The sequence below is a fragment of the Lampris incognitus genome, chromosome 5 (genome assembly GCF_029633865.1).
Source record: "Lampris incognitus isolate fLamInc1 chromosome 5, fLamInc1.hap2, whole genome shotgun sequence".
Lineage (NCBI taxonomy): Eukaryota > Metazoa > Chordata > Actinopteri > Lampriformes > Lampridae > Lampris > Lampris incognitus.
Genome location: NC_079215.1, coordinates 19,289,247 through 19,361,335, shown reverse-complemented (window position 1 = coordinate 19,361,335; position 72,089 = coordinate 19,289,247). Strand labels below are relative to the sequence as shown.

The following is a 72,089-nucleotide window of genomic DNA, read 5'->3' as shown; positions in this document are numbered from 1 at the left end:
ATTCATCCCCAAGGGGAAATTGGGTTCTATTACAGACACTCATGCTCTAATAACTTAAAACTAACAAGATACAAGATAAGAAAATAGAAACAAATAGAAATAAAAGATAAAATAAGAAATAGAAATAAGAACAAAATATATCAACAAGCATGGTGCACATAACACCCTTATCTATACTGCACTACAGCAGCACACAACAAGCAGCATAAACAAAACCCGACAGGGCCAGTCCAATGAGCATTAACTCCGAGTGTCTGACAGTCTGAGTCTGAGTGAAGAGTTGTAAAGTTTGATGGCCACAGGCAGGAATGACCTCCTGTGGCACTCTGTGGTGCTGGGTTTTGACCTAGATTTGTTAAATAATTTACCAAATGCCTCTTGCATTGACGTCACGCAGATAGGGACCAACAACATATATTTTGTTTGCAGCCGGGGTGCTCAGAGCAGCAGGATATATGTAGTTAATGAGATATTTGAAACTTGTACAGATTTAGAAATATGTATATTTTGGTAACATTTCCGTGGATACCAGCTCACAGAGGGATAAAGGGTAATTAAATTGTGGATGCATTCGGAAAGCAGGCACTGAAACATAAGGAGATCATGGATATTTCACACAGTAAATCTGAAGCAAAAGTAATAATGAAAAGAAACATCATCAAAGAGCGGCAGCACAGTTGGGATACGGCGAACACAGGACACCTTAATGCAGTACAGCAAGAAGTGGGCACAGTGAGGTCAGCTAAAAGGAGCACCAAAGAGGCGAATATCTTAACAAGACTGAGGGCAGGACATACCAGACTTAATAAAACACTGCACTTAATAAACAAACATTCCTCAGGATTATGTGAGCGCTGTTAAATAGAGGAATCAGTGGAGGGTGTAATTTCAATGACAAAAAATACTCCCGAGAACCAAAAAAACAGTAAAGAGGGGAATCAGGAAGCTTGAGGTGGAAGAACTGAATCTTAAAAATGTATTTGCTGCCGGGTTAGAGTCTATTCCATCATTTGGAACCGGGCTGATTAAAAGAATTGAGTGTTCGGTGGAAAAAATCGATATGTGATTTTTTTTTTGTTTCCCCTGTGGGGCAGATAACTCAGATTCGCACTCCAACATAATAGGTGGCGGTAATGCACCCCCCCCCTTCCCAATTGTATCCGGCCAATTACCCCACTCTTCCGAGCCATCCCGGTCGCTGCTCCACCGCCTCTGCCGATCCGGGGAGGGCCGCAGACTACCACATGCCTCGTTCGACTTGACTTGACATGACATGTGGAGTCTCCAGCCACTTCTTCTCACCTGACAGTGAGGAGTTTTGCCAGGGGGACGTGGCGCGTGGGAGGATCGTGCTATTCCCAATTCCCCCTCCCTCCCGAACAGGCGCTCAGACCGACCAGAGGAGGCGCTAGTGCAGCAACCAGGACACATACCCACATCCGGCTTCCCGCGCCTTACCAAGCCGGAGGCAACACGGGGATTCGCATCAGGATCCTGGTGTTGGTCGGCAGCGGAATAGGCGGCAATGCACCTTAACGCTGGTTGCAACCCACCATAAAACGGAGAAGACGACGAAGAAGAAGAAGCGGCGGCAGCAATAGAAGAAGCCGAAGGAAAAGCAGCAGCAGAAGCTCAGAGCATCGGATCCACCTTCGCTAGTGAATTCAATACAAATTGGCTATTCAACCAAACATTCGCGGCATGGCTGAAACAGGTACCAGACAATATATACGAGGCATGGTGTAGTTTGTGCAAGAAGCGTTTCAAACTCGGCATGATGGGAATCAAGTAGTGGAAACCCACATGCAGAGTGAGAAAGACTAAACGGTCAGCTCCCGCCGACAAACGCCAGATATTTCCCAGCCGTGCTCTACCTCCGTCTCCACCACGCATCACCCCCATCTCCGATAATATCACCAGGGACAACAGCATCAGCAGATTGCCGGACAACGTTCGGATGTATGCCTACACTGAATATAATAATAATAATAATAAATTAAACTTATATAGCGCTTTTCTAATACTCAAAGTCGCTGAAAACAATGGTAATGTGTCTTAAGAAAGATTAAGGATTTATCAAGAACTGATCCATTCAGGGCCTCCAGGATTTCGCAATCGCAACAATTAACGCAAATTCAGCCAATCCCCGTGAATTCTGCGCGACCTTGCAAATTTGTCCAATCACCGCAACTTTCCCCCAATTTGACCAATCCCGCGAGTTTCACCAATCAGCAATCCCCCGCGCAAACAATTGAGCCATACGTCACCAAACTCACCTCCTTGTTTCTGGCTGTGAAGATGCAGACATGCGCGACACCAACGTCTCACATTTACCAACTAAAATTACTGTCAAGGATCGTGTAAAGCAATTCCCTGGTGTCCTGCACGAAAGCGGGGGTAAACTGTTTTGCACCGCGTGCAACATTGTGGTGGAACACAAACGAAAATCATCGATTGAAAAGCACTTTTCCACCGCGAAACACAGCCGGGGAATGGCTGAAATGCGTGAACAGCAGACAAGACAGATCACCATGACAGAGGCTCTCGCATCCAGATCTATTGCAAGCGTGGAAAGAATCGAGGTGAGTCAGATTCAACATGCATGGTTAGTGGTGAGGTTCTGTGCACTATGTAACTTTTAAGCCTGCAAAAAAAAACCCGCTAAAGACATCGCAACATGCATTGCAATTTTTTAGGATGCTGCCGCGAGTCGGATATTTCAGGCTGCAGCACCCCCCCCCAAAACAAAAAACAAAAACCCGCGAAATCCTGGACGGGACACGTCTTATTGCTCTTTTGGTTCAGCTGATGGCCACATCTAATACCGTCTTAAGACAAAGGAAAATAATGGTGACACACTCATTCTTGTACTTATATCATTGTGAGGTCTCCTCATTGACTACATTATCCCTTGAGCTTAACCTTAACCATTAGAACTGCATGTCTAACTTTAGCCCTAACCCTAGAAAGTTGAATCAGTTTATCTGGACACAACGTTTAGTGGTAGAAACGTTTCATCACTCATTAAGTGACCTCTTCAGTCTCAGCTGCAAGTATCCCCACCCTTATAAAAAAAAATTATACAGTGGTAGTGAGTGGATCAGTTTCATATGCAAATTTGCTGTGACCATCAACTAGAGTTTCAATGGCCATGTGTACTATTCACAGAGGATTTGGGAATGGTTGCAATCACAGCACTGCATAAGCCAGGGATGGTCGTTCCCTATTCAGATGGATGGCCTCTTTGTCTCCCTGTTGAAACCAGCGTTCCTCCCTATCAAGAATGCGCAAATCCTCATCCTTGAAAGACTGGCCACTGGCCTGTAGATGGGTGTGTAGACTGTGGAATCCTGGCCTGACGTGTTAGCTCTTCTGTGTTGTGCCATCCTCTTGGCCAGCGTTGGAAACATGAAGCATTTCTCTCAATAAACATTGTGTCCAGATGAACTGATTCAACTTTCTGTGATTTCCTTACCTGGATTATTGAGCATGCATAAAGACACCTTACCCTGACCTTATCCTAATTCTAACCTTAACCCTAGACCCAAGTCCTAACCATAAAATAGACCCTTAAGGAAGTTAGGACCGACCAAAATGTCCTCACTCCAATGGTTAAAAACACTAATTGGTCCTCACAAATATAGATTTACAATAACACACACACACACACACACACACAAAATGACTTTATGCATGCTCAATAATCCACATAAGAAAGTTAAAGAAAGTTGTATCAGTTCATCTGGACACGTTTATTGACAAACGTTTCTTAATGGTCGAAACTTAGATGAGCGAAGAAACGTTTCTGTCAATAAACGTTGTGTCCCACATGAACTGATTCAACTTTCCTTTACATACAAAATTAGCTTTTAACATGAACTCAGGATTAAGAAGCAGCGGATCATGTGATTAAATTCTATTCCCATTTCAATTTTCATTGGCAAACACATTTCCGTTGCAATTTGTTCCATTGCTCTTTCTTTTTATTGGATAAGTTATTGTTGAATAAGTTTACTTAAGTGAGTGTAAAAACTTTTGATATGAATTTTGATATGAGTTTTATTTGATACTTGCTGTTTCTGTCAAATTTCTTATTTGTAACGACAAAAATTGCATAACCATAGTGTTAGAAGTGATAGGGGTTATATTTGCCTTTTCCTTCTTCCTTTTCTTACTTACTTGGACTGGTTTTCATTGTGAAATGATTGGAGGCGTGATTAAGCAGTGTTTATAAGAGGACGTCACTGAAGTGCCGGTGCATCCCCTGGAGTTAGTTAATGGTGGCAGTTTGCATAAATGCCTCAGGATATGCCACTTTGAAAACACAGTTCAGGACAGTACAGGTTCACACCATTCTAGCTCAAGGACTTTGAAGAAAACCAACTTTCTTTTATTTTTGGGGATCCATCCATCATCAACCTAAACTGAACTAAAATACCAAGACAGAGTCCACCGCTTATGGGAGCTGAGACCCACACGGCCGAGGCCTTGTCGGAGGGGTCTGCTAGCCTGCTACCTCGGAAAGCGAGCCCACCTCCGCTATTTCTCTCGTCTTGGAAATCAGCCCTTCTTCTTGTTTCTTCCCTCGTTTCCATCTTTTCTACACACTCCAGGTTAGGACTAGTACTGTGTGTTTAACCCCTAGACCCGGCTAGTCTGTAACATAATTTGGGGGCTCGTCCGGGATTTATTTGAAGACGACTGCATATTTTCGATAAAACTGGTTAGAGATTAGACGTCAGTTAGCGAGTTACATCTAAGCATTCTGTTTGTGAGAAGAGGCACAATTGAGTTGGATTCAGCTTGGGAAAATGCCGTGTGTTGCTAGGTTTAGAAGAAGGCCATGGACATACAGCCTCGTGCAGAACAGCTGCACGGTGCGAACTTCTCACTTAAAACAGATGGTGCGTATGTGTGTAAAACTAAGCTAGCTAGAATGGAAGTTAGTGAATGCATTTATCATGTGTGTTGAGGTTAAAAACGGGGATGTAGGTCTACAGGCTGATTACAGTTTGGTTTGGCTTGTTAACTGATAGCTACTTGGCTAATGGTGGCAGGTGTTTTGCTGATGCGTACTGCAGTGTATCGGTTTGTGGTCTGCAAGTAACGTCGTGAGTGCTCTGTGTGCAGTCTGTTCATATCAGTTTCTGGGAATATATCGATTTATGAGCTACCTCTTGTTGCAGGTTATATGTTTTGTCAATAAGGTTATTTGGTAATAGTTACCTTAGAGGTAATTTTGTGAGAGTCTTGTCTCTTTTGGTTGGCCTGTTTTTTTGAGAGAATTTGATAACAATAACCATTGCAACGTTCAACGTAGAGGAGTTTTGTGGGAGTAATTTTGGGCACAAGGAGTTGCGTAAGCTTAAAAAGGATTGCTTGCAGTAGGTCAATATTGTGAGGTAGACGTCACTCCAGAGACTAAAATGCCAGAGATTGTGGAGACCCTGGTTTCAGTGTTACACATGAAAGAACAGAGCAGGGGGGGGGCTGTTTCAGCTTGAGTTAGCAAAGCTGACATTAGAGCAAGAGAACCTTAAAGTGAACAACATTGACTTACAACTTAAGCATGAAGCTCTTTTTGATGTTTCCAGCTGTTTGAGACTCAGGCCAAAATTTAATCTGAGATGATGTGGGCTCTTTCTTTGACGCTTTTGAAAAAATTGCCAAAGACCTAGAATGGCCTGAGAATAGGTGGACATTGCTTATCCAGAGTGTCCTTGAGAGCAGAGCCCATGAAGCTTATGCTGCGTTAGATGCTTCTGACAGCAGAGACTACGATACTGTGAGGAAGGTGGTTCTGACAGCCTATGTGGTGGTGCCAGAATCCTACCCTCAGAAGTTCAAGTCTGCAGCGAAAATCAAGTGAAACTTTCCTTGATTTGGCTAGGCAACAGGAGGTTGTGTTTGACAGGTGGTTAGCAAGCACTAACACTCACACCTTTCAAGAGTTGCAGCAACTTATGCTGGTGGAGCAGTTCAAAACCAGTTTACCCTGGCATATGGAGATACATCTAAATGAGATGGGCATTACTGAGTTAAAAAAATAGCTGCTATGGCAGCAGATTCTTATGCGTTAACTCACAGAGAAGTGCCATGGAAAGGAAAGTTTGGCTGACACGATAGGAGGCAGGCTGCAACTGACAGGCCTGGTGAGGCTGTCATGACAGAATCTACTCCCACCTCTGTTCAGTCTCCAGGGCCAGGGAAAAGATATGGGAAGCCTTATTTTTTCCACAAAGTTGTCATCTGCCATTATTGCAGAAAACCTGGCGATATAAAGTCCAGTTGTCCCGGTCTCAAGAGGAAAAAATGAGATGGAAAAATTGTGGGATTGATTAGAGCCCAGACTCAGATCAGTTCCTGTGAAGTGGACAGTTTGAACCCGCCTTCCTGCTCAATAGTGAAGGGGTTTGAAGGTTTTGTGTCAAAAAGAGCAGTTTCTGGTGCACCTGATGGCAAAATGGTCCCTATATCAATTTTGAGGGACACAAGTGCCACACAGTCCTTAATGGTTCAGGGTGTCATAGACCTACCGCCGCCACCTATTTAAAAGCTTCTATCCCAGTGAAGGGGGTAGGAGGTGGTTTTGTTAGTGCCCCTCTGCACAAAGTATTTCTGGCATCTAACATTGTAAATGGACTGGTAGCGGTGGGTATTTTTCCTTCTTTGCCGATTGAAGGAGTTGCCTTTGTGTTGGGCAATGATTTGGCTGGTACTCAGGTTTGTGTGACACCTGTTGTGAGTGAGACACCTTGTGAGGTCCCTGAGACCATGGCTTTGGAGAGAGAACATCCGGAGATGTTTACGGCATGTGTGGTGACACGTGCTCAGGCTCTGGCTGCTGAAAAGGGAAATTTCAGTGAGCAGGATGAACTGTCTGGTGGTTTGGCTGATACTGAAGGCTGTGGCTGAAGGTTTCTTTCTCCAAGATGGGGTCTTGTTGAGGAAATGCCAGCCTTGTGATCGTTGTGCGGATGATCCGTGGACCGTTATGACTCAAATTGTGTTGCCTGAGAGTTTCAGGAAGGAAGTCCTGAACAGTTCATTTAGGCATCCGTAAAACTCAAGAGAAATTCAGTAGACATTTCTATTGGCCCAAAATGCAGAAAGACAGGGTTTCGTACTGTCTTAGCTGTTGTGCTTGTCAGGTTGTGGGCAAGATTGGAAAGGGGCAAGTTACATATTTGGGGCACCAGGTGGGTCAAGGTTCAGTGAGACCAAGGACTGCCAAGGTGCAAGCCATTTTAGACCTGCCTGTTCTGAAAACAAAACACCAGCTTTTGGGCATGTGTGGCTTTTATAGGTGGTTTGTTCCCAACTTCGTAGCTGTGACAACACCACTCACAGACCTGTTGAAGAGGGGAGTTAAGTTTAGCTGGTCAGTGGTTTGTCAGATAGTGCTGGAAATGGTTAAAGCTATTCTAGCTAGTGAACCAGTGCTGGTTGCTCCAGACTTCTCTGTCCCATTCAAGCTTGCAGTGAATGCTGCTTGTGATGTCGGAGTGAGGGCGGTGCTGCTACAGACTGATGGGTCAGGAATAGACAGGCCTGTTGCATGTTTCTCTAAGAAACTGAATCGCCATCAGAGGTGATATTCCACCATTGAGAAGGAGGCCCTGGCTCTTCTCCTAGCAGTCCAACACTTGGAGGTGTATGTCTCTAGTGCTGGAGCTGATCTGGTAGTCCTCACTGATCACAACCCACTTACGTTCCTGTCAAAGTTCAAAACATCCAGTCAGAGAGTGTTCTGTTGGAGTTTAATTTTACAAACATATAACCTGACGGTAGTACTTTTGCCAGGCAGAGAATATGTTATTGCGGACACCCTGTCAAGGGAATGAGTATATGGTTTGGGTATTTTGAAAAGTTTGGGAGTGCATTGTTGATAGTAATGCTTGTGAATCAATGGAGTAAAAAAAAACGGAATAGATTATAATTGCACAGTCTTGTTGTTGTTATTGTTTTAAGAAAATGACTAATATAAAAAAGATAAAACAAAAAGAAAAACAAATGGGTTGAAACCAGATGTTTTTGTAAGGGGGGAGGAATGTTAGAAGTGATAGGGGTTATAGTTGCCTTTTTCCCTCTTCCTTTTCTTACTTACTTGGACTGGTTTTCATTGAGAAATGATTGGAGGCGTGGTTAAGCAGCATTATAAGAGGACGTCACTGTGAAGTGCCGGTGCATCCCCTGGAGTTAGTTAATGGTGGCAGTTTGCATAAACGCCTCAGGATACGCCACTTTGAAAACGCGGTTCAGGACACTACAGGTTCACACCATTCTAGCTCAAGGACTTTGAAGCAAACCAACTTTCTTTTATTTTTGAGGATCCATCCACCATCAACCTAAACTGAACTAAAATACCGCTTACATGAGCTGAGACCCGCGCGGCCAAGGCCTTGTCAGAGGAGCCTGCTAACTGCTAGCCTGCTACCTCGGTAAGCGAGCCCACCTCCGCTATTTCTCTTGTCTTGGAAATCAGTCCTTCTTCTTGTTTCTTCCCTCGTTTCCATCTTTTCTACACACTCCAGGTTAGGAGTAATATTGTGTGTTTAACCCTTAACCCCTAGACCCGACTAGTCCGTAACACGTAGTTTGGATAGAAACTTTCTTTTTTCAGTTGCAGTTGACGACAGTCTTAAAAGTTCTAACTTGCGGGGACTTAAAACGCTTTCTTCACTTTCAGCATCAGCGCACACACACACACACACACACACACACACACACAGTGTATTTCATTAGTCATATAGGTGTGTCTCTCATATCAATGCCCAAACCATGCCCTGCCTGTGGGCATCTCCTATTTGAAAGAGGTGTGTTCCAAAACGGTGTGAATGTGAAAACCCATAGCTTTCCAACTGTTAACTTATTGGCAGTGATTTGCAAGAGACCAATAACTTATGTGGTGGCCAACAACTTCTCATCATCATTACTGGTTATTTGTGTTATTCAATGTTTGATCTTTAAACTTAAATGGAGAAACATGCAGCAATGGGCCTTCTCTGGTTTAAATCTAGTTTTAATCACAACTCTTGTTATTATAATTCAGTTTTTGTAGTAGTAGTAACAGTAGTAGTGGCAGTCGTAGTACTAAAAACAGTGGTAGTACTGTTATAAGTAATTGTGATATTCTCATCCATATCATATGTAGGAGGACCAGAGGAAACAAAATGTTGAAGAGCTCATTCAGACTGAGCAGGAAAAACCCAACATATCCTTGATACACACAGGTATGACTACAAAAGCACTTTCAAAACTCATAACAAAATTCCACTTTCTTGTTTAAACTGTTATTTTTATCTTGGGGGTGTGGTTAATTCTGGTTTCGGTGTGGGAAGATGGCGGCGTGAATTCAGATTTGCAGTGGCCTCACCCAGTACCGTCCGTGCAGTGTCTTTGTCCACATCTGCGTCTAAGTTTCTGTCTTCGTTTGATGGCTGGGAGAGCTGGTCCTGGATCGGCTGGGAGAGCTTGGTCTGCTGCATCCTGTGGGCCCAGGGACCATGGCCCTGCCTGGAGCTGTGCCCGAAAAGGAAACACCGAGGGTGGTCTGACAGGACGCGGAAGCGGGGCAGGCTAAGCTAACTGCTAGCCCATGCAGACTGGCAGTTCCGATAACACCGAGGGCGGTCTGGCTGCAGCCTCGCCTAGCGTTGACTGTGTTTTTAGTGTTGAGGTGTGGAGTGCGGGGAGGTGTGTTGTTGGAGGTGTCTGGCTGGGAGAGCTGGCGTTGGGTCAGCTAGGGGAGCCTGGTCTGCTGCGTCTGGTGGGCCCAGGGACCACGGCCCTGCCCAGACAGAACGTGGAAGCAGGGCAGGCTAAGCTAAATACTAGCCCATGCAGACCAGTAGTTCTGACAGTCATCCTGGCTGACATTTGTACTCTTTGACTGTAATTTTTCTTGTAGTTTGATATATGTGTTCTTGTAATTTTTGGATATGTGTTTTTGTCTTTGTGTTGCATTGCTGTGAGCTGGGGTACAGGAAATGAAATGACAAAGTATTCCTGATTCCTGGTTGTGTTTTTCTATGTAAAGCCATTTTGGTTCTGGGGTTGAGATAGTGACAGCATATTATAAGGAATAGGGCTGAGAAATTGACCTCCATCCTTCTGAGTCCGTTTCAGTTTCATTTCTTTGCCGTTATTTCAGTCTGATTGGAGATGAGACCTGATCATGTGTGATTATCATTATTAAATGAAGCGCAGTAGTTGTTAATACAAGGCAATGACTCAGGGTCCCTTCACGACTCTGGAAAATATGCAGTTATTCTCTTAATTTCCAGGTCTGAAAAGGCATGGAAATTACCAGAAAAAGGTAATTAACTGTAGGGAAGGAAAATTTTTTGAATTAGTTGAATTAGTTTTTTTTTTTTAATCTGTATCAATATTTTCATAATAAATGTGATTATTGGTTAGTGTATATGGCCTTCCATTAACTTTACAAACATCCATGTTTGCTTTCTGGGAGTCAGTGGAGGTAGACTACAGCAGCTAACCTTGAATAATAAGTTGTTTCTTTGGACAATAAATTTCTATCAAAACTGAAACTGTTGGGGCATCCGGGTGGCGTGGCGGTCTCTTCCGTTGCCTACTAACACGGGGACCGGCGGTTCGAATCCCCGTGTTACCTCCGGCTTGGTTGGGCATCCCTACAGACACAATTGGCTGTGTCTGTGGGTGGGAAGCTGGATGTGGGTATGTGTCCTGGTCAGCACACTTGTGCCTCCTCTGGTCAGTCAGGGGCACCTGTTCAGCGGGGGGGATAGCATGATCCTCCCACGTGCTACGTCCCCCTGGCGAAACTCCTCACTGTCAGGTGAAAAGAAGCGGCTGGCGACTCCACATGTATCGGAGGAGGCATGTGGTCGTCTGCAGCCCTCCCCGGATCGGCAGAGGGGGTGGAGTAGCAACCGGGATGGCTTGGAAGAATGGGGTAATTAGCCGGATACAATTAGGGAGAAAAAGGGGTGAAAAAAACAAAAACCTTTAACTGATTTTTTTTTTAGTTTATTTGCTCATAAAACAGGTTAGCTGAAAAGGTTTCTTAATATTTGGTTAGAGAAAAATAGACATTATCCTTAAAGAATGTATTTATGCATGCCCAATAATCCAGGTAAGAAAATCACAGAAAGTTGAATCAGTTCATCGGGACACAACGTTTACTGACAGAAATGTTTTATCACTCATCTAAGTGACGTTTAAGCGTTTCTTAACATTTCTTTCAATAAACCCTCCGGCAGTGCTGTCTGCGGTCATTACTCCATTGTGGTACCTGTTTGTTGTATGTAATCTCTCAGCAAGTCACGTGGCTTCCAGCTATTGGGAACATCTAATCTTATGTTCAGTAAAGTCTGGCAATCATAGGTAATTTGCAAGATGTTTTTTTGGGCATCAAAAGCAATTTATAACACGAAAACAAACAACAAATAGTAGGGTGCCATCTTCAATCTCATCACATGATCCAATATCAATGAATATCAAAAACTCAAAAAGTTGTGATTTTGCAGTATATTGGTGTATATAAAGTTAATCAATTTACCGCAAAATTACCCTTATCTCCTCTCTTCATCTGTTGTCATAGCTGCTGCTCCTGCGGAGGTAGAGGAGGTGTCTGAGTTTTTTGCAGGGCCCAAAGCCAAGCAACCTTGCCAGTGCTGCTGCCAGACCTACTCCGAGATCCTCATCTTTCTAGAGAAACGCTCAGAGGCAGAGCAACGGCTCCGTGAGGAGGAGCTCGCTCTGAGGAAGGAGGAGCTGGAGATCCAGAGGAGTAAGTTTCACTTCAGAATACTTGCATTGGTCTGGTTCAGTGAAAGATATGTGGAGCAATTGCCCTACTTTATTTCACTGCTTTCTTGTACCTGTTTTACTAGCCAGTTTAACTGCCTGTTGTGATTTTCCAGGACACCCATTCTCTCCTTTCTTTTACCTGGCTTATTATCGCTGTTATTCTTATACTGTGCCCAATGTTACCTATACAGCTGTTGTGTATGTCTATCTTGTTATTTGTCATTATTCTCCCCCTGTTGCTCCAGGTAAGATTACCCTGGAGAGGGAGTGTCTGGAAGCTGAGAGGAAAGAGAAGGAGAGGAGGTTCGACTTGGAGAGCCAGGAGAGGCAGGTCATTCTGGACCTGCTCAAACAGAAGGTGCTGAAAGGATGAGACCATAACAGAGAGAGAGAGAGAGATGATATGAAATAATGAAAATAATGATGATGTGAAATAATTATATTCCAAAAAAGATCCAGATCTCAGGACGTTCTACCTAAATTCTCAATTGGTACAAAACATGTAGCGTACTGTACACGCTACACCTATCTAAGATTAAAACTAAGTTCAACTGGACATTTTAATGAAGCACTTCATGAGATGAGAGGGAAAGCACGCCTGGCTTTCTACGCCATAATATATATATATATATATATATATACACATAGAAATATCAGTTCAAGTTTGGTTAAAATGAATTGTGTTATTGAACCAATTTATGGCAGTGAGGTGTGGGGTCCACTTACAAAACAAGACTTTACTCAATGGGATAAACACCCCATTGAGACCTTGCATGCAGAGTTCTGTAAGATTCTGCTAAATGTCCAGAGGAAAGCTACAAACAATGCATGCGGGACAGAATTAGACCAATACCCACTAATACCAACATTTTTTTAAAAAGCAATTAACTTTTGGACACATTTAAAACTAAGTGACCCCCTCTCGTATCATCACCAAGCCCTGCAATGCCAAGAGCTGAATAAGTAATAGGAACCCCCTTACCCAACTGGTCCTGAGGCTGAGAGCACAAACCTGCTCTATTAACACACCTCAGGAACAGAACACATCACCAATCAGATTCAATCAAGTTACGAAACAGTTCAAACAAAACTACGTCACCCATTGGCAAACACAAACAAAAACACAGAGCAAAATGCAGTGCTGTCTGGCTCTAAACCGACAGTACACCATAGCAGATTATTTGAGCATGGTGACTGATCAACTAAAAAGAAACTTGACTGTGTACAGACCGAGTGAGCACAGCTTTGCTATTGAAAAGGGGAGAGACAGGAAAACCTGGCTCCCTACAGAGCAAAGGCTGTGCTGTCACTGAACCCTCAGTGAGCCTAAAACAGAGCTACACTTCCTCACCAAATGTGGAAAATATAAACATCTTAGAGATGTACATTTTATCAGATGAAGAAAAACTACCAGTCCTACTAGGGGAAGACTCAAAGAGCTGTAAGTTAGCAGCAGTCTGTGTTGCTGCCTGCCATAAAGTGAGGGACAGTCACCTGACACATTGTTGCTGCTGTATTCAATGACAGTATATTCTTTTGTTTTGTACTGTTTCTTTGCTGTAGTATGTTTTCAATCATGTTTTCCAATTAATGTTGAGCTTTTTTTTTCAGCATTTAAACGCTTGCTTTGGCAATATGTACATCGTTATGTCATGCCAATAAAGCCATTTGAAAATTTGAGAGAGAGAGAGAGAGAGAGAGCGAAATGAACAATTTGAATATGCTAAGTGATGGGCACAATTACTGGAGATTGATGAAAGTGAAGAAGGAGGATCTCAAAGATAAGGCCACAGTACCAGGATACAAACAGATGTATAGTAACCGGTCCAGTCATAAGTTACATTTCAATTGGGAATAATAATTGGGAAGCTCGGGTTACTCAAAAGAGCTAAGACACCGCCTATGGGTTTGTGAATTAATTGTGATGTAAGCTGCATTAAAGTGACTGGCAGAATATTTCCACTTTGTCCCCTGTGTCATCTGTTTTCTACATGTACAGTGGATATAAAAAGTACACACCCCTGTTAAAATGCAGGTTTTTGTGATGTAATAAAATGAATCCAAGATAAACCATGTTTGAACTTTTTTACTTTTTTTTTTAATTGCAAACCATAAGAATAAAGTGAAAAAAAATCAGAAACATTTCAGGGGGAAAAATACAGAATATGCACATCCTTTTATAATTGGGGATGTGGCTGTGTTCAGAATTAAAAAGGAAAATGCAAAAGCTATGGTCCATAAAGAGCTTACAAAGCATGAATGGGATCTCATTGGTGAATGGTATTGATCAGGAGAGGGGTAGAAAAGAATTTCCAAGGCATTAGATATACCATGGAACACAGTGAAGATGATCATCAAAAATTGGAGAAAATATGGCACGACAGTGGCATCCCCAAGAACAAGAGATTTCTTTACCTGCAATTGAGTGTATTAAATGTCTTGAAGAAGACAAATCCCCAGGTAATGATGTTCTGATGGAGGTTTCTTAAAAACTTTACTTCAAAACTTGCACCTTTCTTACTAGCCATGTTTAGAGAATCTGTTAAAAAGGGTGAGCTTCCTACTATATTAAAGCAGGGGGTAATTAAATTTAATTTCCAAACCAAACGAAGAGTACAAGTAGACCTATTAGTCTACTTAACTACTAGTACTACTTTTGGCTGCTCCCATTAGGGGTCGCCACAGCTTATCATCCGTGTCATCTCTTACCGTCCTCTGCATCTTCCTGTGTCACGCCAGCCACCTGCATGTCCTCCCTCACCACATTTATAAACCTCCTCTTTGGCCTTTCTCGTTTCCTCTACCCTGGCAGCTCCATATTCAGCATCCTTCTCCCAATATACCCAGCATCTCTGGGTATATATCAATCTTGCCTCTCTTGCTTTGTCTCCAAGCCGTCCTACCTGAGCTGTCCCTCTAATATAATCGTTCCTAATCCTGTCCTTCTTCGTCACTCCCAATGAAAATCTTAGCATTTTCAGCTCTGCCACCTCCAGCTCCGCCTCCTGTCTTTTCGTCAGTGCCACTGTCTCCAAGCCATATAACATAGCTGGTCTCAGTACCATCTTGTAAACCTTCCCTTTAACTTGCTGGTACCCTTCTGTCGCAAATCACTCCTGACACTCTTCTCCATCCACTCCACCCTGCCTGCACTCTCTTCTTCACCTCTCTCCTGCACTCCCCCGTTACTTTGAACAGTTGACCCCAAGTATTTAAACTCATATGCCGTCCTCACCTCTACTTGCGTCCTCACCATTCCACTGTCCTCCCTCTCATTCATGTATATGTATTCCATCTTGCTCCTACTGACTTTCATTCCTCTTCTCTCCAGTGCATACCTCCACCTTGCCAGGCCTCCTCAACCTGCTCCTACTCTCGCTACAGATCACAATGTCATCCGTGAACATCATCGTCCACGGAGACTCCTGCCTGATCTCGTCCGTCAAGCTGTCTTATCACCATTGCAAACAAAGGGCTCCTACCTCTATCTTGAACCCATCCATCATTCTTACCACACACCTCACCTCTGTCACACTGCCCTCATACATATCCTGCACCACTCCTACATACTTCTCTGCCACTCCAGACTAACTCATACAATAACACACCTCCTCTCTCGGCACCCTGTCATATGCTTTTTAAATCCACAAAGACACAATGTACCTCCTGGCCTTCTCTATACTTCTCCGTCAACATTCTCAAAGCAAACATCGCATCTGTAGTGCTCTTTCATGGCCTTCTCACTGCTCACTAATCATCACCTCTCCTCTTAACTTAGCTTCTATTACTCTTTCCCATATCTTTATGCTGTGGCTGATCAACTTTATACATCTGTAGTTGCTACAGTTCTGCACATCACCCTTATTCTTGAAAATCGTTACCAGTATGCTTCTCCACTCCTCAGGCGTCCTCTCACTTTCCAAGATTGTGTTAAACAATTAGTCAAAAACTCCACTGCCATGTCTCCTAAACACTTCCATGCATCCACAGGTATGTCATCTGGACCAACCGCTTTTCCACTCTTCATTTTCTTCATCTGCAGCTCAATGTGACTAAGGCAAAGGAGCAGGTTGTTGATTTTTAGGAGCGACATGACACCAGTGACCCCTGTCTCCATCCAGGGGGTCAGTGTGGATACTGGAATACTACAAGTACCTGGGGGTGTATATAGACAATAAACTGGACTGGACTAAGAACATGTGCCCTCTACAAGAAGGGACAGAGCTGTCTCTACTTTTTGAGGAGGCTGAGGTCCTTTAAAATCTGCCAGACAATGCTCAGGATGTGGTATGAGTCTGTGGTGGCCAGTGCTCTCATGTTTGCTGTTGTGTGTTGGGGCAGCAGGTTGAGGGTAGCGGATGCAAACAGGTTCAATAAACTGATCCGTTGTGGGGGTGGAACTGGATTCTCTGGCGGCGGTTTCTGAGAGGAGGATGCTGTTGAAATTATGTGCCATCATGGACAATGTCTCCCACCCACTCCATGATGTGCTGGTTGGGCACAGGAGTACTTTTAATAATAGACTCATTCTGCCGAAAAGCACCACAGAGCGCCACAGGAGGTCATTCCTGCCTGTGGCCATCAAACTTTACAACTCCTCCCTCAGAGTGTCAGACACATTGAGTTAATGGTCGTTGGACTGGCCCTTTGACTTGTTTTACCCTGTCGGGTTTTGTTTGTGCTGTTTGTTTTGTGCTGCAGTAGTGCAGTATAGATAGGGTGTTATGTGCACCATGCTTGTTGATATATTTTCTTATTTCTATATCTTATTTTATCTTTTATTTCTATTTGTCTCTGTTTTTCTTGTTTCTATTTTCTTATCTTGTCTCTTGTTAGTTTTTAGTTTTTTCTTACTAGAGCTTGAGTGTCTGTAACAGAACCCAATTTCCCCGTGGGGATGAATAAAGTATTCTGATTCTGATTCTGATTCATAGCTGCCCTCACTTCCTCCTTGCTAATCCACCACACTTCCTGATTCACTACCCCCACATCAACCAACCTTCTCTCTCTCTCTCTCTCTCTCTCTCTCTCTCTCTCTCTCTCTCTCTCTCTCTCTCTCTCTCTCTCTCTCTCTCTCTCTCTCATTTTCTTCATTCACCGCCCCTCAAAGTACTCCTTCCATCTTTTCAACACTCTCTTCTCTTGTCAGCACATTTCCATCTCTATCCTTGATTGCCCTAACCTTCTTCACATCCTTCCCAGTTTGGTCCCTCTGTCTAGCCAATTGGTACATGTCCTTTTCTTCTTCCTTAGTGTCTAACCTATCATACAACTCACCATACGCCTTTTCCTTTGCCAACTCTGTCCTCACTTTGTGTCGCATCTCCTTGTACTCCTGTCTACTTTCTTCATCTCTCTGACTATCCCACTTTTTCTTTGCCAACCTCTTCCTTTGTATACTTTGCTGTAATTCCTCATTCCACCACCAAGTCTCCTTGTCTTCCTTCCTCTGTCCTGATGACACACCAAGTACCTTCCTAGCTGTCTCCCTCACTATTTCTGCAGTGGTTTTCCAGCCATCTGGCAACTCTTCACTACCACCCAGTGCTTGTCTTAACTCCTCCCTGAACTCCACACAACAGTCTTCCTTCTTCAACTTCCACCATTTGATCCTTCGCTCTACCTTCACTCTCTTCCTCTTCTTGGTTTCCAAAGTCATCCTACAGATGATGCTGCCTAGTTATGTTCTCCCCTGTCATGACCTTGCAGTCTCCAATCCCATTCAGATTGCGCCTCCTACATAAGATATAGTCCACCTGTGTGCACTTTCCCTCAGTCTTATACGTCACCCTGTGTTCCTCCCTCTCCTTGAAATATGTATTCACCACAGCCATTTCCATCCTTTTCACAAAATCCACCACCATCAGTCCTACATTCCTCACCTTGACACCATACCTACCCCATCACCTCCTTATCACCTCTGTTCCCTTCACCAACATGCTCATTGAAGTCTGCTCCAATCACCACTCTTTCCTCCTTGGGTACACTCCCCACCACCTCATTGAGCTCACTCCAGAATTCTTATTTCTCTTCCATTTCACACCCAACTTGGGCATATGTGCTGATAACATTCATCATCACCTTTGATTTCCAGCTTCATACTCATCACTCTGTCCAGTACTCTTCACCTCCAACACACTGTTGACATACTCTTTCTTCAGAATTACACCTACCCTATTTCTCCTCCCATCCCTACCATGGTAGAAATGCTTGAACCCACCTCTGATGCTCCGGGACTTACTCCCCTTCCACCTGGTCTCGTGCACACACAGTATATCTACTTTCCTTCTCTCTATCACATCAGCCAGCTCTCTCCCTTTACCAGTCATAGGGCCAACATTCAAAGTTACAACTCTCACCTCCACACTCCTACCCTTCCTCCTCTCCTGCTGCCTCTGGATATGCCTTCCCTCGGATATGCTTTCCCCCTCTCCTCCTTTGCCCAACATTAGCATAGTTTCCACCGGCACCCTGCTGACCAACAGTACTAGTGGCGATCGTTGGTAACCTGGGCCTCAATCTGATTTATGATCCACGTATTTGATTTGGCAAAGGTTTTACTCTGAATGCCCTTCCTGGTGCAACCCTCCCCTCCCTGCCCCACAGGCACTAATGCACTGGCTTGTGCATCCTCAGTGGCTGGGTTTATCAGTGTACTTAACAATGATGGGAAATTATTTGCTTTAATTTTTGGTAAAAGACTAAAACAAGGGCTAAATCGATTAATAGATGAAGCGCAATCTGGTTTTATGCAGAAGAGATATTAGTAATAATACTTGTTTGATAATATGCGGCTTGACAAGACCATACCAGATCGGTCGAGGCCCTCATTAACAATGGCCAGCATTGGTGCTGTGCCCTCACAGGATCCTGATGGAAACTGTAAAATCTGCTGTGGCGACCTCCGTAAAACAGGGAAAATGCTGAAAGAAGAAGATTCGTTTGATACTGGACATGATTATAATCTTATACCTGATGACTTGTACAAAGTTGCTTTTTACTGTTTTTTCTTTCTTTCTTTCTTTTTTTAATGACAATTGTTACTATACCTCTTTGTTGTAAATGAAAGTTTTGGGCAAAAAAAAAAGGCGTACAGGAACATTAAAGGAGCTGCAAGATTTTCTGGTAAGTACTGGTTGCTCCCGACATGTGACAGCAATCTGTTCTTCATATGCCTGGGCTATGGGTTAGGGTGGCAATACAGAAGCCTTTGCCCATGGGGGGGGGGGTACATCCGAGGCAGGCTAAATTTTGCAAAAAGATACATTTAGTCTCCCAAAACCGTGTGTAAAATGTGCTATGGTGTGATGAGACCAAGGTTAAACTTTTAGGCTGTAATTCCAAAGGCATGTTTGGTGCAAAACCAACAGTTTTCATGATTAAACCTGTTTATCTATGCTAATAACCAAACTTAATTGTTCATATGTATAAATTATGTAACATTGGTACCCAAAGTTTGTTCAAATTTTAACAAAATAGCTTCACTTTGTAGTTCAACCATTTCACCTGCGGTTGTTTTGGCTTGTGAAACCTCATGCGTTGCCGTTGGGCATCACTTTGACCCCCTAGCAACTGCCGTGTGCTAATTGGTCGACAACAGTTTTGCACCGCCCTTTTCCGGTTCGACCCAGCCTCCGATTGGATAACTTGAACGTCACGCTCTCGTCATCTTCCAATGGACGTTGGCTGATGGCGTTTTTTTTTATCCTCTTGCTGCGGCCGCATTGCAACGAAGTTTTCCAGCAGCGGCGTTTCTGAAAACTGTACTTTAGTTGCACAGTGACGCCGCCGCAAATATACGTTTATCTGTTGATTTACGGTGTTAAAAGTCATCCTTTTCGCGTAAACTAAAACCATCGTCGTCTAAATGAAAATCGAAAGTCAAGCCTTCTAAATGCTCTCGTATGTTTGACCAAAGAGCCCCTCTTTATGGCCATCCAAAGGTTGGACATGGTACTCGGTTATTAGTTGACATTTTACTGCATCGTTTGACAAAACCCCTCTGCGTTTGGTCTTGTAAGTAAACTGACGGTGAAACAGATATCTGCAGCGTCACAGTACTCTGATACGACATAGTACTTTTAATAGCTGATTGTACTGCCTCGTTTCTACAAAGCCTGTGTTGCCTGTAGTACTGTTAGTATTTCGATGCTGGAAGATAGTTTAGCTTCAGGTTACCCTGACATAGTGCTTTATTAAATGTCGATAAGTTTACTTTGGTGCGTTGTTTAACAAAGCCTCTGCGTCCAGTACCGAAGAGAGAGAAAGAACTGATGCTGAATCGGTTAAGACTGTGATCTCAGACTGCCTTGACATGGTCCAGTAGCTGAATACGCTGCTTCGTTTGACAAAGCCTCCGTTCGTTCGTTTCTGTAAGTAATGTTTTTGATGGTTAATCGGATGCGAGTGTAGCTACAGATTACTTTGACATTAGAATAGTTGATTTTACTGCTTGGTGTGACAAAGCATCTGTGGCGTTAAATACAGCGAGTCATTTAAAAAAATAAATTATTTCTTTTTATTTTTTTATGGTGAATCAGACAAGACGCGGACGCTCCATCAATCTAGTTGTCATCCGTCATTAGAGTTCGAGTTCGGGTGAAATCGGACAATTTTTGTTTGGCTGTAAAAACAAAAACAAGAAAAAAGACATACTTGATTGATTCTAGAGCAAAATGCCCATTAGACGTTTCGGGGCTCACAGGTCTCTTGTATCTCAACCCCCAACTCCAAGGCTGTCTTACGGTTACTCGAAGATGAACGTTTCTAAAAGTGGTTATCGAGTCTTCTCTGCCAACTCCACCGCCGCCAGCATGGAGCTGGCCAAGAGGATCACAGAGTAAGTGCTGTTTTGAATGTCTGATGCACTCCCGGTAGTTTTGTGTGTTGGTGTTCCCTTATGCAAGCACGTTAATGTGAGCAACCCTGGACATGTCAGGTATATCCCCTGTTGCATTTTGAATTTGATCAGAATCCGTATATAAGTACATATGTATAGGATGTATCAATCTACTAACAGGCTAGGACAGTGGTTCGTAATCTGATGTCCAAACATTTAAGCCTGTCTGTCCAGCGGTCCTACAAAGTTTTATTGCATGTGGTTTGGGCTATGAATACAGGACAAATCCAGAACCCCAGTCCTTAGGTGACATCAGTATTGTTGGTTTTCTATTCTGCCATAAAGTATATGTTTACCTTCACTTGGTGTTCAGTTGTTTCCAGCCTCCACTCAGGAAATGTTTAGATATGGAACAGGTGAATGCAATGAACTAGCTGTCAGAATAAAAAACAGGTTGTACTAGTGGTACCCCAAGACTGGATTAAGAACCAGCACTTGGGCTAGGACAGTGGTTCCCAACTTTTTTCCTTGGAGCCCCCCCCCCTACTTGTTTCTAAGAAAAGCTGAGCCCCCCCCCCACCAGCCCGCATACATACCAAGAGAAAAGTGATTCATTCCAAATATTTATTTGCAAAAATTAACATCCAATTATAGTTTTTTTCCCACCTATATCTTAAATAAATGTCTAGTTTCCATCCTCAGAACATCTGTGTTGAAATGTCTCTCGTCTTGTATAAGCTTAACTTTTTTTTTCTTTTAACAACCCAGCAGAGTAGGCCTGTTGACATCTGACTCAGGCTCATTGAAACATCAACATAGTACTAGTTTCCATCTGACTCAGGCTCACTGAAACATCATATTTGTACTGTTATCACCTGACTCAGGCTCATTGAATCAACAACATATTAGTACTGTTGTAATCTGATATGACATCCACATACACATTATGTAAAGTCGTGAACACTGTTTTTTGGCAGACAGTAGGCATACATGTTATTTTGGCTCTAACAGTAACATATTTACTGAGTCTGTACCATCCTGTTCAATCATAAACTAATAACACTGTCTGGTATTTTTTTTGTGCCATCTTGTTCATTCAGAAACTAATGGCCACCTTGGGCTTGCATGCCTTTGACCAGGGATGGGATGTCCGGTGTGATGCTTGTGATAGCCAGCCTAAAGTCCTGGTGTACATCAAGTCTGTTGCGGGCTTTTGTTTTTATTGATACCAGAGCACTGAAGGCTGTCTCAGACACATACACTCACCGGCCACTTTATTAGGCACACCTGTCCAACTGCTCGTTAACGCAAATTTCTAATCGGCCAATCACATGGCAGCAACTCAATGCATTTAGGCATGTAGACATGGTCAAGACGATCTGCTGCAGTTCAAACCGAGCATCAGAATGGGGAAGAAAGGTGATTTAAGTGACTTTGAACGTGGCATGGTTGTTGGTGCCAGACGGGCTGGTCTGAGTATTTCACAAACTGCTGATCTACTGGGATTTTCACGCACAACCATCTCTAGGGTTTACAGAGAATGGTCCGAAAAAGAGAAAATATCCAGTGAGCGGCAGTTCTGTGGGCGAAAATGCCTTGTTGAAACCAGAGGTCAGAGGAGAATGGCCAGACTGGTTCGAGCTGATAGAAAGGCAACGGTAACTCAAATAACCACTCATTACAACCGAGGTATGCAGAAGAACATCTCTGAACGCACAACACGTCGAACCTTGAGGCAGATGGGCTACAGCAGCAGAAGACCACACCGGGTGCCACTCCTGTCAGCTAAGAACAGGAAACTGAGGCTACAATTCGCACAGGCTCACCAAAATTGGACAACAGAAGATTGCAAAAACGTTGCCTGGTCTGATGAGTCTCGATTTCTGCTGTGACATTCGGATGGTAGGGTCAGAATTTGGCGTCAACAACATGAAAGCATGGATCCATCCTGCCTTGTATCAACGGTTCAGGCTGGTGGTGGTGGTGTAATGGTGTGGGGGATATTTTCTTGGCACACTTTGGGCCCCTTAGTACCAATTGAGCATCGTGTCAACGCCACAGCCTACCTGAGTATTGTTGCTGACCATGGCCATCCCTTTATGACCACAGTGTTCCCATCTTCTGATGGCTACTTTCAGCAGGATAACGCGCCATGTCATAAAGCTCGAATCATCTCAGACTGGTTTCTTGAACATGACAATGAGTTCACTGTACTCAAATGGCCTCCACAGTCACCAGATCTCAATCCAATAGAGCACCTTTGGGATGTGGTGGACCGGGAGATTCGCATCATGGATGTGCAGCCAACAAATCTGCAGCAACTGCGTGATGCTATCATGTCAATATGGACCAAACTCTCTGGGGAATGTTTCCAGTACCTTGTTGAATCTATGCCACGAAGGATTAAGGCAGTTCTGAAGGCAAAAGGGGGTCCAACCCGGTACTAGCAAGGTGTACCTAATAAAGTGGCCAGTGAGTGTATGTAGTGCTGAGTGAATGGGAGAACAACCCTTGTAACTGCGTGTTTGGCCAGTCTGGGTGCAACAGCGTGTCCTTTGACTATCCAAAACTTTTTGTATCAGTTCTCCTGGAAATATTTCTTTGACACCAAGTCGGCTTGATGGTCAGCAAGCACAACACAGCTGCAGCCCCATCTCTGCAGCATGCAACAAGGTTCTCGTAGATAGTTGGATGAGAGATAGGAGTCCACAGCCATGAAAATATGCTGGCCTGTTGTTGTTGTGGTTAAATTGGCAGACATAAGAATGTCTTGTTTCAAGTCATCACCGTCAACATATTGAACATAAACTATGAGCACGGACTCGTCTGACACTGTTGCTGTTTCATCCAACTGAATGGCAAAGGGAACATTCCTAAGCTTCTCCTGCAGCTGGTTCTGACAATCTCCAGCCATTTCATCAATTCTGTCTTTGACGGTGTTGTCAGAGAGTGGGACGGTTTTCACTTTATCAACTGTGTGTGGGCCACACAGCCTCTCTACAATGTTCAGACAGGTGGGTTTGATAAGCTGCTCTCCAATAGTGTGTGGCTTTTTAGCCTTGGCAATTAATAACCAACACTCAAATGACACCTCCGTGGCTCTGTGCAAGTCACTGTCTGCTCTTTCAAATGTTTTTGTTGATGTCGGCGGATCTTCTTGATAACGCCACCTGCTTCTTCCTCTCAAAAAATTCCTGACTTTCACCAATAGTCTCTTGATGTTTTGTCTCTTGGTGTCGTTTCATTTTGCTTGGCTTCATGCTGTCATGAGCTAGTTTATCACCACACATGGCACATTCTGGCCGAGACTTGTCCCGTCCTTCCATAAAACCAAAGTCAAGTTAGCTCTCTAAATAAAACCTTACTTTCTTTCTTGACGCTGAGTCATCCGCACTTAAATGTTTCTCAGCCATGTTGTTTCATTTATTAAGTGCTGCTGCTGACTGCCGGAAAGAACCAAGACGAGCTAACATTAGCTGCTAGCTGAGGAGCTACCTGACATCACTGCCCGCTCACAGTTTGATAGTGTAGATTGATGGGTCAGAGGTGTAGCCCAACTACATTTTAGAGGGGGAGGGGGGGCAAAAATGTATCTTTTTAAATATTTTTATATACAGACTTTTGTATAAAATAAATTATCCAGTAAGTGAGCTATTGTGCTTTTATTTAACATGTGCACTTTGACAACTTCAGAGCAGAAAAGCCTCACGCACCCCCTGTGATCTTTGGCGCCCCCCCCCTCAGAGCGGACAAAACCTCGTGCACCCCTTGGGCTTTCAAGTCCCCCTCTCCCAAGGGGTGCGCGGACCCCAGTTTGGGGACCACTAGGCTAGAAGGAGCCTTTCAACTCCAGATGAACATGTTTGAACTATTGTGCATGTCTGTGTAGATTAATTTCAGTCATCCAGGTAAGTGAGATTTCAAAATGAAATACAAATCCGCACATGACCTGGACTCGAGTCACAAATTTAATTTATAGCTATTGTGATAAACAGATAAATGAAAAATAATCATTATCACCAGGGGTTCAAAGCACCTGTAACTGAAAATTGTATGGATGAAAGCAGGGAACTTCACAGGGAACCTTTATTAACAGTTGTCTGGGAAATGTGCACCATGACTGATGTAATGCAGCATGTGATGTCGGGGCATGCTTTTGGAGTAAGAGACGTTTTCAAACAGTCTTTCATTTGACGTTACTCAAATGGTGGGACATGGGTCTACAAAAAAAAACCCAAAACATGGGAAACTGAATGCTACCCATATTTGAATCCATTATCCGAGCCGCTTATCCTGCTCTCATGGTCGTGGGGATGCTGGAGCCTATCCCAGCAGTCATTGGGCGGCAGGTGGGGAGACGCCCTGGACAGGCCGCCAGGCCATCACAGGACTCACATACACACACACACACACACACACACACACACTCACACCTAGGGACAATTTAGTATGGCTGATTCACCTGACCTGCATGTCGTTGGACTGTGGGAGGACACAGGAAGAACATGCAAGCTCCACACAGAGGACGACCCCAAGGTTGGATTACCCTGAGGCTCGAACCTAGGACCTTCTTGCTGTGAGGCGACCATGCGAAGACCACCATGCCACCCCTGTATTTGAATATCTCATGTAAATAAAAAGAAAGTGGTTGTTCACGATCACCTCTTTGGTTTGGCCCACATCATAGGCGAGTGGGGGGGGGGGCAGTTTCCTCAGGCACTGCAGTCAGTCCAGCAGTTTATCACGTCCCCCACACATCAGAGCTTACCTACCCCCAGCATGCTGAATGCTTTTTGGTGCTTTGCAGAGTAGGATTTTGTTGTAGGGGCAAAAGTGAAGTTCTGATTAAATAATACTAATAGAGAATACTTTCATCACCTTGTGCACGTGGTACTGCCAATTGGACTTGTGTGAATGCTGTCAATGCCTTGCCTTCTCTTGTTAGTGTGTTATTCATTACTAATGTGTCAGATTGAAAGCAGTGAGGTGGGAAATGCTAGGCTTTGTACAGCTGTCTTCAGTGGGGCATACACCTCCATGACCCCACTCATTGTTGGTCTATGCAGGAGCCATGGCACATAAACTTCCCAGTTAAAAAGATGATCTATAGCGAAGATGGAGGTTTCTTCTTATCAATGTGATCATTCGTCAGCCACAGTTGAAGTTATATTACTTTATATCTGCACAAGGGCCGGGCATATAACCGGGGTGAGGTCATTTAGACTTGGGCGCATGGTCTTGCCTATAAGGAACCAAACTTAAAAGTGGTTCCCTCCCTTTTTCATAAAAGTTAGGCCTCGTTATCAGTCATCTTTTATTCATGGAAGCTTTTGAACTGGTGTTCTTATTTGCAAATGTAAAAACTTTTCGATTTTGTAACACTAACTCAAGGCACCACTTTGTAGAAACCCTGGGTTCTCGACTACCATGACAGGATTTTCTTTTTTTATGGGACACAATTAATGTTTTGTATCATATTTTTTGTGTTACCATGCCTCTCACTGACATGTCTTGTGTCTCTGAACACCACAAACACATTTCATCCCCGAGGATGATAACACCCTTACAATTTTTGAAAAATATTTCTTTACCTAAATTAACAATGCCAGGATATTTTGAATTTACCATGAGTTAAATACTGGTTTTAGTACGGTGTTGTTTTTTGTTTTGTTTTTTTTGTATGTGCTGCACCCAACGGATTTTTGTAAAGGCACGTTGAAGGGATACCTACACAACAAATAATTACTCAACAGCAGATAAGGAGTGTCTGTGTAATAAATGGCCCTCTCTTGGATCTAGCTGACAAGGTTGACATGACTGTTGACAGCCATTTGTGTTTCATGACTTTTTAATGCATTACAGGAGTATATTAGCTATGGGTTGAAGTTAAGATGTGCATGTTGACACTTAACCATCGCCTTCTCTGTTCTCTTTTTCAGGCTCTTGGATGTTGAGTTGGGAAAGTCAGTTGTTTATCAAGAGTCAAACAGAGGTAAAGTTGAGAAATTCCCCATAGCCTCCTCCTATGTTTCACATTGAATATGTATTTGTAGTGAAGTTAATCTGCCTACTATAAAATGTCATTATCTCTGATATCGTGCTCTCGTTTGGCTTTGCCATTGCATCTGATGTGATGGCGTGTGTTTTTGTTTTATTTTCAGAGACGAGAGTGGACGTGAAGGAGTCTGTCCGCGGTCAAGATGTCTTTATCATCCAGACCATTCCTAGGTGAGACAGATGTTACGCATGACTTGAATATTAGTTGTGCTTCTAGAAATTTGCATTAACATGCTTAGAACTTGCCTTCAACTAATCAGATTTTACATAACTGCAGTTTAATATGTTTGAAGACTGCTACATGTTAGGATCTGCCAACTGGATTTCTACATATTGGTCTGTCCTCAGCTTAATCAGACAAACTCTAGTGCACCCAAATAATTTCCCTATATTTCTCGATAGATCGTAGATATATAGATAGATCAAGAGAAAATGAATAGCTTCACTGATTTCACTTAAAAAGGAATTAGGTGGTGCTCCAGTTTCATTTGTCTTGCTGCATGCTCAATAATCCATTTAAGAAAGTCACAGAAAGTTGAATCAGTTCATCTGGACACAACGTTTATTGGGAGAAACGTTTCATCACTCATTTAAGTGACCTCTTCAGTCTAAACTGACTGCAGGTATCCCCACCCTTATAAATAATACAGTGGCATAATGACCGAAAACAATCATCGGTTCATATGTAAATTGCCGTGACCATTAACTAGACTTACCATGGCCGTGTGTACTATTCACAGAGGATTGGGGAATAGTTGTAATCACAGCATTGTAAGATGGCAACAGAAACACCGAACTGACAGTGTCCCCACCAACATAGCAGTCGGGAAAGGGTACACATCTCACATTAAACAGGCCCTGGTTAAGTGCGGTTATCCTAACCGGGCGTTTGTTAAAGTCAAGAAGACACCCAAACAGTGCACCAGCCGATCGAAAAGAGAAGGACAACAGCTGCCTAAACTTAAGCCAGTGGTGATTCCATATGTAGCGGGAGTGTCGGAAAAGTTGAAACACATATTTTCCAAACACTGCATCTCAGTTGCTTTCAAACCCCAAAACACGCTGCGCCAGAAATTGGTCCACCCCAAGGATCGGATCCCCCGGCACAAACGGAGCAATATAGTGTACGCTGTTAAGTGCTGGGAAGATTGCCATGACTTGTACATTGGGGAAACCAAACAGACGCTGGCCAAGAGGATGGGACAATGCAAGAAGAGCTAATGCGTCAGGCCAGGACTCCGCAGTATACGCCCATCTACAGGCCAGTGGCCACTCTTTCAAGGATGAGGATGTGCCCACCTTGATAGCGAGGAACACTGGTTTGAATGGAGAGTCAAAAGAGGCCATCTATGTGAAGAGGGAACGAGCATCCCTGTTGCCATCTTACAATGCTGTAATTGCAACTGTTCCCCAATCCTGTGTGAATAGTGCACATGGCCATTGTAACTCTAGGTAATGGTCACGGCAATTTGCATATGAAGCCAATAGCTGGTTTGGTTGTTATGCAACTATATTGTTTATAAGGGTGGGGATACCTGCAGTCAGTTGAGACTGAAGAGGTCACTTAGATGAGTGATGAAACGTTTCTGCTAATAAAGTTGTGTCCAGATGAACTGATTTCAACATTCTGTGATTTCCAATTGTATTTTTTTGTTTCTCAGTCGGGGCAAGTGTGGAAAAACAAATCGAGGTCACATGACAGACATATTAAATGTCTCTCCAGCTGACAGATTATAGACCACCATGTTAGATATGTTTTAATTTTCTGCATCCTTTCCACATGATGATTTCATTTTTTGCACACATTAAACAAAGCAGGTAGGAAGGTGGGTAGATGGTAAATTCATCAATTATCAACAGATGTCAGTTGTAGGCTCATTACAGGTGATGTAATTATGTAGTTTGCCATATACTTTCAAAATCTGTTTTTTTTCTTCTTCTCCCCAATTGTACTTGGCCGATTACCCTATTTTCTGAGCCGTCCCGTTCGCTGCTCCACCTCTGCTGCCGAGCCAGGGAGGGCTGCGGACTACCACATGCCTCCTCTGATACATGTGGAGTCGCCAGCCGCTTCTTTTTTCACCTGATAGTGAGGAGTTTCGCCAGGGGGACGTAGCGCGTGGGAGGATCATGCTATTCCCTCCCAGTTCCCCCTCCCCCCAGACAGGCGCCCCTACCAACCAGAGGAGGTGCTAGTGCAGCAACCAGGACACATACCCACATCTGACTTCCCACCTGCAGACATGGCCTATTGTGTTGGTAGGCTGGGGTTGGTAGGCTGGTAGGCAACAGAATAGACCGCTACACTGCTGGAACGCCCCTAAAATATAGATTTTGCAGCTGTTATTAATTCTCCTCAATGATCAATGATTTTCCCTTAATCCATGTTATAACAATATAGATGCAAATTGCATTTTAACCATATGTGAATAGGGGTGAGTTTGCTGATGACAACAAGCAAGTGAGTAGGAGAGTTCACATAGAGTGGGACACTTATCCCTGTGTGGGAGGTCTCTGGTTTCACCAGGCTATCTGTTACACCAGCCACTCATGGTCACATAGTGCAACTATTACTTGCTTACTGTAATAGTTGGATTGATATGACATCAGTAACGGGGCTGGGCGATATTGACAAAATCAAGCCTCACAATATTTTTGACTGAATCATATCGATAAAACAACGATATTTTGAGGATGACTGTCGGTGTCTTCATAAGATATTTACACGCAAGGAAATGTTAAGGAATTATCATTAGTAATGTGGGTATGATTACAGGTAGAGACATTCATTGTTTATTTCACTCAGCTAAAAAAATCGAATAAGTTGAGAAAATTGTATTACTTTCAATGCAGCCTTTAAGACCAGGGAATGACAACATTTGTTTTATTACCATAACCAAAATTCCACACCATATCTAAACTTATATCACCATATCAATATTTTATTGATGTACACTGATCAGCCAAAACATTAAAACCACTGACAGGTAAGTGAATAACATTATCTTGTTAAAATGGCACCTGTGAAGGGGTGGGATATATTAGGCAGCAAGTGAACAGTCAGCTCTTGAAGTTGACGTGTTGGAAACAGAAAAATTGGGAAAGCGTAAGGATCTGAGTGACTTTGACGAGGGCCAAATTGTGATGGATAGACGACTGGGTCAGAACATCTCCAAAACGGCAGGTATTGTGGGGTGTTCCCGGTATGCAGTGGTCAGTACCTACCAAAAGTGGTCCAAGAACGGACAATCGGCGACAGGGTCATGGGCGATCAAGGCTCATTGATGCGCATGGGGAGCGAAGGGTAGCCCATCTGGTCCAATCTGCTGTAGCTCAAATTGCTGAAAAGGTTAATGCTGGCTATGATAGACAGGTGTCAGAACACACAGTGTATCGCAGCTTGCTGCATATGGGGCTGTGTAGTCGCAGACTGGTCAAGAGTGTCCATGATGACCCTTGTCCACCGCTGAAAGTGCCTACGATGGAAGAAAATGCCCTGGTCTGATGAATCACATTTTCTTTAACGTCATGTGGATGGCCCGGTGTGTGTGCGTCATTTATCTGGGGGTAGAGATGGCACCAGGATGCACTATGGGAAGAAGGCAAGCCAGCGGAGGCAGTGTGATGCTCTGGGCAATGCTCTGCTGGGAAGCTTTGGGTCCTGGCATTCATGTGGATGGTACTTTGATGTGTACCACCTACCAAAATGTCGTTGCAGACCAGATACACCCCTTCATGGCAACAGTATTCCCTGATGGCAGTGGGCTCTTTCAGCAGGATAATGTGCCCTGCCACACTGCAAAAATTGTTCAGGAATGCTTTGAGGAACACAGTAAAGAGTTCAAGGTGTTGCCTTGGTCTGCAAATTCCCCAGATCTCAATTCAATCGAGCATCTGTGGGATGTGTTGGAAAAACAAGTCCAATCCATGGAGGCCCCACCTCGCAACTTGCAGGACTTAAAGGATCTGCTGTTTTGGTGCCAGATAGCAGAGGACACCTTTGGGGGGTCTTGTGGAGTCCATGCCTTGACGGGTCACAGGTGTTTTGGCATCATGAGGGGGACCTACACAATATTAGGCAGATGATTTTAATGTTTTGGCTGATTGGTGTATTGCCCAAATCTAATCAATATCAACATTTTACCAATATGTTAAAATATTATTGCTTGACTGCCACGTAATGGAAAACATTAACTGGTTGTAGTTTGACATCAGCCATCATTGTATATTCATGCCGAATGAAATGTTTTTCCTTTCATGTGAGAAGGTTGATTTGGAGAATATCCAAGTCTCTGACAGTGCTTGGCTTGGCTATGCAGTCTTGATCAGTTATTTTAAATCACCTAGTAGCAGTTTAAGTTTTGTGTTTCTGTTTGTAGGGTTGAGGAGAGTGACTGTTTATTTACATCCAGTGTGTAGTAAGTGCTTACTAGTGGCTCATCCCCAATAAAACAGTGATGCCTCTCTTAAAGCTGCATGAAGGAATATTTTCATGATAAAATATTACCTTTTAATTGCTGTTAGGTTTGAAACAAGCCCTAATGAAAATAGTAAAAAAAAAAAACTTTGCTACTGAATTTGCCTATTTGTCAGTTGATCTACGATTGGTTTCTTGAGTCATTCAAGTGACATGAAACTGAATTTTGGGAATCGCAGTCAACTAAAACAGCATGCCGCTTCGTCTACCGCCACTGGCCAGAAATTCCCTTGTGCAGCTTTAATGTGCTAGGGCCCAGACACACCAAACCGACTAGCAGCGACAAAGGCCGACTGCTGCGTTGCCTCATGTCGCCTGCCATTTGGGCCAAAAAGTAGCACTCGAACAAGCCGCAAAGACAACAGCCGACGGGCAACTAACATATACGTTCTGCACTGATTCGCTACGCTGAACAGCCAATCAGAGTGATCTCTCTCACCGACGGGCTCCGCTGATTCAACATGCTGAATCGGCCGAAAAGCTGCCAACAGGGGTCCGACTAGTGCCAACGGTGTGGGACACACCGCAAAAACTAGGGTCACAGGCCGCTCTGATGGCTGAGCGGAATAAACTGCTGTTCTTGCAATCCACTCGTCATGTGGCTGGGAGGTTCGTATCCCAGACTCGCCGTAACCGGTCATTGCCAGAGCGTCCACGGGATAAGGCATTCATCAGGCCACCCTTACCCGAGGGATAGTGGGTGTAGATCGGTGTAGTGTTCGGGGACTCGTTGTTCTCCAGCGACCCCTCTGGCCCATCCGGGCACCTGCAGCCAAGCAACTGAAAGCATTCTCCCTACGTCTCCTTCACAGCCTGATGGTAATGCAATCCATGCGAGGCTTCAGTATGTAAAATAGCGAGAGCAGCCGACACGAGTTTGAAGGAAGCTGTTGTTACGACTATCTCCTTCCTGTGGAAACGTGCGCCAGGGGAGTTATTCGACAAGAGTTCCGGCCATATGCCATTGGGTTAATTGGGTCGGATGAGGGGAAAAATTAGAAATAAATTTAGGGAAAAAACTAGGGTCACAGATGCTTACTGATGGCCCAACATTGGCCGATGGCCGACCGTCGTCCTGGTGTGTCAGTACCCTTACAGTAGCTGTCCACATGTTAATGAATAGTTGCTAACAATTTGGGGGATGGGAGTTCTCTTAGCGGGCGACACGGTGGCGCAGTGGTTAGCGCAGTCGCCTCACAGCAAGAAGGTTCTGGGTTCGAGCCACGGGGTAGTCAAACCTTGGGGGTCGTCCGGGGTCGTCCTCTGTGCGGAGTTTGCATGTTATCCCCATGTTTGCGTGGGTTTCATGCGGGAGCTCCGGTTTCCTCACACAGTCCAAAGACATGTAGGTCAGGTGAATCGGCCATACAAAGTTGCCCCTAGGTATGAGTGTGTGTGTTTGTGTGTGTGTGTGTGTGTGTGTGTGTGTGTGTGTGTGTGTGTGTGTGTGTGTGTGTGTGTGTGTGTGTGTGTGTGTGTGTGTGTGTGTGTGTGTGTGTGTGTGTGTGTGTGTGTGTGTGTGTGTGAGTGAGTGAGTGAGTGAGAGAGATGGCCTGGCGGCCTGTCCAGGGTATCTCCCCGCCTGTCGCCCAATGACTGCTGGGATAGGCTCCAGCATCCCTGAGAGCAGGGTAAAGCGGTTTGGATAATGGATGGAGTTCTCATAGACACACACTTTGTCATGCACAATTATTTTTGTAGTTGCTACAAGTATGATTATGAACCAGTTGTCATGTATGTCCTCTGCATCAACTTGTTTTAAGTATTTTCAGTTGTTTTTTTCTAAGGTCTTGGCCTCAGCAAATGGATGTCTTAACCTCTTGGTGAACACAAAGCTCTGCTCTAGCATGTTCCAAATCACAACATCGCATTGAGACACTTTGACTTCCTGGTTTGATCTCTTTGTTGTGATATAGAGATGTTAACACGGCCATCATGGAGCTGCTGGTTATGGCATATGCCCTGAAGACCTCCTGTGCAAAGAACATCATAGGAGTCATCCCCTACTTCCCTTACAGCAAGCAGTGCAAGATGAGGAAGAGGGGCTCCATAGTCTGCAAGCTGCTGGCTGCCATGCTGGCTAAAGCTGGTAAGGGATGCACATTTTGATTCACTTTAAAGCTGCCCCACTCTACATTTATTAAAATGGGAACCAATGGGGGTGTTTTCAAGCGTGCACAGCATGAGGTGGGTGGAGGGTCACCCAGTTAGCTTTTGTAGCCCCTGCTAAAAAGAGAGACACATGCAGATCATCATGACAGTTTCTCTACTTTTTCTACTCTGGTTTCAATTTGCCTGTGTGGAACGTGATGAGCTCCTCAGCCAGCTTATTGCATAACCATGTTTTGCCACAAACAGAATTTGAGCTGTTGCCTCAGATCAACCCATTCAGAGGGGCAACATCAATTCTTTTTTTTGTTCCTTTCAAATTGTTAATGTGCCATTCATGACCAAAGGTAAAAGTTTTCAACATTGTTGTCATATTCCAACAACTTGATAACATAGAAAAATCTTAACTGAGTGTTTAATCACTATTAAATAACTCTGTGGGCTGTGTCACAAACTGCCTTATTAAAAGAATGGGTATAGTAGTGCGTAATAGGTTGAACCACTCTTCTTCTTGAAACATTGAGTATTTAATATACATTTGTATGGTATACAGCCTACTGAACACTTCCATATGACCAGTCCAGTGATTTACTTTTTGATATATTCCGTAATAAGGAATGCCTTGTATTTTGGCCAGTTAATGTTGATTATTTCCTTCTTTCAGGTCTAACTCACATCATCACCATGGACCTCCACCAGAAGGAGATCCAGGGCTTCTTCAGCTTTCCTGTAGACAACCTGAGGGCCTCGCCCTTCCTCATCCAGTACATCCAGGAGGAGGTAGATCTACTAAACACACTTACATCACATTTAAACTCAGTGCTAGTGGTGCTAATGATAGAATATGCAAAATATGTGGTGCTATACTCTGCTTTCTGCAAGTGTACTTTCAAATTGTATTCAAGCAACACAAACTCTTTATTTTCTGTTCCCCCCAAACTTCAGTTTAGATGGGGGCCAATTTGTAGCTTTTGAATAAATGAAAGTGTAACTATTCATCATATCGAATAACACCATTCCTAAAATCTGACCAAAAGGTCAAAGGTCAGGACTATATTCCAGAACTGAAAGGGATTACATCTCTGTCCCCAGATCCCAGACTACAGGAATGCTATAATTGTTGCAAAGTCTCCATCAGCTGCTAAGAGGTAACAGCGAGCCTGGGCATGCAGGATTTCCCAGTGTTCCCATCCTCGGGATCAATACTCAGTCATATATAGTTCTAGCTCATGTGCTATTTTTTAGTTTTTTACATATGTGCGCTTGTAAAAAGTGTGTGTGTGTGTGTGTGTGTGTGTGTGTGTGTGTGTGTGTGTGTGTGCTTGCTCGCTTGCTTCAGGGCCCAGTCCTATGCTGAGAGGCTAAGGCTAGGACTAGCTGTGATCCATGGAGAGGCCCAGCATTCAGAGTCAGACATGGCCGACGGTAGACACTCACCCCCATCTGGCCGCCCCATCACAGGACACACTGGTCTTGAGCTACCATGTAAGACAGATACATGTACATATGCACACATACACAGTCTGTCTCGCTTTCTCTCTCTCTCTGTATCAGGGGTGGGCAATCTTATCCAGAAAGTGCCGGTGTGGTTGCAGGTTTTTGTTCCAACCAAGCAGTTACACACCTGATCCCACGAATCAACCAGAAGAGTCTTTGCTGAGGAGCTTGATTAGGAGACACAGGTGTGTAACTGCTTGGTTGGAACAAAAACCTGCACCCACACTGGCACTTTCTGGATAAGATTGTCCACCCCTGCTCTATATAGTATATGTCCCTCCTTCCTCACATTGCCTCCTGTTTACATCACACTCTGTACAAACTCTCCATTTCCTTATATTCCATGCTGTTCTATGATACTACTAAACCTTTCATTTACCAAGCCTCCAAATCTTTGTGCCTCATTTATGTTCTTCTCTTCATCAGTCCTCTTCTGAGAGACCACGGTTATGACTTGGTAGGGTTGCTGTCAATATTGCTGTACACTCACTGAACACTTTATTAGGAACACTATACTAATGGTGGGTAGGAACTTCCTTTGCTCTCAAAACGGCCTCAGTTCTTCATGGCATGGATTCCACAAGATGTTGGAAACTTCCTTTGAGATTCTGGTCAATGTTGACATGATAGCATCATGCAATTTCTGCAGATTAGTTAGCTGCACATTCATGCTGTGGATCTCCTGTTCTACCACATCCCAAAGGTGTTCCATTGGATGCAAATCTGGTGACTGGGAAGGCCATTGAAGAACACTGAACTCATTGTCATTTTCATGAAACCAGTTTGAGACGACTTTTGCTTCGTGACATAGTGCATTATCATGCTCGAAGAAGCCATTAGAAGATGGGTAAATTGTGGCCGTGAAGGTATGCACATGGTCAGCAACAACAAATAGGCTGTGGCATTCAAGCGATGGTTGTTTAATATTAACGGGCCCAAATTGTGCCAAGAAAACGGAAAACATTCACCACACCATTACACCACTGCCATCAGCCTGGACTGTTGATACAGTGCAGGTCGGGTCCATGGTTTCATGCTGTTGGCGCCAAATTCTGACCATACCATCTGTGTGCCTGAGAAAAAAAATCGAGATTCATCAGATCAGGCTATGTTTTTCCAGCCTTCAACTGTCCAGTTTTGGTGAGCCTCTGCCCACTGCAGCCTCAGCTTTCTGTTCATGGTTGATAGAAGTGGAACATGACGTGGTCTTCTGCTGTTGTAGCCCATCTGCCTGAAGGATTGGCATGTTCTGGGTTTTGAGATGTTTTTCTGCTTGCAGTTGTACAGAGGGTCTATCTGAGTTACTGTACCCTTTCTGTCAGCTCAAACCAGTCATTCTCTGTTGATCTCTCTCATCGACAAGGTGTTTCCATCCACAGTACTGCCTCTCACTGGATTTTGTTTGTTTTTCATGCCATTCTGAGTAAACTCTAGAGACTGTTATGTGTGAAAATCCCAGGAGATTAGCAGTCACGGAAATACTCAAACCAGCCTATCTGACACCAACAATCATGGCAACGGTCAAAATCACTGAGATCACATTTTTCCCCCATTGTGATGATTGATGTGAACATTAACAGAGGCTCTGACATGTATTGGTATGATCTTATGCATTGCATTGCTGCCGCATGATTGACTGGTTAGATAGTTGCATGAATATGTAGGTGTACAGATGTTCCTCGTCAAGTGCTCAGTGAGTGTATATGTGCCTGTTTAGCAAAAGGTCCTGCTTTATTAAACGGTGAAACAAAGAGACAGGTGGAGTGAATCTGTGGCAAAATGTTTGCCATATGTAATTTGATGTAATTTGCCATATGCTTGGCAAACTACATCAGGAGCGTGTGCGCGTTCACATGCATGCATGTGTGGTTTTATTTCTTGTTTTGAAGTCAGAACTCCTCAGGATGAAAGGAGAGGATAATCCTAGAGAAGAGATTTTGATTTTCCAGTTTGGTTGCAGGGTAAGCTGAGTTTCAGTAATACAGTCTTGTGGAAGATTTAGATAGATTGAGACTTCTGAATTCTTGTATTTGTATGAGAATTTTACAAAAGTCTGCCATCTAGTGTTGATATAAAATGGTATGGTTCCAGCACAACAAAGATACACAAACACAGTTCTCATTCATTTACTCTTCCCCCCCTTTTTTTTCTCCCCCCAATTGTATCTGGCCAATTACCCCACTCTTCCGAGCTGTCCCGGTCACTGCTGCACCCTCTCTGTTGATCCAGGGGGGGGGGGGGTCTGCAGACTACCACATGCCTCTCCTGATACACGTGGAGTCGCCAGCCACTTCTTTTTACCTGACAGTGAGGAGTTTCACCAGGGGAATGTAGCACATGGGAGGATCACGCTACCCCCCCCCCCCAAACAGGTGCCCCGACCAACCAGAGGAGGCGCTCTTGCAGCGACCAGGACACACACCTATATCTGGTGTCCCACCCGCAGACACAGCCAATTGTGTCAGTGGGGACACCCGACCAATTGTGTCAATGGGGACGCCCGAACTGGCGATCCCCGTGTTGGTAGGCAACGGATTAGACTGCTACGCTACCCAGATGCCCATTAATTTACTCTTGGAGATTTTTCATTCATACTTGAATTGTGACCAACAGGACATTTTGTGTGGATCCTGAACACATCTTAAAAGTTGCATTCAGGCATTCTCAAAAGCTGCTGCTGCCTAACTCGCCAACTTAAGTGGTGGCTAATATTGCCAACTGGTTACTGGTAGACACTGTCATGTCTTTCGGTTTTACTTGTAGAGTCTTCCCTTTAAGCCCATTTACAAGGGCTTAAAGGGAGGGCAGATCAACCACTGACTTCCTGAGGGAATTCAAACGACCAGCCAAAGACATGAGTTAGGGCCTAAGTACTCTTGATGCTGAGCTTGCAGTATTGCATAAATACACACGCACGCACGCACGCACGCACGCACGCACGCACGCACGCACACACACACACACACACACACACACACACACACACACACACACACACACACACACACACACACAAACAAACTCTCTCTTTTCCCAGTATGTATTAGGCAAGCATATCCCAGCCCTTCACCTAGACATTGCCGCAGCCAGCTGTGAAATACTGCACACAACAACAAGTGTCCCTCCCCATTTTTTCCTCTGGCTTGGATTTCTTTCTTTCTTCAGTGACTGTGCTCTTTGGTGCTTCATTTCTCACCCATTCCCACTTTTCCTTTCTTTATTGGGTTGGTAATTGTTGTTTTAATGTCTTCATCTTAGAAATGGGAAGCAAATACAACTCTTCCACCCAAACTGTACTTTCATAACACCATGGCTTCACAACTCCCCCATCAAAAAGATGGAAGACTGAAATTAATCACGTAATGAAATGCTAAAGTTAATTGCATGTTTTATGTATGATCTCATATTTTTAAGTTCTACTTCATTGCACAGCTTAACTAGTTATTGTGTGTTCTGTGTAATGGATACGTCTTACTCCGGTTTTGCTGGTAAGTCTAACTGTATCGTCTTATATTCTGTACCATTCTTAACACAGGCAGCAGGCATCAGACACCATTCCCTGGCATAGAGCTCCCAAGTACGACTGCAACGCTCCCAACTCCTTTTCTCTGCCCCCTTGTTTGGTCATTAATTTCTCACTGCATGGAATGATGGTCAGAATAAGTTACTGAGGGCTTCCGATTCAATTTGCATCTGGAAATCGCAACCATCTGAATCCAAATTCTGCTTAAAAAAAAGTTGTCTTTCCCTCGTCTGCTCTGATGTCTGTGATTGTTTCAGCGGCTGTTTAATGTAACGTTGTGGCCTGTCAGTTTATTTTAAAATTGCTGTTTTCGCTCGAGAAGGAGTTATAAAGTAGGGAATGTTTGGACACCTACTGAAACGTATTAGTGTACATCAGAGGGCCAAAATCTGGTCCACTACACTGCACATGTAGGTCAACCAAAATACAGTGACCTTGTCTACTCATTTTCCTATGAGCCACGTCTTTAAAGCTGCTATGTATAGAATTTCAGCGAAAGCCATACAGAAGAGACTTTTCCACAAACATGGCCAAAGTTCTTCTGATTCATCTTAATAGGGTAAAGATCAGTTGCCCCCGTTGCCCGCAATGCTAAAAAAGGTGACTTTCAGTGGCCTTTGATTTGGCATGTGATCGCTTATTTTGTGTTTCTCCATAACATATAACACAATACAGGTGTTGTCGTTTCTTTTGTTGCCCTTTTATGATGAAGTGGAAGTATCTCGGCCATGTTTGTGAAAAAGGTCTTTTAATCAATGCCGTCTGTGATTTTCTCATTTATCTACAGATGCTTCTCTGCGATCACAAGATATTCGAGGATGATGTAATCTCAAATTCTACACAATGCAGCTTTAAACTTAAAGTTAGCGGACGAATGATAAGGAGTCATTTAGTCATGTAGTTAAGGCATTTCTCACACTTAGGGCATCATTTTGGTCAGATTATTAAGGGATTCCTTGCGTATCTTCCCCATTCCCCTAAATATTTTTTTTCCACCTAAGTGCCCTGTGATGGCCTGGCGGCCTGTCCAGGGTGTCTCCCCGCCTGCCGCCCAGTGACTGCTGGGATAGGCTCCAGCATCCCTGTGACCCTGACAGCAGGATAAGCGGTTTGGATAATGAATGGATGGATGGAAGTACTATGTTTTGTTCTCATGAGGTTTTTCCTCCTGAGCTGGAAAATAGATCTATTGGTCAGATTGACTTTGCAATTGTCATGTTTCTTAGTTGATTATTTGAGTGAGTTTACATCTCATAAGAGGGTATATATGTATTTGAAAACAGTCAAATTTGTCTGAAAAGGTAGTGAAAGCTATTGAACCTTTTGTGTTCTACTTCCGCCCATCCAACATAAAGACTGAATGTTAAGGTTTGGCCTTAAAAGCTGCTACAAGTCAACAAGTGATTTTAACTTTTCGTGGCTGAGAGAGAGTGTGTTGCTGGTTTGGTGAGGGAAAGAAAAATACTTGACATCGTTTCTGGAAAAAAGGACCTGCACTGTTTGGTGTTTTGACGCGTTCGGCACATTTGATCATAAGATGAAATTGCAGGCAATTGACTGTCTGTCAACTGTTGGAAGCCCTCAGTGACATTTTACTTTCAGCTGAAATGATTTTGTTCTTGTATGATTGAAACTCCCAAAACCAGAGGAATGAGAAATATGAGGCCTAATCGATCTGATGAGTTGGCTCCTCTGTCAGATGTAGCTAAAATTTACTTAGAATAACCGATGAGGCCGTCGAATTTGCAGAGAGAGAGAGAGAGAGTGTGTGAGAGAGAGAGAGAGATTGTGTGTTTACAATCTTTGGCAAAAAGCTGGTACACTTTACTGTAATGCTAGAAAAGCGCTATATAAAATGTAACTTGATTGATTGATTGACTTTGATTCACCTAAACAGATGAAAATACGACATTGATATTAAATGTAAGTGGGTAGGTTACAGATTAACGGTAAAAAAAAACATGATATTGGTTGTGCAGACATCTATTGAGGTTTTACTTTTATGCCTTTTATTGGGGGTGCTTTCAGAATGAATTATGAACCTGTATGTTGGGCACTGTTGATACTCATGTTTTTCCCCATTTACATCCCACTGCTTGATCACTTTCTCTGTCAAATTATCAGCTAAAACTGCAGGCTTGGCCACAGTGTGATTCTAGTTGCTCAGTATATGTATATTCCACTTTTAAAGACTCCATCTTTTTTTTTTTCTTCCTTTGGGACCCAGAAACCCATTATCTCCTGACTAAGAATCTTATAAGCAGTGCTGGCGCACCCATTACTCTCATCATGTCATGCTGCTGCCTGACGCCGTGCATCCACCCCAGGCTGGTGTAGTAAACATGTAATAGATACACTGCATCACTCTGTGTTCCCTGACATTATATTAAACATGTATTTCATTAGCTGGCATGAGGAAATACACCTGTCTGTTTTGAAAACAAAATGTCTAAGACCCAGAAAGTGTAACTTGGAAATCTTTGCCGTCACATTCCCCATTGGAGAGATTGGTGCTTGGGGGTCCCAAACGGAGCCAACACTGCCTGTATAGAGCTCTAAAATGTCCAGAGAGCTAGTTGGATGGGCTGTGATGGATTTGAAATGACCATGAAATTGGCTCACTGCTGTTTTGGGAGAAGGTTTTTGGCAAAGCAGAGGCTTAAGTGCGCCATTTCCGTCAATGAAAATGTGATTTGTAGTCTGGGGTTGACGTCACTTGAAATCCTTTCAAGGGCTTTTCTCATTTGTTTTAGCCTACCTAGAATTAAAATTTGGAAAATTAACATAATTGGGAGGCAAGATGATTATTTTGTAAGTAATTAATTACGTGACAGTAGTTCTCCATTACAAATGACAATTGGAACTAATTGCAAACAGTGATTTGACCCTGATTTAGTGTCTATTAAGAGGATCAGCTCTTTGTGGATCCCTCCATTTACTAGCTAACCAAAACTGGCAATATCAAGTCTTAGATTAAAACTGCAAGGATGACAAATCCATCAACCTCAGAATTCATCCCACTGATTTCCGTTTCGTTCTCATTACCTCAAACAAACTTGGGATCAAGTTTTTTTGAGGCTTAAGTCTGGATTGGTGCTGTGGAAACTAGATGGTTATGAAAGTATGGCTGCCTTGCATGATGTTTGCAGGTTTTTAACCGAATCTCCTTTTTTTTTTTGTTTAAATATATGAAAACTTGATTCAAGTTTCCTCTCCTGATCCCCGAGTCGCTGGATGTAGGTCATTTTGAAACTAACGGTCCTCTTGATGTTTTAGTAATGATGGCGAAGGAGAAGCCGCCCATCACTGTTGTTGGGGACGTAGGAGGCAGGATTGCCATCATTGTTGTAAGACTTTTATTCTTTTATGTGACTTACTTTACAAACATTAGAAAACGAGTGATTTGGGATAACTTTGTTTTTTTGACTTGGGTATTTGTGAAAAAAAATCTAAGTGCAACGCACGTATCAAAAAGGACATTTATTTGCTTATAAATCTTAAGGATTGTATCTAACATTGATGAAAACACATGTTAAATTTTTTTTGGGGGGGGGGGGAATGGTGGAGCCAGTCTGTTTTGATTGTGGTGCTATGGGCTCACTTGGGCACATGTGGACTAGCTAACAAAACTAGCGATAAATCTCAGTCTCTCCTGCATGCCTGTTCATAGTTTAAGGTTTATGAATATAAAGTTCAGCTTGGCATGCTAACACAAATATAAAAAAATTGGTGATTGAGAAATACTTCTGAAAAACATCACGTTTTTTTGAGAACTAGGGGCACAACAAATAAGTAATGAAACCGTAGCTGTTTTCTAGTGGTCAGCCAGTGCATCGATACGATATGGTCGGATCCCTGACTGTTTGCTTTGTGGCTGCCATTTTAGGACGACATTATAGATGATGTGGAGGACTTCGTTGCAGCGGCGGAGATCCTGAAAGAGAGAGGAGCCTATAAGATCTATGTCATGGCCACCCACGGCCTGCTGTCTGCTGAGGCACCGCGACTGATCGAGGAATCTGCCATTGACGAGGTATTTGGTGTGATGCAACGTCCCACGTCGGATGTGAACTAAAATTCATATCGCGACATTTCTTTCTGTATAGATGTGATACGAGGATATTGAAGAAAAAACTTCTGAATTCACTCCTTAAAATAATGGATGACAAAAGATTTATTTCAACCTTAAATGACGAGAAGGTACACATAAGCATTTTTAATCATGTATTTTTTTCTAAGGTGAAATGCTGAAACGGTACAAAATAAAGTATATGAATTGAATAAAGTATATAAAATTGAAGAATAAAGTATATAAAATTGAAAAATAAAATATTTCAAATACTCAGGAGGGAAAGAAAAATTAAACTTTTACTGATGGATGGGAAGTAGGGGTGGGACGATACTGGATCGAATTCCGAATCATTCGATAGGGTCTTCGCGGTTCGAGACACTCCCCATTTCACGAGATCGTGTGTTATTAACACTAGAACGATCGGGATTTCACTCCTACCTAAAACGACCATGGGCGGTCAAAATGAACGCCGGTTTTTAAACTCCATATTCTGTCAAGATAAATACCCACTTGATCTGTTAATGAATTGCATAAGTTAGTATTTCTGTTAGGAAACGACTGACACCAAAATTAACATTTTAACAACTTTAATACTGTAGTGAATTCAGGGGGCAGCAGGGAATCCAACACAGCCGGGATGCGAACCCGGGTCTCCCGCACCACGGGCGACTACATTAACTGGTAGACTAAAGGGTCCAACCTGTACACATCCATGATCATTACAATGCTATTTTTCAAACAATTTAAAATCGCTGCAGTCCAACACCTGTAGATACTGCAACGCCTCGGTGGTAGTCATGGTGCGTCTGAAACAGCGGCTGTACCCAGACAAGTTGGAAATAATACTCGAAAAACAAAATGGAAAACACATATTGCTAATCTAACAAACATAACAAGGCCTATAAAACGTGAAATGTAAAAAAAGAACTGAACGTTGCGAAGGAAATGACGCGAATAACACACGTCGTAAATAGTGACATGACGCACACGATGGCGCGCAAATTACACGGCAGTCATTTTGACCGCTCATGGTCATTATAGGTAGATCTTATCTCTTTTTTTGTGCTATTGATCTAAAACTAATTTTAATGCAAATATATGCAATTTTAGGAGTGTTCGGGGAGCAGCAGGTCTGTATCTTTCTTTTTTTTCAAAGTTGTTAAACTTTGAAAATCCAAAACGGTCAAAATGACCACCTATGTTGTTCTAGTAGTTTTTAAAGTTTTAAAGTATACAATTGTGTTACACAACAAGAAAAGATCACACAAAATTTTGATAGATTGTATCGTATTGAATCGAAATCGTGAGTCCGGAATCGTGAGATTTGTGAATCGTCCCACCCCTAACTGGAAGTGGTCTATTCCATTGCCTACCAACACGGGGATCGGCGGTTTGAATCCCCGTGTTACCTCTGGCTTGGTCGGGCATCCCTACAAACACAATTGGCTATGTCTGCAGGCGGGAAGCCGTATGTGGGTATGTGTCCTGGTCGCTGCACTAGCTCCTCCTCTGGTCGGTTGGGGTGCCTGTTCAGGGGGGAGGGGGAACTGGGCGGGAATAGCGTGATCCTCCCATGCGCTACATCCCCCTGGTGAAACGCCTCACTGTCAGGTGAGAAGAAGCGGCTGGCGACTCCACAAGTATCGGAGGAGGCATGTGGTAGTCTGCAGCCCTCCTGGATTGGCAGAGGGGGTGGAGCAGCGACCGGGACAGCTCGGAAGAGTCGGGTAATTGGCCGGGTGCAACTGGGGACGAAAAGGGGGGGAAATCCCAAAAAAAAGAAACAGCACAACATATATTAACTGAAGACAGTATAAAATGGAAAAATAAAATATTTCAGATATTCAGGAGGCAAAGAAAATTTAAACTCTTACTGATGGATGGGAAGTAAACATTTATTCTCCAATATGTTAGCAGTGAATCTCTTTTACATCATAACTCATTATAATTAATTCAAAACCATTGCAAAATTGAACCTTATCAAGAAGGGTTGGTCTATAGCAAATGACCTACAATTGCCGAAAGCCATATTAAGCAAAGTAGGCAGTTTGACGTTGTTCATTAAAATTATTATTATTATTATTATTATTATTATTATTATTATTATTTAAAAAAAAAATATTTCTAGTTTTTCCCCTTATCCCACCCGATTAACTCAATGGCATATGGCCGGAACTGTTGTCAAATAACTCCTCTGGCTCACGTTTCCACAGGAAGGAGATAGTCGTAACACCGGCTTCCTTCAAACTCGTTTCGGCTGCTCTCGCTATTTTACACACTGAAGCCTCACATGGATTGCATTACCTTCAGGCCGCGAAGGAGACGTAGGGAGAATGCTTTTCGGTTGCTTGGCTGCAGGCGCCCGGATGGGCCAGAGGGGTCGCTGGAGAACGATGAGTCCCCGAACACGACACCGATCTACACCCACTATCCCTCGGGTAAGGGTGGCCTAATGAATGCCTTACCCCGTGGACATTAAAATTATTTAAAAAAATGTCCACTGCTAAAGCTGAATGAACTGCATGGTTCGATATCAGGGTACGTCTACAGTGAACATCTGCTTTTATAACTGATCATGTGACGACGTCCGACAACAGGAGTCAACCCTGCGTCCCCAGTGTGTTACACACATACCAGTTGGTGTTTCACTGGGCTTTCACAACCTCTCCTCCACCCCAGCAGGGGTCATGTTAGAACCGTCAACAGAACGAATCATTAACTTGTACAAACAACAAAATCAAACGTCACTAACTTGTTTTTGTGGGTAAAGTCACTTGTTGTTTTGCAAGTGTTGTCTTAAAGAAATGTACGGAAACCGACTGTAGAACAGAACTGTAGCATCGTGTTGTAATGATTCCCTTCGCGTGAGTCTGGCAGTTCGTTTTACCGCTGTGTGTTCCATGTGATCCATCTTTGCTCTGCGTGAGCAGCATATGGATTAAAATGTTTCTGCTGCATTGATGCCGTTACAGCCGTTTATCAGCTCAGTGTTAATCTTGAAAGAAAGGCCGATTGTCACTCCGCTTGGCAAAACTGGAAAGCTGTGACGACGCACCATCGACGCAGCTTTCCAGTCATCTCACCGGCTTTTATGAGACTTGCACCTCCTAGGTTTGTACTTGCTCCAGTACTCATACGAGTCGGTGTTAAAAGGGGGAGAAGAGGGGCGTCCGGGTAGTGTAGTGGACTATTCCGTTGCCTACCAACACGGGGATCGGCGGTTCGAATCCCCGTTACGTCCGGCTTGGTTGGGCGTCCCTACAGACACAATTGGCTGTGTCTGCGGGTGGGAAGCCGGATGTGGGTATATGTCCTGGTCGCTGCACTAGCGCCTCCTCTGGTCAGTCAGGGCGCCTGTTCGGGAGGGAGGGGGAACTGGGGGGAATAACATGATCCTCCCATGCGCTACGTCCCCCTGGTGAAACTCCTCACTGTCAGGTGAAAAGAAGCACCTGGCGACTCCACATGTATCGGAGGAGGCATGTGGTAGTCTGCAGCCCTCCCCGGACTGGCAGAGGGGGTGGAGCAGTGACCGGGATGGCTCGGAAGAGTGGGGTAATTGGCCGGGTACAATTTGAAGGAAAAAAAAGTGGGGGAATATTCCCTGATTTATCATCAGGGAATATTGGAGCTTGCTTTCAGATTTTACAATTTGCAGCACACATACATGGAAAATAGACTCCTGTCATCTACTGCTCAATGGAAGATACTTTCATCATCTGTTGGACATGCTGCTTTTGTGTTAATAGGTTACTTGTATTTTGTTTTGTTTTGGGGGGGTGGGGGGGTACGACCACAATGCATACACCACATGACAAAGTGACAGTCATTGCTTAAACCATGTAGGAGGTTGAGGTTGTTGAGACCAGCAGTCAAGTGAAACTCACAATACACTGACAGCAAGCGACCATAACACAAGGTTATTTAACAGCGTTTCAAATAAAATTCCAAATCTTTAAAAGTAATTTGCATTTATTTTGCATTTAAAATACATACATGTACATAATCTGGGATTGTTTTTCATTTAAGGTAGTGGTTAAATTTCTCACCCTCAGACATTGTCCTATAAAGTTAAATATCTCTCCTTTCATAAACACATACTACTATGGGGGTGGCACAGTCGTTAGCGCGGTTGCCTCACTCGAAGAAGGTCCTGGGTTCGAGCCCCGGGGTCGTCCTCTGTGTGGAGTTAGCATGTTCTCCCCGTGTCTGCGCGGGTTTCCTCCGGGTGCTCCGGTTTCCTCCCACAGCCCAAAGACATGTAGGTCAGGTGAATCGGCCGTACTAAATTGTCCCTAGGTGTGAATGTGTGTGTGTGTCGGCCCTGTCCAGGGTGAGTCCCTGCCTGCCGCCCAATGACTGCTGGGATAGGCTCCAGCATCCCCGTGACCCTGAGTAAGGATAGGTGGTTTGGAGAATGAAACTATGATGAACACATCTTATCTTTTGGGCAGCACAGTTCAAAACCATTTGAGGGGGAAAGAGGAAATCATTTTTATTTCATATTAACAGCAAATCAAACCTTCAGAGAATTGTGCTATGGCGTCGAAATTCTAATATGCTTGATAATTTGGGACAAAAGTCCATCTGACCAAACAAAGTTGAACTTGGAGGAGATTTTTTATTCCACTTTAATCCTTTATAAAATAATATTAGTATCTGATAATGACATTCAGTATTTTTAAGATCTATGACTAGTTTTGAACATGCAGATCAACCTGTGATTAAGGTGAAAATGTCTCAGCAATGAGCTGAAAGGGTCTTCATGAGGAAAAAGTTGTTTTTTAAATTTTTTTTTAATATTTTACCTTTAAGAGCGCGAGAAGGTCGCCGGCTGGATTGGAACCAGCGTCGTTGTGACCATGTGACCATTCACAGAGGCGCCTCAGGAAAAAGCTGTTAAAAAAAAAAACGGGCCTCATTTTTGACGCCTGTCCTCTTGCGCCCTCAGGTGGTCGTGACAAACACTGTCCCTCATGAGGTGCAGAAGCTCCAGTGTCCCAAGATCAAGACCGTCGACGTCAGTTTAATTCTGGCCGAGGCCATCCGGCGCATCCACAACGGAGAGTCCATGGCCTATCTGTTCCGCAATATCGCTGTGGATGACTGAGGCAACACACACACACACACACACACACACACACACACACACACACACACACACACACACACACACATACACACTCTTAAGGACCAAGAATCCAACACATACCATCGCCGTTACTTTTACTTCTACTACTTTGATAAAGTTGTATCTGCTTCGCCAGTCAACTCTATGACACGAGTCACATGTTAATTATTGTATGTTACGTCTGGAAAGAGTCGTTTCCTTTTTTACATCCAGGAGGGTGACTAGAACACCACATTACATATTGTATGCAATGTCTTCGTATACTACCTATCAATATTTAGCTAATAAAACTTTTCCTGGGACAAATAAGGCTCTGTCTTCATTTGACCAAGGGGTATAGTCACAAGGCTAAATGGCACAACCACGTATATTGAAATTAGTTGTATGATGTCATTATTTCACCAGAAACTCGAGCTGGAGGTGTAGCTGTTACTGATGCTGCGGAGGAGTGTGAACACTATTTCAGGTTTTGCATAAACCGAAACTAGCTGAACTTCGTAGCACCTGAACCCCAGCTTTCACTACCATTTTCAGTCATTTCTTGACTGGTACAGAACTTTACACTGAAATAGTGTTGTCTTTAAGCTATGTGGTGCAGGTGTTAGTCAGGAAACTTGTACTCAATGCGGTGTCAAACAGATTTGCTGAAGAGGGGCCACTATGATTTTGTCAGTATGAACCTCCATTTGAATGTAATCTCAGTAAATGTCTGCCTTCTGACTGTTGTAAAAGATATTTACTAATGTCAAAGGTAAATTGTGCGCATAGTAATTTTAAATAAAATGTAGGATAATATTTAACTGTATATATCCAAAGGAGTTGAATCAAGTGCAACTGGACTTGGTATATGCCAAGTCCAGTTGCACTTGATTCAACTCCTTTGGATAACCATGACCTGGATGAATGAGAACGTTCACAGACATCTTAACTGTATATAGTTACAAGCATAACTGTGCTGTTCATAATACAAGTCTCATTTATATACAAATGTGGTGTCCTGTATGGACACCTTTCACAAACTGTGTGCCCAGTTAGTTTAGTCTTTCATAAATATGAAATCCTTTACTTGGTAAAGTCCTTTCTCTCAAAGCAGGGAAGAAGTGACGCCTTCTGCTTTTTTTCCTGCAATACAGTTGTCATACGCTGTCTCACATCATTCGGAAGAGGTCAAAGTAACTCTCTCTCTCAACCAGCTTCCTCTGTTGCTCTTTTGCGAGTCCGCTCGATGCTTCACGTCCAATCTGATTTTTCCCGTCTAATTCCACCACGATGAGCGGGGCCGCCGGCTTCTGTCCAAAACCCTGAACTTGTTCTAAACGCCTCAGTTTTGTATTAATCCGCTGAGGAGCTTTGACCAAGTCCAGGGGTGAAGACGGAGGTCTGAGGTGCACAGATGTTAACAGCTTATAGCACGGCTCAGCCAGTTCAGCCTCCTTGAAAGGATACAGCAAAATGAAAATGGCAGCAAATACAATATTAAAGTTAATCTGCAAAATGTGTCGGTTTGTGGTCTGGATGAATAAGTTGAGCCTGTTAGAGCACCATGATAAGTCCACACACCTGCATGATGTGAAAGCTGCCAGGCCTCCTTCCCTTTGCCGTCTGTACAAGTGAATGAGGGCAGAGTGTGTAAAGCTGTTTTTTTTTTTTTTTTTTAAGTGGTCTGAAAGAGGAACTATTGAACAAACGTTTACCCGGCCACTTCCTCAAAATAAAAAAGGAAACTAAGTTCAAACCTATCAGATGAGGGGGGGTGGGCATGTGGACCTCAGCACCACACGGCTGTCTGTATTTTTCATATTAGACTAAAAGGGAACAGCACATCACTTTTAGGAACCGTTTGTCAGCCGGGTTAACAAATAGGAGTGCCACTGAAGTGGGATTTAAATTTTGTTCGTGCCCTTTTTTCATGTCGTGTTTTGATTCAGTTTGCATTAGTTATCAGCAAAGTCTAACGTGTTGTAAGAAACAACAGCATTTATTAGCATTTACTTTTTTTTTTGCATTTTCTTTACAGCCTGTAATTCCTTACTTAGAGATGCACATTAGATTTGCAGCCATTGCCGTTACTTGTGGCTTCAGAACATATTGACCTCCCAATGATTTTTTTTTTGTTGTGCTGTGTTGCAAATTCAAATTTATGTCAACCTAAATGGGATTTTTTTCTACTCTTGTGCAGAAGATAATTCTCTCTCAAAATGAAATGAAGCATCACTATAATCACTGCCAAAGGCCTTTCTACATAGTACGGGAGGGGGAATACCCTAAAGGAATGAACAAAGGTTATTGAAAGACAAGTTTGTTTGTTTGTTTTTTGCTTCATAAATGTATTGATTTTTAAACTTATTCTGTTTCTGAGATTGATTTGATAAAGTTGTGTTGGTGAGGAGAGAGCCGGTGTTATACCAAAATCTGCGACCCCTCAGATTATGTGACCTTCGTTTTGAACACGGCTGTTTCAGCCAGGAAACGGCAGTTAGATACAACTAAATTTAGTCATGAAGTTAGAGGTGGTTAAGTTTTGGCACTGGGGTTGAGATGGTTAATTTTAGACATGGGTTTGTATGGTTAAGATTAGGTTTTAGGCCTAGGCTGGGTCACATGAACCGACAGGTCACACATTTTGGTGAGACACTAAGAACTAAATGTTTAGAAGTTCACGTGGTGTGTGAATACACTGTGAACGTACTGTGGGTAGATACGTCTTCTAAAAATACATTTCAGTCCTTTGCTTCCCACTTTAAAACACAGACAATGTCTGTTTCCACCAAATTGAAGTTGGCAGCGAGCTTCCCCCGCTGCACCCTCTGGCCTTGAAAGAGAAAATGACGTTGGTGCCACAGCGTTAACTGTTTGCACATCACACCGAATTCACCTACAGTTGGATAGACTTCATAAAGGGGGGAAAGTGTAACAGGTCATGCATATGGGAATTTTTCGGTTGGGGTCCTTGTGACAGAAAGCAGTTGCCCTGCTGAAGCGCCCATGGCTAAGATACCGCATACCAAAATGCACCAATATGGAGCTCATCTGCAGCTTCTCATATTTTGACAACCTCAATTCATATGCAATACTGTGTTAATACGGTACCGGCGAAAAAAATACTGTGTGGTGCAGTATTAAATTTAGCAGGTGATTTCTGCCTATTTTTGTGGTTATTTGCACCCAGTGTTAAATGTTTTATATTTAGTTTTTTAAATTGCTAACATTGACGGGTGAAAAAAAAACAAACTTGCATTCTCTCGCCAAAGTTTTTCATGGAAAAAAACAAAAACAAAACTTAAACTTCCATTTTGTACTCAAAGGTCAAAGCAAAGCACTTCCAGATCATTGCTTCACATACCTTTTCCACCTGCACACCGGGAAGACCCACCCCTACTCTGCCTTTGATTAGCTAATCCTAACCCTAACCCTGTGGCAGGATGAGGAAAAAACACAGGAGACGAAGGCGAGTTTGCTGTTTATTCCTCAGCTCCAAAACCAAAACTAAAGCAGGAACAACCCTGCATCAGCAAGCCCGGGAACGTAAACCACGCCCCCAGCTCACAGTCCTGCTGGGTGAGAGGCATAGCCCTAGTGTCTGCCACACAGCCCCCCCCCCCCCGAACACCCAGAAGGGACTCCTGGATAGAAAATTAGTGTCTCACTGGAGGCTTAAGCAGCCTGCCATAACGGCTGCGCCGTCCCTCAGCCGAAACAGTAGGTGAAACACTGTCCAATGTCGGCTGAGAAGCAGAACGCTGAACCCGTGAAGACACTGCCGGGGTCCTGGAAGGAGGACGACCCCGACGGCGAACCTGGGCCGGAAACACAACTTCGCTTGCCACCCTGTGCGCCGGTTTAAGCCTATCAAGCGTGACACGCTCCCTACGCCCACCCATATCCAGCACAAAACCCTTAGGACCCATCTCAAGAACCCGAAATGGGCCATCGTATGGGGGTTGGAGGGGCAAGCGGTGAGCATCATGACGTACAAAAACAAAACGAGCCGACATGAGCTCCGCAGGCACGAACGACCGCGGAAAACAATGGTGAACGGGGCCTGGAACTCGAGTGCTTTCGGACAAAAAAGGATAAACGGCCGGACGGGGTCGAGGAGCGGAACCCCCAGGCAAAAATTCCCCAGGGACGCAGAGCGGCTGACCGAGCACCAGCTCAGCGGGCGAAGCGTTGAGGTCCTCCTTAGGAGCCAAACGCAACCCGAGTATAACCCAAGGTAAACGATCCACCCAGTTACCATCCGAGAGCGCAGCACGCAGCGCTGCCTTGAGCGACCGGTGAAAACGTTCACACAACCCGTTAGCCTGAGGGTGGTACGCGGTAGAGCGGTGTACCTGCACACCCAAGGATCGCGCAAGCGCGACCAGAGCTCTGACACGAACTGGGGGCCCCTGTCTGAGGTGATATCTGACGGAGTGCCGAAACGGGCGACCCAGGAGGAAAGAAAAGCGCGTGCAACATCCGAGGATGTTGTGGAGGACAGAGGGACAGCCTCTGGCCACCTGGTGGTCCGATCCACCATTGTGAGCAGGTGCGTAAAACCCTGTGAAGAAGGTAGAGGGCCCACCAGGTCCACATGCACGTGGTCGAAACGTCTGGCCGGGATCGTAAACGGTTCGAGGGGCGACTTAGTGTGCTGGTGGACCTTAGCGCGCTGGCACGCTACACATGCAGCGGCCCACCCCTTTACGTCCTTGCGGAGGCCAGGCTAGACGAACTTGGAACCGACCAACTTCACCGACGCCCAAACTCCAGGGTGCGAGAGGGAGTGAATTGAATCGAAAACTCGACGGTGCCAGGCCACTGGAACAACGGGGCGGGGACGGCCGGTGGAGACATCGCAGAGGAGGGCAGGACTGCCTTCCTGCATCACAGCGTCCTCCAGCTTGAGCCCGGTACGCGTTGACCTAAGGGCAAGGACGTCCGGGTCGCTGGGCTGGTCGGCAGCCATAGCGGAGACATCCACACCGAGGTGCACAGGACACACAAGCACACGCGACAGACAATCAGCAACAGGGTTGGACTTCCCGGCCACATGGTGAATGTCCGTTGTGAACTCGGAGATTGCCGCTAGGTGGCGCTGCTGACGAGCAGACCATGGCTCAGTCACCTTGGACATGGCGAAAGTCAGCGGTTTATGATCCACATAAGCCGTGAATGGGCGACCCTCCAGCAGGAAGCGGAAATGCCGGGTTGCAAGGTGCAGTGCCAGCAACTCCCGGTCAAAAACGCTGTACTTGCGCTCGCAATCTCGCAGTTTGCGGCTAAAAAATGCGAGTGGCTGCCATGCATTCGCCACACGCTGTTCAACCACAGCCCCCACGGCTATGTCAGATGCATCGGTCGTTAAAGCTATGGACGCCGTGGGTGTGGGATGGGCGAGGAGGGCAGCGTTAGCCAGGGCGCACTTAGCTCCGTCAAAGGCCTGGACCCGTTCGGGAGTCCAGTCGACAGGGTCGTTAGCCTTCTTAAGCCGCAGGGCTTCGTAAAGTGGCTGAAGGAGGTGGGCAGTGCGAGGGAGGAAACGGTTATAGAAATTCACCATGCCCAAGAATTCCTGCAATGCCTTAACAGAGAGCGGGCGGGGAAATTCCGCCACCGCTTGCACCTTAGAAGGCAACGGGACCGCGCCTTGCGGCGAAATGCGGTGACCCAAGAAGTCAATCACCGGCAGTCCAAACTGAGACTTGGCTGGGTTGACTATCAGGCCGTGTTCGTCCAAACGACGGAAAACCTGTTTCAGGTGCGCCAGGTGCTCTTCAGCTGACGGACTGGCCACTAATATGTCGTTGAGATAAACGAACACGAAATCAAGGTCACGCAATACCGAGTCCATCAGCCTCTGAAAGGTTTGCGCAGCCCCCTTCAAGCCAAAAGGCATGCGCATGAACTCAAAAAGCCCAAATGGGGTGATCACTGTTGTCTTGGGCATGTCTTCTGCGCGCACCAGGTCCACCTTAGAGAAGATAGTGGTACCCGCCAGGCGTATAGAAAAGTCCTGTATGTGTGGGATGGGATAGCGGTCATTGGCGGTGACGTTGTTCAGGCGGCGAAAGTCGCCGCAAGGCCGCCACGACCCATCCGCCTTGGGCACCATGTGAAGTGGCGAGGCCCACGGGCTGTTGGAACGCCTCACTATACCCAGACGCTCCATGATGGCGAACTCCTCCTTAGTTATAGCCAATTTTACCGCGTCTAGGCGCCGCACGCGCGCAAAAACTGGCAATCCCAGAGTGGGAATGAAATGTTCTACCCCGTGTTTAGTAACCGCGGTGGAAAAGGCCGGCGTAGTCACCGATGGAAAATCCGCCAGCAAACGCTGAAAAACATCCCCTAATGCTAAAAAGTTAGCGTGTGTTAACGGCCCGGCTCCCCCTGTCTCGCATCAATTAAACGGCGGTTTGCAACATCAACCAGCAGACCATTAGCACACAGAAAATCCACGCCGATAATAGGAACAGTAATGGCGGCCACTACAAAGTCCCACTCAAAATGGCGCCCGTGGAAACAAACAGTCACCAACCTTGTGCCAAACATCGCAATGGACGAACCGTTAGCTGCACTTAACTGTGGGCCACCGCCTTCGGTCGACCTGTCTGTCTTAGCAGGAGGGAGTAGGCTCTTTTGCGAGCCTGAGTCCACCAGAAACCGTCTTCCTGACATCGTGTCCTCAATGAAGAGCAGCTCACTACGTCTGCCAGGCGCCCACAGCTGCTACTGAGCGCTGGCCCGGGAGTTTCCCGGCACCTCAAGCGTGCACGGAGGGACGCAGCGCCTCGCCTTGCCGCTGAACCGCTGGTGGAAGAAACAGAGGCCTCTCCCGCGCCGTCTCCGGGCAGTTACTCCAGCCACCAGCGCCGGGTCCGCGTCCTCCGACGCCAGCTGCAGAGGCTCAGATGCCACACTCTGCACAGAGAACCGTCTGGTAGCCAGCAGCACCCGATCGGCCTCCTCAGCCAAACCTTGGCAGTCACCAGCGGCCAGACACGGGGAGTTAGCCAAAGCCGCGCGCGCAGGAGACGGGAGCTGGCGCAGGAAAATGTGTGGGAAAAGGAACCCACCTTCGTCCGAGCCTAGCAGCGACAGCATATTGTCCATGAGATCCATAGCCGTCCCGTCACCCAAACCGGATAGGGAAAGGATTCTATCTGCCCTCTCTGCGGCAGATAGACTGTACCTCCGGAGCAGAAGATGTTTGAGGGCGACATATTTATTGTGTTGCGGAGGGGCGCGCAACAGCTGCATGGCTCGGCGTGTGGACTGCTGGTCCAGCGCAGCGACGACCAAATAATATCTGGAGTCGTCCGCGGAGATTCCACGCAGGTGGAACAGCGCCTCGACATGCTGGAACCACGAAGCCGGGTCGCTCCGCCAGAACTCTGGGAGTTTCACAGCCGCGGCGAGAACGGCCGCTGTGAGAGTTGAGGCGGCGTGGCCGAAGTGGATTCACACTCTTCTTCTGCTCCAAACATATCACGTCGGGGTCACCAATGTGGTAGGATGAGGAAAAAACACAGGAGACGAAGGCGAGTTTGCTGTTTATTCCTCAGCTCCAAAACCAAAACTAAAGCAGGAACAACCCTGCACCAGCAAGCCCGGGAACGTAAACCACGCCCCCAGCTCACAGTCCTGCTGGGTGAGAGGCATAGCCCCTAGTGTCCGCCACAACCCCACCCTTACCTTAACCAATGGAAGCAACGAGTACTATCCAATCAGAGGCAGCGTTCCCTTGGGAGTTATTTTTTTGAAACCATTGGCTTTGAAAATGGTACTCTATATTCTCATGCCCTGTTTTCTTTAATGCAGTGATAAAGCCACTTTATTTTGTCACTGTATTCTTACAGTGAATTTGTTCTCTGCATTTAACCCATCCTAATTGTATGGGAGTAGTGGGCAGCTGCAGCGCCCAGGGACCCACTCCAGTTCTTCTTTCCATTGCCTTGCTCAGGGGCACAGACAGGAGTATTAACTCTAACATGCATGTCTTTTTGATGGTGGGAGGAAACCGGAGCACGCGGAGGAAACCCATGCAGACACAGGGAGAACATGCAAACTCCACACAGAAAAGAACTGGGATGGCCTGAGGTTTGAACCCAGGACCTTCTTGCTGTGAGGCAACAGTGCTAACCACTTGGCCACTGACATCTTTCAAAAAGTTAAAGGTTTTGCGAAGTCTTTATTTGCGGATGATGGCACAATCTGGAGGAGAGGAGAAAATATTGGCCGTCGTTTCTGTCAAACTCAAAAGGCATTTGACCGTGTTGTTCAGTGGGCAGATAAATGGGGATTTAGGATTTCCACATCTAAAAGTTAATTAATGAGCTTTGCTTCAAGAGGAAAATTGCTGCTTTAAATCTTCCTATGTATGAGAGTCCCTTAAAAAGAGTCAAGGTTGCTCATCCCGGTCTCTTTAATTTATTCATCGAACCTTTAGCCCAAGCAATACAACAGAAGACAGAATTAAAGGGTATATCCATAGGAGGAGCAGAATATAAAGTAAGTCTGTATGCAGATGATGTATTGGTCACAATCAAGGACCCAGGCTCATGTCTGCCTATCCTAAGGGAAATGTTGGAGACACATGGGGTATATTCAGGGTATACCCTAAACATACACAAAATCCAGGTTATTACATTAAATTACACTCTCACACAAGAATTCATTGCAAAGTATAATTTCAATTGGAGCTCATCTCATATTAAGTACTTAGGAGTAAATTTACCCAAAGATTTGTCACAGTTAGTTGATATCGACCATTATGGCATTAACAAAAAAAAGCACCTCAGTGGGTGGGGCTTGCTCCCTCTTGACTCCGGTAACAGAATTAGATCAGTCAAAATGAACGTTCTTCCCAGATTACTATATCTTTTCCAATCACTTCCAGTAGAAATCCCTCAGAAACAATTTAGAGAATGGAATCAACATATTTCTCAATTCATTTTGGACAAAAAGAGGCCAAGGGCGAAATTCTCTACTCTCCAACTACCGGAGGAGTTTAGTTAAGTAGTAAGTGATTACTACTTAACAGCTCAGCTGAGACCCCTTGTATACTGGTGTAACCCTTCTTATGTGGCCAAATGGAAGACTATGGCGTTATCCTCAACTGATACAGCAATACAGTCATTGCTTGGGCTGTGTTGGCAAAGAGAAATAAATACTACAGACAGCGAATCAGTGGGAGATTTTTCTCATTGAAAATATGGGGGGAAGTGGTTAAACGTTTCCAACTCTAAAGAGAAGCTAACCTGCTCAGAAGGCTGGCATGTGATTCTGACTTAACACCGGCATCTTTAGATGGTAGATATAAACAATGGGTCTATTTTGGTATCGCTTCCATATGCAAGATTGTTAAAAACTGGGAGCTTGACAGTTTTGATAATCTATGTCAGACATATCGGTTGGGGAGGCAGGACTTTTATAGGTATTTACAGCGCCATGATTACTTTTCAAAAAAGATAAAAGGTTCTAATCCAAGAGAGATTCCAGCTGTTATTCATGTATTTATTGATGGATAACTCAGAAAGCAACACACATCTTATAAGTCAGTTATACTATGGCATCACATCACTGAATAAGCACTCTACAGACTATGTGAAACAATGATGGGGAAAAGAGCTGGACACTGAAATAACTGAGATAATGTGGTTGAGTGCCTGGAAAACGCAGTTGTCCACCAACTCCTGAACCCGGAGAGACTTCTGCTGGAAAACCCTGATTTGCTTTTTTATCACCCCTAAACAGAAGTCCAAACAAACCGGTACTCAGCTGAGCTGTTGGAGGGAATGTGGAGAAATCATGGTTGATCATGCTCATGTTTTTTGGTCATGTCCCTCCATTCAGACTTTTTGGAAGCAAGTATCAGTTATCATCTCAAAAACCCTGGGTTTTAGCTTCAGTACTACATTCCCATCCTTGTTTCTTGGACAGATCCCTGACGGACTAAGTACAACTGATGTCTATCTTTTGAAGATCTTGCTGGCAGCAAGTCAAAAGGCCATTACAGAACACTGGCTTCAGAAAAACAGTCATACTATTGGACTCTTCATCAATATTGTCAAACAATTACATGTTTTAGAACAGATGGCTTATTCTACTTATTCGCTCCAAAAAGACCTGGGAGAAAAACGGTGGGAAAAATTTGTATTTATTTAGCCAATGAGAAGGATAGCTCATAGTTATTGTAAGTATACTGTATATGAGACATTTTACTTTAGTGGTTTCTTGATCATCCCATGACCTCATGTTTTTTCTGTTCTTTTTTTCTGTTTGTTTGTTGTTGTTTTTTCTTGTTCCTGTAATGAGGAAAATACTCAGAAATAAAAAGGAAAAAAGAAAAAAGAGTCAAGGTCTTCAAATTTCTGGGTGTGTAAATGGATGAAAAATTAACATGGAAAACTCTATTAGATAAAATAATTTGTCAGTGTGAGAAGGTAAATAACATTCTGCGTATCGTTTAGCTGGAGGTGCTTGAGGGATGAGGCAGACACCTTACTCATGATTTATTAAACCATGATAAGATCCACTTTAGATTGTGGGTTTGCACTGTTTGGAAAATGCCCAAACAGAGCACCAGTTGATTGAAGAGAGAAGGCCAACCGCTGCCTAAGCATAAACCAGTGGTGACTCCATTTGTGGCGGGAGTGTCGGAACAGTTGAGACACGTATTTTCCAAACAGGTCTCACTTGCTTTCAAACCCCAAAACATGCTGCACCAGAAATTGGCCCACCCCAAGAATCAGGTGCCCTGGCACAAATGGAGCAATATAGTGTACGCTGTTAACTGCCGGGAAGATTGCTGTGACTTCTACATTGGGGAAACCAAACAGACGCTGGCCAAGAGGATGGGACAACACCAAAGAGCTAACACGTCAGGCCAGAACTCCACGGTCTGCACCCATCTACAGGCCAGTGGCCACTCTTACAAGGATGAGGCTGTGCACATCGTTGATAGGGAGGAACGCTGGTTTGAACGGGGAGTCAAAGAGGGCATCTATGTGAAGAGGGAACGACCATCCCTGAACCGTGAGAGTGGGCCTATGAGTACAACTATCGCCATCTTACTGTGCTGTGATTGCAAACGTTCCCTAATCCTCTGTGAATAGTACACACTGCCCTTGAAACTCTAGTTAATGCTTATTGCAATTTGCATATGAAACCGATTGTTTTCAGTTGTCATGCCACTGTATTGTTTATAAGGGTGGGGATACCTGCAGTCAGTTGAGACTGGAGAGGTCACTTAGACGAGTGATGAAACGATTCTCTCAATAAACATTGTGTCAAGATGAATTGATTCAACTTTCTGTGATTCAGCAACACTTCTCAGAAAACAACTCAGCCTCTGTCTGGAAGGGCATCTGACTGATTGATTACAAACTGAAAGCCCCCCACTTTGTTGCGCCAGGCCAACAAACTGAAAGAGTACTATTGCCTATTTGAAAGCCAATGGGTCAGTCATGACACCATCCCCCGTAACGCCTCCCCCGTCTCAGCAGGGGACCGGGCTTCATCACAACTGCCCACCTTGGAGGCCCCCTCCTCCTCTTCTCCAATGACAACTCTCCATCCTGGAGAAGGATGTTAACAGGCTGTTCAAGAGACAGAAGCCCTGCAAAGCAGCTGGACCAGATTCTGTCTCTTTCTCCACCCTGAAGCATTGTGCCGATCAGCTGTGTCCAGCGTTCATGGAAATTTTTTTTTTATTCCGATCCGGGGAGGGCTGCAGACTATCACATGCTTCCTCCAATACATGTGGAGTCGCCAGCTGCTTCTTTTCACCTGACAGGAGTTTCACCAGGGGGACGTAGCACATGAGGGGATCACGCTATTCCCCCCAGTTTCCCCTCTCCCCCCGAACAGACACCCCGACCAACCAGAGGAGGCACTAGTGCAGCGACCAGGACACATACCCACATTCATGTCTTCCCACCTGCAGACACGACCAATTGTGTCTGTAGGGACACCCGACCAAGTTGGAGGTAACACGGGGATTTGATCCGGCGATCCCTGTGTTGGTAGGCAATGGAATCGACAACCACGCCACCCAGACGCCCGTTCACAGACATTTTTTAACACCTCACTGGATACATGTCATGTTACTAACCTGCTGCAAGACCTCCACCATCATCCCCATCCCCAAAAAACCAAGGACCACAGGACTCAATTACTACAGACCTGTGACCCTGACCTCTGTGGAAATTAATTTTTTTGAGCACATTATACTGCCCCACGTCAAAACCATCACCAACCCACTCCTGAACCTTTTGCAGTTTGCCTACAGAGCCAACAGGTCTGTGGACGATGCAGTAAACATGGTGCACCACTTCATCCTCCAGCACCTGCACTCTGCAGGAACCTATGCCAGGATCATATTTGTAGATTTCAGCTCTGCCTTCAACACCATCATACTGGATCTGCTGCAGGACAAGCTCTTCCAACTGCACATGCCTGACTCCACCTGCAGGTGGATCACAAGACTTCCTATGTGACAGGAAGCAGCATGTGAAGCGGTAGAAACATGTCTCTGACTCCTGGTTCAACAGCACCAGTTCCCCTCAAGGCCGTATCTTTCCCCTTTACTCTTCTCCCTGTATACAAACAGCCGCACCTCCAGTCACCAGTCATTCAAGCTCCTGAAGTTTGCTGACACCACCACCCTCATTGGGCTCATCTCTAATTGGATGAGTCTGCTTACAGGTGGGAGACTGACCATCTTTTTTCCTGGTGCGACCAAAGCAACTTGGAGCTCAACGCTCTAAATACAGTGGAGATAGTTGTGAACTTCCGAAATAACACAACCCACCTGCCCCACCACGCTGTGTGGCTCCCCAGTTGACACTGGAATCCTTCCGCTTCCTGGGCGCCATCATCATCTAAGACCTCAAGTGGGAGCTGAACATCAGCTCCCTCACCAAGAAGGCACAGCAGAGGTTATACTTCCTATGGCAGCTGAAGAAGTTCAACCTGCCAAAGCCAATGATGGTGCACTTTTACACCACCATCATTGAGTCCACCCTCATTTCTATTACTATCTGGTATGCTGCTGCCCCTACCCGGGCAAGGGCAGCCTGCATCATATCATTTACTCTGCTGAGAGGGTGATTGGCTGCAAACTGTCAGCCCTCCAGGATATGTACACCTCAAGGACACTGAGGCGAGCAGGAAAGATCATGATTGACCCTTCTCGCCCAGGCCATGGTCTCTTCAGAACACTCCCTCTAGCAAGAGGTTAAGGTCTATAAAAACCAGAACTTTACACTACAAGAGCAGCTTCTTCCCCAAAGCAGTAGGCCTTTCCAACAAGCCCCCAGACACCCCCAGATACTGACACTGCCCCCCCACCCGCTTTGACCCTCTCTCCACTCCATGATATGAGATACACCTACGTACATGCAAACACACTCACATGCAACAAAGTGCAGAGGGCACTACTATGCCCTCTGTACACGAACGCTTTGCATAAAGCCCACACTACCCTGTAAATAACTTTTTCTACAACAACTTCTCATTCTGTAAACAACTTATTTAGTACTTGCCATATTCCCAGTCAATCCATCCATTATCCAAACCGCTTATCCTGCTCTCAGGGTCATGGGGATGCTGGAGCCTATCCCAGCAGTCATTGGGCAGCAGGCAGAGAGACACCCTGGACAGGCTGCCAGGCCATCACAGGGCCAACACACACAATCACACCTAGGGACAATTTAGTATGGCCGATTCACCTGACCTACATGTCTTTGGACGGTGGGCGGAAACGGGAGCACCCCGAAGGAAACCCACACAGACATGAGGAGAACATGCAAACTCCACACAGAGGATGACCTGGGACGATCCCCAAGGTTGAACTACCCTGGAGCTTGAACTCAGGATCTTGCTGTGAGGCGACCACGGTAACCACTGCGCCACCATGCCGCTATTCCCAGTGTTTTCACATTATTGCACCTTATTTCACTTGTTTTTATTTTTATTTTGTCTTGTGTATATATACATATTATTATTTTAACTTTTACCTTACTGTTGCTGTTAATTTTTCCCCTCATGCACCAACATCCATCTATCCATCCATGATCAGAACTGCTTATCCTGCTCTCAGGGTTGTGGGGATGCTGGAGCCTATCCCAGCAGTCATCGGGCAGCAGGCGGGGAGACACCCTGGACAGGCCGCCAGACCATCACAGGGCCATGCACCAACATAGCAAGTCAAATTCCTTTTATGCTCTTGAACTACTTGGCAACAGATATGATTCTGATTCTAACAAATACAGACGTGAAAAGGCAATAGTTTTTCAGGGAGGTGTCAGATCTGGGGTTTTTGTCTTTCTTGTTCAAGTCTATTTTTTTATCTGAAACAAATTTCCAATTTATTGGTAGAGCAATCTTAAAATTTCTTCATTCAACTGGCCTGTATTTAAAAATATAGCGTAAACAGCAAATCCTTGTCTGTGGAGGGCAGCATTAAGCTCTGCAGTGTACAGCCTGCTGGAAACGAGGAAGGGGAGGAGGGAAAGAAGGAAGGAAGAAAGAAGTTGTCTTTATGCATGCTCAAGAAAGACGTTTATTCCCAGAGTGCGGGTGGGGAAGAAATAATGCTATGGAGAGGTCCATACAGTTTTATTTTGACCTTGGCCTCAAATAAAAAGAAATTAAGTCAGTGCTCGGCTCTAGGCATGGTTTTCAAATAAGTGAAAGAGAACTGAAGAGGACACTTCTTGCAAGGGGACATTCTCAACAGAAAACATATGCAAGCATGGTGGACCTAGTTGATTTCATTCGCAGCCAACTGCAGTATTCCAGACAACTTCTTCACGGTTACCGATGGATGTATGCCGAATGTAGAGAACATAGCCTGCATGTGAGAAAAGAGGATGTGCGCTTGGTTCTAGCGGAGCTGGATCCTCGAGGAGTGTCAATAAGGAAAGCAAGAAGTCTCAGACGACTCAACAACTTTTAGAAGAGGCCCAATTTTATCTGGCATTTTGATTCATATGATAAACTAAAACCATATGGCATTTGTGTTAATTGTTGCATTGACGGCTTTTCAAGGAAAATTATGTGGCTTAATGCCTGCACCAGTGGTGACCCAAAGTTGATCAGTGGCTATAAGATAGAAGCAGTGCAGGATTTGGGGGGCTGTCCCAGAGTTTTGAGGGGGGGGTTCTTGGAACTGAAAAGGGCCATGTCAGACTTTCAACGTTTCCTCTGCATCAATCACCCAGATGAAACCCTTGACAGCTACCTGGAAGGAGCCAGCACCACCAATCAAAAGACAGAATACTAGTGGGGGTTCTGGGCAAGGAATGTATGGAATTCTGGATTTCCTTGTTTGCAGACCTCAAAGACAACGGATTCTATGATGGAGGGCTTTTGGACAAAAACCTACTTCAATCTGCTGTATGGGGCTCATCCAAGTGAGTTGATTTGATATAGTGGTGCATTGTGTGTGTGTGTGTGTGTGTGTGTGTGTGTGTGTGTGTGTGTGTGTGTGTGTGTGTGTGTGTGTGTGTGTGTGTGTGTGTGTGTGTGTGTGTGTGACGTGAGTGTGTGTGTGACGTGAGTGTGTGAGAGAGAGAGCTGTAAAATATGACAATACGTTGTTGAAATGCATTGGGGATTTGAATGGCTATGCTATGTCTCAACCATTGGTTAATGCATCATAGTATAGTTTTGCCTAAATTGGTTTGTAAAATGTTTCACAGGATTAGCTGGATGATGCCGCTCAGGTTTGGAATGCACACATCATCAGGCTGTCAAAGAATGTTAACATCCCCAGTGGTCAGCTCACTGCGATGTATGCACTGCCTGAACTCTACAGGACCAGAGACTTCCTCACACCAGTTGACATTGTTGTTGCACAACAATCTTCAGTTGTGCAAGAACGAATGCATTTTTCGCCTGACCATACCATGTGAACCCAATGGATTAAGATTGGGTGGCACGGTGGCCCAGTGGTTAGCGCTGTCGCCTCACAGCAAGAAGGTCCTGGGTTTGAACCCCGGGGTTGTCCAACCTTGGGGGTCATTCCAGGTCATCCTCTGTGTGGAGTTTGCATGTTCTCCCCGTGTCTGCGGTGAGTTTTCTCCGGGTGCTCTGGTTTCCCCCACCATCAAAAGAAACATGCATGTTAGGGTTAATACTCCTGTCTGTGCCCCTGACCAAGGCAGTGGGAAAATAAGTGGAGTTGGTCCCCGGGTGCAGCATGAAGGCGGCAGCCCACTGCTCCTAGCTACACAGATCACAGCCAGGATGGGTTTATTTGCAGTAACTGAATTTCCCCAAGGGGAATAATAAAGGAAACTTAATAACTTAATTATCAAATATGTAATATCATCTTAATCTTCCCAGAGACCCATATCAAGCTGTGAAGTTATGCATGTATTTAAGAGATGTTAAACAGCGAATCCCTGTGATCACCACACTGTCAAACCATCAAAAAGACATGCATGTTAGGGTTAACACTCCTGTCTGTGCCGCTGACCAAGGCAATGGAAAGAAATAACGGGAGTTGGTCACCGGGTGCTGCACTTCAGCTGCCCATCGCTCCTAGCTACTCAGCTAGGATGGGTTAAATGCTGAGTAAATTTCATTTGTATGTATGTATAAAATGACTAATAAAGAGTGTTCTATTCTATTTAATGTCTGTAAGTGGACCCAGTAATGACATGAAGGCCAATCCTTTTGCCCGCAGTGAGGGAAAGATTTGTATAAGTTTTTATTAAGAATGCCATGCACCCAAGCAAACAACCCACATTTCCTATGGACAGGCAGTTATGCAATAGACCTGAGTGGTAACTGTATATCTTTTGGTTGAAAAATAGCTGTTGTTGAAAGGAAAACAATGACACATTAAATCCACTACAACAAACTGTCTTGTTTCCAAGACTCGGATCAAATGGATATCTATCCATAACAAAGAGTTGAACCGGGGATGTTATGAAGACGTACAATCTGGAGCTGCTCTATAGAGAATGAATAAGGAAAGATAGTAAATGACGATTGTGAGAGCACTCTTGGAAATAAATATTGTGTTGATAGTACCGTCATCATGATAGAACTTTAGAAAAATGCTTATTTGGATGATCTCTCTCTCTCTCTCTCTCTCTCTCTCTCTCTCTCTCTCTCTCTCTCTCTCTCTCTCTCTCTCTCTCTCTCTCTCTCTCTCATCTTCTTCTCCCTCCCTCCTTTCTGCAGGGCAATAGAAACAATTATTCATAATTTTACAGTGTGGACAATTTGAAAACCTGTTTGTTGGTTTAAATACATTGTTTGGCACTATCCAGGGTCAACTCTACATCCTCATGTTCCCTTTTAAGTTTAATTCAGTTTAAGGTCTTGCATAGGGTTCATTTTACAAACGCTGACTTTTGGAGGCTGTTTCCAGGCACAAGTGATACCTGCGACAGATGTGGCTCATCACCGGCAGACCACAGTCATATGTTTTTCTCCTGTCCAAAATTAGCTGAGTTCTGGCCCTGTTCTTTAAGATGACAGGAGAAGCCCTCAATATTACACCAGATCCCTGCCCCTTGATAGCCAACTTTGGGGTACCCCCTATACATGCCAGTCTTACCAAGAAAAAGTCTGATGTTGTCGCCTTTGCCTCAATCATTGTCTGTAGACGCATTCTTTTACAGTGGAAAAGACCACACCTTTCACTACCGCTTGTTAAATGATGTAATGTAATTTTCCCCATTAGGGAAGTTGAAGTACTCCTTATGAGGCTCAGCTGCTAAGTTCTACAAAAGATGGCAGCCTAATATCTCATATGTAAATTCTCTGGACCCCAACTGATGCATCCATTCCTTGGGGTGAGTATCCTGAGCATCCTTTTTATTGCCCTGACCTTCCTATTTTATTTCATCTTATCAACTCGCTCTCTTTCTCTCTTTCTCTCTCTCTCTCTCTCTCTCTCTCTCTCTCTCTCTCTCTCTCTCTCTCTCTCTCTCTCTCTCTCTCTCTCTCTCTCTCTCTGTGTACACATGTCTTTTTTACTTTTTCAGTTTCCTATGTGCATGTTTTTTTCTGTCTTCCCTGTTTTCTTTGAGAGTTTGTGATGGGTGGGGGACTGGAACAAGGTGTTGTAGTTCTCTGTTCTAACACAAAAAGGGGGGGGGGTGCTGTGAAACACTGATCTGTTCTTTGTGTCTAACATATATAACACTGGTTTCCAATAGAAAAATAAATTTAAAAAAATAAATATATTGTTCGAACCACTCAGTTGAGACATTTTCTGAAACTTCTTTGTTTTATGAGCTGGGCTACAATAAGATGCATAAGTTATCAGCTGTTGGACTTCCTGTTGGGGGAGGCTCTCTATTCTACATTATTAAAATATCAATTTATAATATGAACAGGAGAAACAAAATGGAGGACAGAACATGGATGTAAGTCATACCTTTTTCATTTCACTTTCATTCATCAACAGTCCTATAACAGTGAGTTTTTAACTCGTTCCAGGATGAAATAGTCTTTACAAATGTTTTTGGTTGAAATCTGCTTTAAATGTGTGTCTTAATTTGTTGCTGCAGAGGTATAGATATCTATTTACGGTATTGTGGAGTTAGAAAACAACGAGACAGGAGACGTGAGAGTAGACGTAGTCGAGGTAGTTTACTAGCTCCAACTTTGCATGTCATACGTTCGACAACGACACTGAACTGACTGAACCGGAAGCGGAAGTGCATTATCTGACCCCTCGCCTCTTCCCTTAAAGGTACACCGTCCTCTTAGGTGAATGTCTCTCGATATATAGATGTGGGTCACCACAGTATATATGGAATAAATGTACGGATATATTTGTATGTTTCTAATGTAAACTAACTGTGCTTTTGAAAATCAAATAAAATCTTTCACTCTCTGGGCGTCCGTGTAGCGTAGCGGTCTGTTCCATTGCCCAACAACACAGGGATCGCTGGTTCGAATCCCCGTGTTACCTCCAACTTGGTCGGGCGTCGCTACAGACACAATTGGCCGTGTCTGGGGGGGGCCGGATGTGGGTATGTGTCCTGGTCGCTACACTAACGCCTCCTCTGGTCGGCGTCTGTTAGGGGGATAGTGTGCCATGTCCCCCTGGAGAAACTCCACGCTGATGAAAAAGGTGAAAAGAAGCGGCTGGCGACTCCACATCTATCGGAGGAGGCATGTGGTAGCCATACGCCATGGCTCTTGGGGTCACTGGTACATGCAAGCTTCTCCGCCATGACAAGGCAGTGATTCAGGAGAATACTTCAGGCTCCACTGGTAGGAGACACGGGCCTTCTGCTGAGGCCAGTTTCAGCTTGGAAGCTTCCTTTCATTTTGTAAACACATGACATAAGAGCCATAGAGGAACCGCCAGACTTTTTCTGCTTTGCTTTGGTCAGTATTTTGACATGTAGCCCGGATGGGAAAAGGCTGGGTTTAGTGCAGTTGTTAAATGCATGTAGTTCTACTGTGTCATTAGGGATTTGTTGAGGTTCGTATCCTGTCTGCCCTAAAAAAGAAGAAAACGAAAAAAAAACTAATCAAGTTTGATTGGAACGTACATGGGCGCACAAGCGGCATAGCGAGTGTACAACCTATCTTGTATGATATATAAGAGTGTTTTATTGGTTAATGTCAAATGTCAATAAGGGCAAATCTTTATTGTGATTGGATGGGGGGCGGGGGTAGAGAAAACTAGGGAACATGAAGGAGACGTTCTAGAGAGTTCGAGAGCGAAGATCTGAAGTCGAGTGGCGTTCCACTGTTTGCAGTCTCCTCAGCATTATCATGTATTCGGCTTTAATTTGTATACTTGTTAGAGTCGACTCTTATATACACGTTGATCAAACGTGTAAATTGCAAGGTATGTTGAGTCAGATTATATTCAGAAGTTTGAGGTTGTGTACGTAAATTCTCACTTTCGTTTGCTAGCTCAATCAGCTTACGTTAGCCGATTGCTCCCGATTAGTTTGGGTAGTTCGGCTAATCTAACCTTTACTTTAATGACGGCGGTTGTCATTCGAAATACGGTCTTGTACTGACAACATATAGAAGTCGACTCGGTTTTTATAGGACGTTTGAAAGACGTGTTTTATTTTCTGTACGACCCCAGTGTTCTTTACGAGTGTCTTGCTAGTCAAATATGCAAGTAAGTTAGCTTATCTGTATCGGTTATACTCTGCCTGGTTTCGGTGAGCCTGTAGCTCGTGGGACTGAGCCATAGTATTCGGCTGTACATCAACTCGGTCACGCGCACCGCGCATTAAGTTTCGTATACGGCGGTTCATCATTGGATTTTGGTCGCCATCACGCTCTGTGCTACGTGGGCGCGTACAGAGCTCTCCTGGCCACAAGGCGGCGCTACTTGTCCCACACGACCACCCGCGGACATTAGGTAAGTACAGTCTCATTCGGTTCTATTGAGTGAAGGGGCCCATTGTAAGAAGCGCGGGGGTCACCACGCACCCAAGCAACGACCAGGCCTGCAACGTTTATTTGTTTATGCCGGCTTTTGGGGTTATTTTATTTGTGTTATAAAGTGTGTGGGCCCACCACTATTGTTACATTTGTGATACTGAGCAACAGGTATTTTGTGTTTTGTTTTTACTTGGGGGTATATTATTGTACCGCAAAAGGTACGTGCACTTGTTTTAAAGCACACGGTGAATTACTCTGTTACGGTACAGCCAATACATTCCTAGGGGTCCATTTAAAGCAGAGTATCGGCTATAGTACTGCTTACAGTCAAAGTAATTAGGCCCAATCTATTTAAAAGCTATAGATAGTTAGCTTTATTGGAGGTATACTCACAGCTAGTGTCATATTGTCCACTAAACATATATAGATATATACCGAGTATCATTATTAGAGCAGTACCTTGCAGTATACTAATTACATTTTTTCCTAGTATTATACTGATGTCCACTAAATAGATATAATACTATTATTGTAATCTTGGTCTCGCTTTATACAAATTCTTTCCCACTCTATTCTATTTACATTTAGAAATATATATATATATATTAGATAATTTTCCCATCTCAAAAGCACTGGCATACTTGGAATGCACAAAGGTATTGGTTGTGCAACTATTGACTGGAGTCACATTATTCTTTATTTGCACTTCCTTTTTTTTTGTGGTATTTGACATAATTGATAATTGTGCGCCTTTTTGCATTGCTGCTGTCACAACTTTACTTTATTCACATGCCTAAATTCAATACATTACCTTTTTATATAAGGAGGTTGTCTGGTCCAGATATTTCATTCTGAATAATAAGTTGAGTTCATTAAGCATAATTTTGCTGGGTACAGTTAACTCGTCTGTGAATGTTCTCATTCATCCAGGTCATGGTTATCCAAAGGAGTTGAATCAAGTGCAACTGGACTTGGTATATATCCGTCAAGACGTTTTGCCTCTCATCCAAGAGGCTTCCTCAGTTCGTGCCGTTCTGACTGGTCTAGTCAGAAAGGCACGAACTGGCACACGAAAGGCACACACACACACACATACACTGGTACCACTTCATGTAATCATAACAGTTTAAAATCATTAATTCTGATTTAATTTTAAAAGAGAAAAAGACCATTTGTACTATAACGCACTGTAAGTGTAGCGGCTTAGTTTGATCACTAGATGGCGCCACACGTGATCATTCTTTGACCGGGCAGATTCGAACCGCACAAATGATTTGTAGTCAGACGGCAGACTAATAAACATTTTTTATTTGCTGAATTTACCGCTTTAGAAATTTCAGGGTTTTAATTTATAGGCGTGGACCCATCCGTCTTGGCAGTGGGGATGTTCCTGATACCCCCACTTGACAAAATCTCGTGTTTTTGCAGGACAAGTGGCATTTGGTTTTAAACCAACAGGTAAATGTGAAGGTCAGGAATTGGGGTCTTAAAAAGTACACTGTAATTTGGCACAAGATTTAAGATTTGTTGTGCATGTGTCTAATGCTAGATATATTTACCCAACATCAACGATTCTCCTTATAGTGTGTGTCGACTATTTTATCTAGAATAAAAACAGAGATTGCAGGAAATTTCACATCAAATATTTGTGTCCTTTGCTTTTATTAAACATTTACACCAGCACTCCATTAACATTTGTAAAATAACACAGAAAAAAATAGTCTCATGATACAAAAAACTCATTAAAAATAAAACATGCCAATGTAAAAGATCATTTTAAAGTGAAAAGCGCTTGTACGTACAATATACGTTTGCATCTTACCACTTTCAAAACACTGACATCAAGCTTGATAGCAAATCTCTTGCAGATGCTGGATACACAAAAAGATGGTAAACATAATAATATGCTACATAATTTCACTGAGATTGTGAATTAAAGCATTTTTTACATGGGGAAAAAAAACCTTATGAACAAAGCACTATATATACAAATTTACACTTTTCCTTTATTCAGAACAGTCTGGATGCTTTGTGAACATTAAAACCCAAAATTCAAAAGCTATATGTTGATCTGAACACCAGCAGCGTGTCACCAAATAAGCAGCAGCGACAAAGTAAACAATAGAATAACGAATGCATCTTCACCCCCTTTTAATTCATTCACCTCTGTTCAAATGAATTCGGATGGCCGTCGGGATGCAGCTTTAATTACCATTCTCCTCCTCCTTTTCATTACAACACATTTATTTTCATAGGTTGGAAATTATCTTTAAAACGTCAAACTCGGAGTTCACCTCAGTCAAGTCTTTGCATGCTTTCCTTTTTTTTTTCTCTCCTCCATTTCTTTCCAGCAGCATTGGATGTCACACAACATAACACACATCCTTACTTGTTCTGTCCTGTCTCTTTGTGCTACATATCACTTTGATTTTCTCCCCCCGTCTCCCGTTAGGATAGGATACAGCTGTTGGTCTTGTTCATGGGAGGCCGGAAGGTGGTGTCCTTAGGAAAGGTCTCCCTGCGTCTGCGCAGGGCAGGGCTCAGGCAGCTGGGCAGGTTGGTCTGCTGCAGGAGCTCCCTGAACACCTCCACCACGTTGGCGTTATCTTTGGCCGAGGCTTCCACAAAACTGTTGTTCCAGTCCAGCTCCACGGTGGACAGCACGTCCTTGCTGGACACCTGGCGCTCCTTCTGCCGGTCTGCCTTGTTCCCCACCACCACGATCGGCGTGAACTTGTCCTCCTTGACCTCCAGGATCTCATCTCGCAGGCCCTTGACGGCCTCCAGCGACTCAGGGTCATCCACAGCATACACCAAGGCGAAGGCATCACTGTTCTGGATGGAGAGCTTGCGCATGGCCGGGAAGGAATAGCTGCCACTGGTGTCCAGGATCTCCACCGTGACCTTGACCCCTCCGATATCGTACTCCTTGCTGTGCAGCTCCTCCACCGTGCGCCGGTGTTTGGGCTCAAAGGTGTCCTGAAGGAAGCGATGGATCAGGGCGGTTTTGCCGACCCCGGCTGCCCCGAGGAACACCAGCCTCACCTGGGTCTTCTCCTTCACCTCGAGAGACATGCTGTTCTTATTTCTGTCAACTTTTTTTTTTTTGGGCCTGTTTGTGTGAGTTGAGAAAATGTCCCTGAAATTTGGAACCTTTCACAATTACTTACTTTTTCAGAATCTTATAAAGAGAAGTTCAGCATGTAAAACAATGACTTCTCTAGTTTGTAGAGGTTCTTGCTTTAAAATCTTCTACCTTGACGTCTTTCTTCACATGCCGGTTTATAAAGACAGATGTTACCTTAAACTGAAGGTGCACAGGGTTCTCATTCTGCCTCTGTCGTCTCACAGTCTGCCTTTTATGTCTGTTTTTGGTGTGTGTTTATCCACCCCTCTTGATTCCAGCCAATCAGCAGGAGCAGTGTGCTCAGGGTAAGTCCAGACAGCCAATGACTGCATGTCATGCAAATCAGAGTATGGGACTGAACTCGGGAGGAGAAGAAAGGAGGCGATATCTCCAAGTGAATAAACAGCAACTGCAGCGTTAAAGAAAAAAGCTCTCATGAACAGGGTGCCGATTCCAAGCAAGCCCCTTCACTTCTGAGGGAAAATATCTATTCATCTATCCATAATTTTTATTCCCTAATATAATTTTCTGCATAGGGATTGGGAAAAAAAAGGATATCAGCCAAACAGAGCCACATCCTTTAAGATGTTTGCTGTCAGGAATCCAGTGTGCGTTCACAGTTAATATGCCGTCACTATGCACGACAGAAGCTGATATAATTAAATCCATCCAATCTCCTTAGGTGACTGGTTATTGTGGGATGCATTTACTTTTGAGGACACACCCTCAGCCCACGTACAAATGAGCAGTTTTATATACCTTGTCTGATCCAAATTGATCCGACAAGGTCAGGCGTCTCTTTGTACAAAAAAAAAACACAAAAAAACACAACAGGCTGGGATTGAAGGGAATTCTACGTAGTCTATCCATTAACAAGTAATTTCTCTCCGTAGATTCATAATTGCAACTGTAAAGCGACATGAGGGAAACCCTCCTAAAGAGGCTGGATATTGCAGCTTTGCATATTGATTGGTTTTCCTCAAAATCAGCTGTCAATGCTTTGTGCACACTTTAAGTGTCCTTGAAGGCAGCTGGGGAACCACCAAGACCTTCTAGGCCTGGTGAGGGGGCCTAACATGTCTGAAATTAAT

At 44.3% G+C, this 72,089-nt stretch overlaps 2 protein-coding genes across 4 annotated transcripts; one reads left to right on the top strand and one right to left on the bottom strand.

Annotated features, from left to right (window-relative positions):
• Nucleotides 1-19,518: 19,518 nt before the first annotated feature.
• On the top strand, nt 19,519-47,793 carry LOC130112575 (phosphoribosyl pyrophosphate synthase-associated protein 1-like). 3 transcript variants are annotated; one of them, XM_056280004.1, is made up of 12 exons: nt 19,519-19,809; nt 20,031-20,632; nt 26,572-26,624; nt 26,794-26,860; nt 33,083-33,255; nt 33,940-34,055; nt 34,368-34,423; nt 34,615-34,760; nt 38,308-38,349; nt 41,572-41,642; nt 42,182-42,328; nt 47,319-47,793. In XM_056280004.1, exons 2-12 carry the CDS (start codon nt 20,469-20,471, stop codon nt 47,475-47,477), a joined length of 1,194 nt encoding a protein of 397 aa, XP_056135979.1. In that variant the 5' UTR covers nt 19,519-19,809; nt 20,031-20,468; the 3' UTR covers nt 47,478-47,793. The 3 variants fall into 3 exon arrangements, with proteins under 3 accessions (XP_056135979.1, XP_056135981.1, XP_056135980.1); XM_056280006.1 differs by having other exon boundaries at nt 19,519-20,165; nt 20,528-20,632; XM_056280005.1 differs by lacking the exon at nt 38,308-38,349 and having other exon boundaries at nt 19,519-20,632.
• Nucleotides 47,794-70,220: 22,427 nt separating this feature from the next.
• LOC130113405 (ras-related protein Rap-2a-like) lies at nt 70,221-71,184 on the bottom strand. Its single transcript, XM_056281000.1, has one exon. It carries the CDS (start codon nt 70,944-70,946, stop codon nt 70,320-70,322), a length of 627 nt encoding a protein of 208 aa, XP_056136975.1. The 5' UTR covers nt 70,947-71,184; the 3' UTR covers nt 70,221-70,319.
• Between the last annotated feature and the right edge of the window lie 905 nt (nt 71,185-72,089).

What these genes read in the sequence shown, in the direction of transcription:
- LOC130113405 (XM_056281000.1), bottom strand. Translation starts at nt 70,946, where the DNA reads ATGTCTCTCGAGGTGAAGGAGAAGACCCAGGTGAGGCTGGTGTTCCTC.
- LOC130112575 (XM_056280004.1), top strand. Translation starts at nt 20,469, where the DNA reads ATGCCCATTAGACGTTTCGGGGCTCACAGGTCTCTTGTATCTCAACCC. An exon ending in CTGGCCAAGAGGATCACAGA is followed by an intron (nt 20,633 to 26,571) that starts GTAAGTGCTGTT and finishes TCTCTTTTTCAG; the next exon opens with GCTCTTGGATGTTGAGTTGG. An exon ending in ATCATCCAGACCATTCCTAG is followed by an intron (nt 26,861 to 33,082) that starts GTGAGACAGATG and finishes GTTGTGATATAG; the next exon opens with AGATGTTAACACGGCCATCA.